Below are 72,089 nucleotides of genomic sequence, written 5' to 3'. Positions count from 1 at the left end.
GTTATGATGTCCACGACTTGGAACTACTTTCAGTAGTATATGCCTTGAAGTTGTGGAGACACTACCTACTGGGACAAAGATTCAATTTGATGAAAGATCATCAGAGCTTAAAGTGGATCTTCACTCAGAAGGATCTCAACATGCGCCAAAGAAGGTGGATGCAGACCTTGCAGGAATTTGATTTCGAAATCAAGTACTGCCCAGGCAAAGAAAATGTGGTTCTTAAGTTTTTTTAGTATTTTAAGAAAAACAAACGGCACACTCATTATTATGTGGAACCTACATCATTTGGAATATTGAGAAGAAGGGGGAGCTACCATAAAAAAAATCCCACGAGAAAGAATAGAAAGACCAAACTGAAGTGGCCACGACAGGAGCACAGGAATTGCCCTAATTATGTAGGAATTTCCTTATATTCTAAATTTTTTTATAAAAATTAGAAATTTGAAAAAAACAAGAGCCATTGAATCTAATTGCATTATGCACCACTAAAATCAATATGCTTTGATCATCTGAGTAGGATACACTTAAATCTGCACCCTTGAACCACTAGCTGAAATCCAAGCTTGCATGGTCACGCCCGTGATCCTTGATCTCAGGACCAAGATGTTGAAATATGTAAGCTTGGGTTATTTGGTCGAGTGTGTGAACACACCTTAGAGGTGCAAGATGTTATCCTAACTTTTGTGGAATGATAAGAATGCCACATGAGATATTGTGTGAATGGTGAGAGCCACATGAAAGAAAATGAATTACCAAATGACATGCCACATGTAAACAGGATTGGTGGGCTAGAGGCCATCTATATTTGAAGTCTTTCATTGCATGGTTTATAACACATTAGAATAGAAATTGAGTTGAGTGTGCCTATTCTCTTGCATTAGTGTACTGGTTATCATTATAGATTTTCTAGATTATTTTGAGCCTTGTTAAATATATGCTAATTATCTGATTAGACTAGGCTTAGCATGATTTCTCAATTTCTTAACTTGGTATTAGAGAAAGTTTTATGTAAGCCTAGGTTTTTTCTTAAGTTTTTTTAGTATTTTAAGAGAAAATAACGGCACACTCATTATTATGTGGAACCTACATCATTTGGAATATTGAGAAGAAGGGGGAGCTACCATTAAAAAAATCCAACGAGAAAGAATAGAAAGACCAAACTAAAGTGGCCCACGACAAGAGCATAGGAATTGCCCTAATTATGCAGGAATTACCTTATATTCTATTTTTTTAAAAAAATTAGAAATTTGAAAAAAACAAGAGCCATTGGATCCAATTGCATTATGCACCACTAAAATCAATATGCTTTGATCATCTTAGTAGGATACACTTAAATCTACACCCTTGAACCACTAGCTGAAATCAAAGTTTGCATAGTCACGCCCGTGATCCTTGATCAGGACCAAGATGTTGAAATATGTAAGCTTGGGTTATTTGGTGGAGTGTGTGAACACACCTTAGAGGTGCAAGATGATATCTTAAGTTTTGTGGAATGATGAGAATGCCACATGAGATATTGTGTGAATGGTGAGAGCCACATGAAAGAAAAGAAATTACCAAATGACATGCCACATGTAAACGGGATTGCGATAGAGGCCATCTATATTAGAAGTCTTTCATTGCATGGTTTATAACACATTACAATAGAAATTGAGTTGAGTGTGCCCATTCTCTTGCATTAGTGTACTAATTATCATTATAGATTTTCTAGATTATTTTGAACCTTGTTAAATATATGCTAATTATCTGATTAGACTAGGCTTAGCATTATTTCTCAATTTCTTAACTTGGTATTAGAGCAAGGTTTATGTAAGCCTAGGTTATTTGTGGTATTTTTCTTAAGTTTTTTTTAGTATTTTAAGAAAAAAAAACAGCACACTCATTATTATGTGGAACCTACATCATTTGGAATACTACTGAGAAGAAGGGGGAGCTACCATTAAAAAAACTCCAATGAGAAAGAATAGAAATACCAAACTGAAGTGGCCACGACAAGAGCACAGGAATTGCCCTAATTATGCAAGAATTGCCTTATATTCTAATTTTTTTAAAAAAAATAGAAATTTGAAAAAAACAAGAGCCATAGAATCCAATTGCATTATGCACCACTAAAATCAATATGCTTTGATCATCTGAGTAGGATACACTTAAATTTGCACCCTTGAACCACTAGCTAAAATCCAAGCTTGGATAGTGATGCCCATGATCCTTGATCAGGACCAAGATGTTGAAATATGTAAGCTTGGGTTATTTGGTGGAGTGTGTGAGCACACCTTAGAGGTGCAAGATGTTATCTTAAGTTTTGTGGAATGATAAGAATGGCACATGAGATATTGTGTGAATGGTGAGAGCCACATAAAAGAAAAGGAATTACCAAATGACATGCCACATTTAAACGGCCATCTATATTAGAAGTCTTTCATTGTATGGTTTATAACACATTACAATAGAAATTGAGTTGAGTGTGCCTATTCTCTTGCATTAGTGTACTAATTATCATTTTGGATTTTCTAGATTATTTTGAGCCTTGTAATATATGCTAATTATCTGATTAGACTAGGCTCATACCCGCTTATTTTTTTTGTGCATTAGACCATCCACGAAGAACATATGCACGAGGGAGATTAAGACAAGAACGACATGAATGCATACATTGTCAATACACGATTCAAGACAGACATGAATGTAATACTATCAATTCACGATTCAATATTACTATCAAAATTTCACACATATATACAAGGGAGTCCATATCTCGAAGTAGCCCATGGCTTCAGTTTACAAAAAAAATATATACAACCACATCCTCAATATGGAATGTGATACTATAAGTCTGAGTACTACTCAGACCCAGATGATGACTCGGTGCTCCCTCCATGCTCAGATGAGCTCACATCGGTCGGAATGTCCGATGAGTAGTGCTCACGTCCACCCTCTGCAGTGGCGGCGGGTGGATCATCAGCAGCTTGTGCCTGTTCAAGTAATATATAGTATATAAGTATATATATATGTAATTCAATAAACCAAAATCATTCGTTTAGAGTTTTCAAGTACCTGTCGATCGTATGGTCTCATGGTGGCCATCTCAAACTGCGCGTTCGTAATACGTCCCTCGGCTAGATGGCCCACGTGTCACGTCTGCTATGTCGGTGAGCATACGCAGTATCGTGGGTTGTGGGCTTCCTCCCCGTAAACCGTCGCTATATCATAATCAACACAATTTGTAAGATTAAAACAATCATAGAATCAATGAATTAAGTAAACAATCAAATAAAGTGGCAAGATACGAACTCTGCCTCCCATGACTCGACGCCGCCAGATCCGAAATGCGAAGATCCAATGGTCTCCATCTGGATTCGTCGTGCCTCCACATGCTGCCTGCTCTTCACGCCACCCTCTGCTTGTTTCTTTGCCTCCTTCCACTCGCGTTTGTGTGCAGTGGTGGCAGGTTTCTCGGCAGGATAGCCACCGCAGCTACATTTAGCCCATCATCGTACGCGAGTTTTTTAAGGTGAGATCTTTTACTACTTAAGATCTCCCTTATTCGCGTCCTTCCCCATACATCCGAGAATGTAACATGTGGGGGATTGGGGTACCGACTATGTACAGCCTCTATCACCTCCCCAACTAATCGGGTATTTTGATCTTTAAATTTAATAAAAAAATTTCTATACAAGTTTGATACTACCCCACGCATGTACTCCATTACCTCCCTCCCCCTCGCATCCATCACTATCCCGCCCCTATCCGTCACATCATAGCAGATCACTCCCTCCACCTCTCTCATCTCCTCCTCTTCCGAACTGTCTCCTCTAACTCTTCTCCCTCTATCTCCTCTCTCACCGCGTGCCCTACCACCTCCCCCACCAAAGCACCCGCCGCATCCTCCACTCCCACTCTTCCTACTGCTGCTCTGCGGGTGGAGTCATGACTGGGGGATTGTCTACGTGACAGGGGCTATGAGCCCTAATGTGACGGTGGCTCTGAGGGAGCACGTGATGGTGGCTGTGAGCCTTGACGTGATGGTGCTTGGGAGGGTGTGCATGAGTGTGTCTGGGATGAGGTATGTCTCCTCAGTGGACGTGGAAGAGGAGAAGCTGCATGCCGTCTCGTTGGACTCGTAGGCATAGACGGCAGTGGAGTGCCCTGGATACTCGCGGTAGGGGTATAGACACCAGGCATGGAAGGAGGGGGATGGGCATACATGCACTCTGTAAGCTCAACTGGACCAGGATGGCGCCCAAAATGATTTAGCATCTCCATCAGCCAATTGCTATACGCAAATGGATCGGATGAAGAACCTGGAATATCCATAAAGAATCTGCAAAAATAATCCTCATGTACATCATGGGCTGTCTCTTGACTCACACAAATATCATCATTCAAGTCACCTATCAGCCTGCAAACCATAGAAACAGGAAACGCAGTCTCGTGTATACACCCGTCCAGAAACGCGTGTATACACCCGTCAAAAAACGCGTGTACACACCCGTCCAAAAACGCGTGTATATCCACGTGAACAGTCTGTGCAGACAGGATACACGCGTTTATACACGCGTTTCTACATGCGACCTGTGCAAAAAAAAAAATTGAAAGCAACCGACCTCCGACAATGTGTCCTTATAAAAGGCCCACTGTCGCCCCTGTCAGAATCGTTCACCCAAAATCGCAACCACAGAAGAAAAAGGACGAAGACAAACCCAAAAAGCAAAGAGAAAATAGCATAAACAAATCTGAGGAAGAAGACAAGGCAAAGGACAAACTGACTCACCTCTGAAAAAGTGAGTCTTCTTTCTTGCTCGGTTTCCTCCCGTGTGTGCTCCTTCTCTGCTCCCTTCTTGCACTTACGTTTCGTTTCTGTTGGAAGAGGCGAAAACGAAAGAGAACAGATATGTTAGTTCAAAATCTTTATTTGGGGAAGGCGGGCTATTTTTAGTTTAAACAGATCGTCGCATTTATAAACGCGTGTATGTTCGCGTGTATGATAATTTAGCTACGTTTATACACGCGTTTTGCAGGAATTACCCGCATTAATACACGCGATTTTTAAGAAATAGCCGCGTTAATACACGTAATTTTTAGGAAATAGCCGCGTTAATATGCGCGATTTTTATACTTCATTAAAAACAAATTATGATTTTGTGTTTTCTAGTTTGTACATAGGATGTCATCAACCTCCTCAAGCAGTTCTGGGGAAGATGAGACAATGCATCATCGTAATCGCGATGTGTGGTTGGGACAACGGATCAAATGTATGTGTAATCGATGTCAAGGATGGATTGTACGAGCACGTCGAATTACCTTGAATCACATCTCCATGTATGGAGAATGGAATCAAACAGGTTTAGAGGTGAGTAGATGTAAATTGATGGTATTCAAATGACTCATGGTATCCAAATTAAATTAATAGAGTTGTAATATATAAACTCTAATTGAAGCAAGATGCAGTACCACACCCTAACATGGTGCCCTACACGCGACGAGAGCACGCAAAGCATCGACGAGATGATGTTGGAGCTTCGGGATCTATTGTCAGAGATGAGTGGGAAAGGGATGACAATAGCCTTGCACCCCACGAAGTTGTGGAAGAGGAAGTGTTTGATGATATGGTGCGGAATCTTTTTAAGGATGATTCCAAAGGTATGGACGATGATGATATGGAACAAGAGCATCTTTACAAGGCTTCATCAACACCGATTTTTGAAGGGTGCACATTCTCTATTTTACGTGCTTCACTTGAACTACTCAATATACAAACAGTTTATGGATGGAGCAATGTAAGTCTTAACGCATTATTGAAGTAAGCATTCTAACTTACAAATTTGAATTAGTGGTTTAAGGTTTAGGATTTAAGACTAATTATAATTGATGATATTGGATGCAGGCTATTATCAAACATGCTTCCAAAGGGAAATAGACTACCCACCTCAAGAGACATAGCGAGGCGCTATGTGACATCTCTTGGAGGATTGGATTATGATCGCATACATGCATGCATCAATGATTGCATTCTCTTTTGTGGGACGCATAAGGAGGCTCGACATTGTCCCACTTGTGGGGTGAAGCAAGGTATAGAACAGATATGAAGAGTTTTGATGTACCTCGTCAAGTCTTGCGACACTTTCCTATAAGTCCTCGCATCAAACACATGTTCAAGTGCAAATCCATAGCAGAGCTCATGTCATGGCATTCCTCATATCGATCGACGAATGATGGCATGTGGAGAATTCCCGCAGACACTCCTGCTTGGAAGCATATTGAAGATGAGTGGCCCAGCTTTAAAACAGAGCCCAGAAACTTGAGACTTGGCCTAGGTATGGATGGAGTGAATCCATATGGTTTTAAAAGCATCGCATACAGCGTGTGGCCAGTGGTGTTGGTGAATTAAAACCTTCCACCATCAATGGCGATCAAGAAGGGACATCTTATTTTATCCCTTCTAATTCCAGGGAAACATAAAGTCAAGCATATGGATGTTTATCTTGAACCGTTGATTAATGAGTTAGAGGAACTATGGAGAGGTGTTGCGGTGGTGGACATTAGTAGGCCTCCCTCCTCTCGACACTTTGACTTAAAAGCAGTGTTGATGTGGACAATGCATGACTTTCCAGGATACAACGATTGTTCTGGTAAGAATTCTAATTACCTCCCTACTCTAATACTATTGGCTATATATATTAATTATAAATATTTACTTTATTATTCTAACTTTTATTTATATTTTAACAGGTTTGAAAACATCGAGTAAACATGCATGTCCTGTTTGTGGCCTTTCGTTAGTACATGAGTATGCTGACGGTTTGTGTAAGACCATATTCGATAATCATCATCGATTTCTCCCCTCAGATCATCCTAAATATGTTGCTAGTAAGAGTAACATTCCTCCACAAACACTTCGTGCAAAAGATTGGAAGCGTATTTGGGAGTCTACAAATATTCTTCCTCCAGATGGCATGAACAGGTATAGTAATGTTTTTTCAATCTTGTTTTGTGTAGTCTCTAATTGGATTAAAGGTCACATAGAGCAATCCCTTGTGTAGGTACTCCATTTTTTTTCGGCTACCATATTGGACTTATCTTAAGATCAACCATCTTCTTGATCCCATGCACATCTTCAAGAATGTGGGATCTGGTATTTGGGAACATATTATTGGTAAACGAGACAATGTTAGCGTACGTGAGGACTTGCGGGTCGCAGGACGTATGCGTCAAGCTTGGCCACGAGAGGTGGGTGGGCACGTCGATTTCAAAATCATAGTTTTGTAGTGTTGCTACCCACCTTCTTTGCTTAGGAGACAAATTGGGTTGTGTGAGGAAATACTTCAGCACCCTATGATCACTTCTCATATAAAAATGACTCCCATATAAGTAATGGTGCCATTTCTTGATAGCATGGAGTATAGCAATCATCTCTTGCTCATACACATGGAGTTCTCTTTCTTTGTCATTCAGCTTTCTACTTTCATAAGCAATGACTCCATGGTCTTGGTAAAGTACCGCACCAATCCCTCTTCCACTTGCATCCGCCCTTATTGTGAAAGGTTTGGTGAAGTCTGGACATACCAAAATAGGTGCTGATGTGAGCATCTTCTTCATATCTTCAAAGCTTTTGTTGGCAATGGCATCCCAAAAGAAGGTTTCCTTCTTCAATTTGTCCGTCATTGGGGCTGCAATTTCTGCATAGTGGGCAATAAAGCGCCTATAGAATGAAGATAACCCCAAAAATCCCCTCAATTGAGTAGTGTTTGAAGGAACCGGCCAATTCCTAATACATTCCACTTTCTTTGGATCCACACAAATGCCATCCTTGCTCACAATGTGACCCAAATATTCCACCTCATGTGCCATGAAGGTACATTTTGTCTCCTTAACATACAACTTGTTTTGCCTCAAGACCTCCAAAACCTCTTTCACGTGCTTCAAATGCACTTCCTCATCTTTGCTATAGATAAGTATGTCGTCAAAAAAGACCAATACAAACTTGTAGAGGAAAGGTTGAAGCACTTTGTTCATCAATGCTTGAAAAGTTGCCGGTGCATTGCATAATCCAAACGGCATAACCATGAATTGGTAAAGACCCCTTTCTGTACGAAATGCTGTTTTGAACTCATGACCACTTTTCATCCTTATTTGATGGTATCCGGAACGCAAATCAATCTTTGAAAAGCATGTGGCACCCTTCAACTCATCAAAAAGATCATCCACCCTTGGTATTGGAAAACGATTTTTGATGGTGATCTTATTCAAATCACGGTAATCAATGCACATGCGGAAAGTACCATCCTTTTTCTTCACAAGTAGCACCAGAGAAGCAAAAGGAGATTGACTTGGTTCAACCCATCCCATGTCAATGATTTCTTTGACTTGCTTTGCCACCTCTTCCTTTTCAACCTTTGACAAACGATAGGGAGGCTTGTTGATTGGTTTGGCATTTGGTTCCAAATCAATAGCGTGATCAACACTCCTCTTTGGCGGCATTGATTTTGGCATGGTAAACACATCTTCATAATCCTTGAGTAGCTTAACCATGTCCACATTTTCGATGCAATCCTTTTTGCTATTATCTTCCTCTTTGCAAAGCTGTAGTACATAAACATAGCCCTCTTTCTTGAACTCTTTCTTCATTTGAGTAGCATTGATCATGAAGAGCTTGGACCCTTGCATTCCATTCAATGTAATAACCCCTCCATGATGCACAAAACTCATGAAACTTTTCTGTAAGTTCATGGTAAAAGAGTTCAAAGTGGATAGCCAATCACATCCAAGTACCATGTCAATTGGTCCCAACTCAATCACCAAAAGATCAACTTTGCAAGAGTAGCTCTTGGACAACTCCAATTCTGTACTTTGACACTTCATATTGCAACCCATTGAATCACCATTGGCCACTTGCACCATGTGCTTGTTTGGTAAAGAAGTTGGTTGCATTTTGAGAGTGTTCAAAGACCTTTTATTGACAAAACTATGCATGCTTCCAGTATCAATGAGTGCATATGCTGTTCTCCCATTCACCTTGATCTTCAATCTCAATGTGTTGGCACCCTTACTTCCCGCATAAGCATCATGAGAGATTGTACACAAGGTAGTATGTGCACTATTGTTTTCATTCCACACGCATAGAGGCATCCCATCATCCATTTTGTCATGAGCAAACTTTAGTTTCCCACCCGGATCAAAAGGAAACTCGGGATTTTCTTCATCAAAACCATCATCATGAGAACCTCCACCCTCATGAGGATCTCCCCATCCTAAGGCATCATTGCATTCAAGGAATTCCTCCTCCTCATGATTAGCATTGTCCTCAGTGATAATGTAGCTTATGGAAATATCCTTGGATTTGCATACTTTGAAGTGATCCTTGTTCCATTTTTCTCCACATTTAAAACATAGACCTTTGAGCCTCATTTCATACAAATGGTCCTCCTTGATAACCTTGCTTTTTGAACCCCCATTTGCTGGCTTGGACTCATTGTATGTAGCTTTGTTGGACATAAATGGTGGTTTAAATGGAAGTCTATTAGACCCTCTACCATACACGGTAGGAAATCTTGGAAGATTAGGTCTTGTGTTTGCATGAGAACCCATGTCAGTCCTTGTGATCACTTCCCCTTTGATATTCCCTTTGCTAGCCCACTTTGTCAAGTACTTCTCTTCATGAATTTCTGCAAGCATCATTGCCTTCTTCAAAGTGGCGGGTTCATGAGACTTGACATCACCACCAATAGGAGCTTTCAAGCCCCTTATATACTTGACAACAAGATAATGCTCATCAAAGTCATCCAAGTATAATAGAAGCTTTAGAAACTTATGAGAATATTCCTTCACGGTAGTGGTTTGCTCTAGCTTGTCCCATTCCACAATGTGATTGTCCCTTTGCATGCGAGAAGTAAACTCTTCTGCCATGTCATTCTTGAATTCTTCCCAAGTAGTGATGACATAACCATGAGATTGCTTCCTCCTCCACCAAGTGTGAGCAAAACCTTTAAGATGAAGTGAGGCGAAGTAGACTTTGGCAATCTCGCTCCTTGGGCTGATTTCGAAGTAGAGATCCATCTTGTTTGCCCACTCTTCAAAGTCTTTGATAGAATTTGATTCTCCTTTGAACTTATTAAATATGATTTTGTCCTTCACAGCATTGTCAAAATCACCATGCATTCTTGAACCCCTCTACCGTGCTCTTGGATCATCAAATCCTCTTCCTTCACCCAAGTGTCTATGCATTTGCTCATCTTCCAATTGCCAATCACCTGCATCTTTAAATCCCTTCTGTTCATACCCTCTTCTTGCATCTTGCATAAAGGATGAAGTTCTTGGAATACTGGCATTGGATCTCTCATAAGAAGCATCACCCATAGGTCTCTTGCCCTTGTCCATGTAAGAAGAATGTGGCATCATTTGAGGTGGCATCATTTGTCTTACTTTGTTCTCTTCTGGCATAGAAGGCTTTCAATCATGTTTGGCATCATAATGTACACCATCCATTGCATTCATATCGGCTTCTTGGTTGAGCTTAAGAGGAGCCAATGCACTAATGGCTTTCTCCAAGTCTTTTAACCCTCTTTGCATCACGTCATCCAGGTAGTGGTGTTGCTTGTCGAACCGTTCCATGAGGTGTTCACCAAATTGTTGTTGCCGATTTGTTTGGTTATTTTCAATCCTTTGAAACATACTCTCCATAGCCATTAACATCATGTCCACTGTTAGCGGAGTAGTTCCCAAAGATTGAGGCATTTCCACTGGCTGAGATTCATCTGGAGATGGTGCTTTTATGGCTGAACTTTCTTCATTCCTCGTTGATGAACTTGTTGCCATCATTGCTTCCAGTTGTCTTTGATCATTTTCATTCCGGGCTCCCTTGTTTTGACCTCCTCTAGTCATTTCCATGCGCGTAATTGATCCCACCACTTACTTGATTTTTTTTTCTCTATTCAAACGGTATCCGATTTGGGTGATCTTTATATCGATGCAAAGCTCTTGACGAGACGAATAAGAATCCCCAAAAACAGATCTGAAAAAGTCAACAGCCTTTGACCAGTCAACTGTACCGACTAAAAGTCAACTCTTGATGTTAACCGCTCAATTCTTATCCGATTTGGGTGATCTTTATATCGATGCGAAGCTCTTGACGAGACGAGTAAGGATCCCCAAAAATAGATTTGAAAAAGTCAACAACCTTTGACCAGTCAACTATTCTAGCTGAAAGTCAACTCTTAACTTTGACCGCTCAATACTACTCTGATTTGAGTGATCTTTAGCTTGTTTGAAAGAGGTTTTTGGGTAGATTGAAGAGCTTTCAGGACAAATTTGAAAAGCTTTTGAAAAACCCTAGAAATTCAAGGATTTGTCCTGGCTGCAAGTAGGCAAATTTTTGCAAAAATTTTGCCATGGTCTCCCCTCTTTTTGCACCAAATCTCAATCAAATCAAAGCATCTCAATCAAGTATTAAAATCCTTATGCATTTGACCACTGTAAGCAAATCAATCCTCAATCATTTTTCCATCTGAGCATGTGACCTTATGGCATCAATTTTGTCCTTTTGCATAAGAAGTCGATGTAGAGGATTTGCTTGTTTGCTCAAGTCGAATGAAGTGGTCGATGAAGCGCGTCGATGCCTGCCGATCTCCCGGCCAAGCACTTCTCACCCCTTCACCAAGTTTACATCCAAGGTGAAGGTTGAGGCCATTTCTTTACCACCAAGTACCTAATCCTCTTCCTTACCGCGTTACCCGGCACTAACGGCAAGGAAGATTCAAGACATTCTCCCCTTGGCCTCTCCTCCAAATGCCAAGGTACCCTTACTTCATTCTAGATTCTAGGAATAAAATCGTGAGTTACAAGCTCAAATGAATGAGTAGAGTTGACTTACAATTGATTTATAGCATGACTCATGCTCATTCATATCATAATACATGGTTCATAGTGCTTCCTTCATCACATCCACTCATGGCAATGTCAATACATTTCCACATACATCAACAACATCCAAGTATCACGGAGCGGTGATCTCGGGTCGTGTTCTGGGCGCAAGTTCCTGCTCGGGACTAGAAAATCCAGTACAAAAGTGAAAACAGAGAGCACTTGCTGAATCCTTCACCTCAAGACCTATAGCTCATCTCGAAGAGGACGACGAGCCGGTCGTTTTGAGTACTAGAACTCCAAAAACGGAGTTCATATGAGAGAGTTATGACCAAAAACGTGCAACCGGCAATGGAAAACGGTGTCACCAAAAAGTGGGCTTCCAACCCAAAACATTTTATTCAATCCCCCAAATGTGCCAAAAGCTATGCTCACTTATGCCAATATGCAAGGCATAGCATTGAATGGCTATGTGTAGCATTCAAGCATTCATAATGCATAAAGAGCAGCATGAATGGCCATGATTAAAGTCCAATTTCTGAAAATTAGGGTTTTATGTGTAATAAAACCCTAATTCACTCCATAGCTTGAAAGAATACTTCAAAATTGTAAGGAAGTGATGGAGCAACTCACCAATGTCACCCGGGAAGCCTTAATGCTTGAATTTGTTGAAGGAGATGAAGATTAGGGTCACTTTGGTGAAAAACGTGCGCAGCTTTGGTAGTGATTTTCAGCCACATTGGGAGCCCCATTGCTCATGGAAAATAGGTGAAATACTTCATAAAACATTGCTAGATACATGAGAGACTCAATGCTCTTTGCTCATGTTGAGATTCCATGGCTAGGGTTTGCAAGAAAGCTCCCAAACAAAAAAACGTTTTTGATTAACAACTGCTAATCAAGATTAGAAATTTTCCCCAATTTGGTCCACTCATTCAAAAAAAAAATAGGTCCATGTGCTCAGATTTGAACCACAAACTCTACTTTAGCCATATCCCCTTCCCCCATGAATCAAATGAAGCAGAAATTTCACGAAATGAGAAGAAGAAAAGAAAAATTAAAAATCATGGATCAAAAGCCATGCTCTGATACCAATGAAAGAAAGTAACAGGGGTGGGTTAGTCCCTCACCAAGGGAGTGGCTCATGAAGGAGTCACCAGCTCACCATTGATTCTTGGAACAGATAACATTATCATGAATGAGCCATAATCCCATTTACATTGGTATTTATACTCCACCCAAGAGTTCACACCTACTTACTAGTTGTCCATGGCCTTGGGCCCATAATGTTTTCTTACAGAATTCTAAAGAAAGTAACACTTTATTAATAAACCATTTTTAGTATGCATTTTTCTATACCTAGGATGAAAAATAACACTTTAAGAATACATATACGATGGGGATTACTCTTTTTGAATTAAAAAAAGTAAAACTTATTTTACACAATTTTAAAAAAATTTGCCATAACCTCCTTTGTATGGCTGACCATTTTTCAATTTTTAACTCTCTAAAATTAATTAGAAGTTTACCAAGAGTATTTAAATCATTCTAATGTAAACATTTTCTACTTATTTAAGAGAAACATTATGAAAAACTTGATTTTATCCATTAATCATTCATCCAGGATAAAGAATGATTGGATTTACTAAAGAAGAGAGGGGAATGCCTTTTTTCAATGAGGCATAACATCATATTCATATTAGAGAAGACAAAAATCATAAAAACCATAAAATGAAATAGAAAAGAGAAGAATCTCCAACTTACAAGGATAATTTGAGAGCTTTCCTTTGGCTTGATAGTAGTATTAGAGCAAGGTTTATGTAAGCCTAGGTTATTTGTGGTATTTTTCTTAAGTTTTTTTTAGTATTTTCAGAGAAAAAAATGGCACACTCATTATTATGTGGAACCTACATCATTTGGAATATTTAAAAGAAGGGGGAGCTACCATTAAAAAATTCCAACAAGAAAGAATAGAAAGACCAAACTGAAGTGGCCACGACAAGAGCACAGGAATTGCCCTTATTATGCAAGAATCGCCTTAACCAAGATGTTGAAATATGTAAGCTTGGGTTATTTGGTGGAGTGTGTGAACACACCTTAGAGCTGCAAGATGTTATCTTAAGTTTTGTGGAATGATAAGAATGCCACATGAGATATTGTGTGAATGGTGAGAGCCACATAAAAGAAAAGGAATTACCAAATGACATGCCACATGTAAACGGGATTGGGCTAGAGGCCATATATATTAGAAGTCTTTCATTGCATGGTTTATAACACATTACAATCGAAATTTAGTTGAGTGTGCCTATTGTCTTGCATTAGTGTACTAATTATCATTATAGATTTTCTAGATTATTTTGAGCCTTGTTAAATATATGCTAATTATGTGATTAGACTAGGCTTAGCATGATTTCTCAATTTCTTAACTTGGTATCAGAGCAAGGTTTATGTACACCTAGGTTATTTGTGGTATTTTTCTTAAGTTTTTTTAGTATTTTAAGAGAAAAAAATGGCACACTCATTATTATGTGGAACCTACATCATTTGGAATATTGAGAAGAAGGGGGAGCTACCATTAAAAAAATCCAACAAGAAAGAATAGAAAGACCAATTTGAAGTGGCCACGACAAGAGCACATGAATTGCCCTAATTATGCAGGAATTGCCTTATATTCTAATTTTTTTTAAAAAAATTAGAAATTTGAAAAAAACAAGAGCCATTGGATCCAATTGCATTATTCACCACTAAAATCAATATGCTTGGTACAGTAGTGCTGGTGGTGGTGTCACCTGGTACGCAGGAGGAGCTACAGAAGAGGAGGCGGGTGTTGAGCACAGCTCTCTTACTCCATGATTCAATATTTTCCACGACACACGAGTGGGTATATTCGATGACCCAGAGCCGGAGCATCGTATGGTCAGCACCCTCTAGGATCCTTCGCAGGTCACCTAGCGCTTCACTCATAGGCCGCTTCCTTGGTCCCTCATCCACTGTACCGGAAGCTCACCATTTAAATCAAACCGAGGCTGGTCAAGACCTCGGCCGACCATGCTACGCAAGACGTCCTCCGTTGACTCTCCGTCAGCTGTTTGCAACTTTATCAGTTAGGTCTCCACGACCATAATCACAAGACGGTTAAAATGCTTCCCCAGCATTCTTGACATAAAACAGTCATTTACAAACAGGTCACAAATACAATTTCTATAATGAAGTCTCATCTTTCCACATTATCCCTCATTAGTCCACATTACTTATTCCACATTCCATTCATATGTGTAGTCATTGTCATCCAATCACAACATTTTCCGTCTCATCACCTCAGATTCATTCACATCACATATCATTTATTCACATTCCAATTCACATGTCATCACATCTCATCCATTCACTCATATCGACGTCACATCATTTCACATACACATTCGCATTCATTATTCTACATATACATCCACATTCGTACATCCACATCCATACATCCACTTTCATATCTGCATTCATACATACACATCCATATCCACATCAATACATCCACATCCACATCCACATCCATACATCCATTTTTACATCCACATCCACATCCACATCCATACATCCATTTTCTCATCCACATCCACATCCACATCCATACATCCATTTTCTCATCCACATTTATACATCCATATTTACATCCACATCCATACATCCATTTCCACATCCACATCCACATCCACATTCACATCCACATCCACATCCATACATCCACATCCCCATTCAGATTCATACATCCACATCCACATTCACATCCACATCCACATCTACATTCATACATGCACACATCCCCATTCACATTCATACATCCACATCCACATCCACATCCATACATCCATTTTCACATCCACATCCATATCCCCATTTACATTCATACATCCACATCCACATTTACATCCACATCCCCATTCACATTCATACATCCACATCCACATTCACATCCACATCCACATCTACATTCATACATGCACACATCTCCATTCACATTCATACATCCACATCCACATCCACATCCATACATCCACATCCACATTCACATCCATACATCAATCTACATTAACCTACATCATTCACACATCAAACCACATCATCCATACATCAATCTACATTAACCTTTATCATTCTCACATCAAACCACATCATCTATTCACATCCGATTCACATGCCGTCATTCATTCACATCCCTTATCATTCATTCATATCACGATTCACACTCCTTCACATCCTTTACCATTCATTCACTTCCTAATTCACAGGACATCACATCCATTAAACCATTTTCATTTATCTGATTCATATCACTTCCATGCATCCATTTATGCATAAAATCCATTTATGATGAAAATCACACCTACATCATTCTCACATCAAACCACATCATCTATTCACATCCGATTCACAGGACGACATTCATTCACATCCCTTATCATTCATTCATATCACGATTCACATTCCTTCACATCCTTTACCATTCATTCACTTCCTAATTCACAGGACATCACATCCATTCAACCATTTTCATTTATCTGATTCATATCACTTCCATCCATCCATTTACATCTATTTGATTCCTATCATATCTTATCACATCTATTTATAGAATGTAAGAGAATTCTAAAGATTCTTTGTGCATCTAATTAGGCACATAAAGACAACTTTAGTAGAAATAACACGTTTATAAAAATCCTTTTATGCGTCTATTTAGGCATAAATTCAATTTTAAGGAAAATAACACTTTCGAATTAAAAATAAACCTTTTATGCATTTTACTATGCATAAATTCGATTTTAATGAGAATAACACTTTCAAAATAAAAATAAATCTTTTATGCATTTTACTATGCACAAAATCCATTTTAATGAGAATAACACTTTCAAAATAAAAATAAATCTTTTATGCATCTATCTATGCATAAATTCAATTTCAATGAAAATAATACTTTCAAAATAAAAATAAATCTTTTATGCATCTTTCTATGCATAAAATCAAAATTGATGAAAATAACTCTTGAAATAAAAATAGATTTCTTTATGCATCTTTCTATGCATAAAATCAATGATTTCTTTATGCATCTTTCCATGCATAAATCCAATTTAGTAGGAATTGCACTTTTAGAATAAAAGAATTTCTCTTATGCATCTAATTTATGCATAAAATCCATTTATGATGAAAATCACACTTTTGATATAAAAAAATCTTTTATGCATATGTTTATGCATACAAATCATTTATGATGAAAATCACTCTTTTAATATAAAAGATGTTCTTTTATGCATCCGTTTATGCATAAAAATTGTTTATGATGAAAATCACACTTTTAATATTAAAAAAATCTTTTATGCATATGTTTATGCATACAAATCATTCATGATGAAAATCACTCTTTTAATATAAAAGAATTTCTTTTATGCATGCATTTATGCATAAAAATCGTTTATGATGAAAATCACACTTTTAATATAAAAGATATCTTTTATGCATATGTTTATGCATACAAATCATTTATGATGAAAATCACTCTTTTAATATAAAAGAATTTCTTTTATGCATCCATTTATGCATAAAAATCATTTATGATGAAAATAACACTTTTATAATCAAAATAACAATTTCAATATGCTTCCTTCTATGCATAGAATTTAATTCTAAAGAAAGTAACACTTTTTAATAAAATATTTTTAGTATGCATTTTTCTATACCTAGGATGAAAATTAACACTTTAAGAATACATATACGATGGGAATTACTCTTTTTGAATTAAAGAAAAAGTAAAACTTATTTTACACAATTTTAGAAAATTTTGCCATAACCTCCTTTGTATGGCTGACCATTTTTCAATTTTTCACTCTCTAAAATTAATTAGAATTTGACCAAGATTATTTAAATCATTCTAATGTAAACATTTTCTACTTATTTAAGAGAAACATTATGAAAAACTTGATTTTATCCACCATTAATCATTCATCTAGGATAAAGAATGGTTGGATTTACTAAAGAAGAGAGGGGAATGCCTTTTTTCAATGAGGCATAACATCATATTCATTTTAAAGAAGACAAAAACCATAAAAACCATAAAATGAAATAGAAAAGAAAATAATCTCCAACTTACAAGGAGAATTTGAGAGCTTTTCTTTGGCTTGATGGTTTGAGGAATCTACTCTTGTTTGAAACAAGAGTGGCCACCAATCTTTAGAAGAGGAAAAGGTCAAAAACTAATGAATTATGAGTAAATTCACAGTTTTTTGCTCTTGGGAGAAGCAGGGTAACAGTGCAAAAAACACTATTAAGCTTCAACAAAGGAGGAGGCTTATATTTATAGGAAAAAAGTGAGCCTCTAACCAAGTAAACTGATTCTAGAATTTTCAAGATTAGTTTGGTCAATTTTTGACCATTTTTGGGTCAGTTTAGTCCACTTTTTGGATCTAGTTGTGAAACAGGAGAGAGGAGAGATAAAAATATCTTATTATTTGGGAGTTCAAAACTCTCCCACACATGTGAAATAGGTGCCTCCTTCATGAGGGAAATTCCCCCATACTGAGGTGTCAAAAATGCATCATTTCTTCTAAATATCTCTCTTTTTTAACTATTAACCTTGTCCTTACTCAACTCTTCATCTTATGTGAGTATTTACTCATTTGTGGGAGATTTTCCTTTTATTCTTCCATTTATCTCCTCCCTACATTTGGATGAATCTTATTGGTCCATAGGCACCTTCATTTTAAATTTCGAAAAAATCTTGACCCCTAGGATAAGGCCTCTTGAACAGACTATACTTGATTTCTAATGCACCTTCTGAAAATCTTTTTGAACTTCTATTTCGGGGGTACTTATTTAAATACAAAGAGATATTTTTCCATCCATAAATATCCAAAATCTAAATAATCTCTCTCTAGAATATTTTCTCTCTCTAGGCCAAAACAGGTATAAACAAGATCTTTTATATTTTTGAAGAGGGATTTGACTACAGGGGAAGATACTTGACATCCCGAGAGGTTGGGGAGGAATCTTACATGATAATTAGTACACTAATGCAAGAGATTAGGCACATTCAACTCAATTTCTATTGTAATGTGTTATAAACCATGCAATGAAAGGCTTCTAATATAGATGGCCGTTTACATGTGGCATGTCATTTGGTAATTCCTTTTCTTTCATGTGGCTCTCACCATTCACACAATATCTCATGTGGCATTCTTATCATTCCACAAAACTTAAGTTAACATCTTGCACCTCTAAGGTGTGCTCACACACTCAACCAAATAACCCAAACTTACATATTTCAACATCTTGGTCCTGATCAAGGATCACGGGTGTGACTATGCAAGCTTAGATTTCTGCTAGTGGTTCAAGGGTGCAGATTTAAGTGTATCCTACTCAAATGATCGAAACATATTGAATTTAGTGGTGCATAATGGATTCAATGGCTCTTGTTTTTTTCAAATTTTTGTTTTTTTTTTAAAATTAGAATATAAGGAAATTCCTGCATAATTAGGGCAATTCCTGTGCTCTTGTCGTGCCTACTTCAGTTTGGTCTTTCTATTCTTTCTCGTGGGATTTTTTTAATCGTAGCCCCCCCCCTTCTTCTCAATATTCCAAATGATGTAGGTTCCACATAATAATGAGTGTGCCATTTTTTTCTCTTAAAATACTAAAAAAAACTTAAGAAAAATACCACAAATAACCTAGGCTTACATAAACCTTGCTCTAATACCAAGTTAAGAAATTGAGAAATCATGTTAAGCCTAGTCTAATCAGATAATTAGCATATATTTAACAAGGCTCAAAAATAATCTAGAAAATCTATAATGATAATTAGTACACTAATGCAAGAGAATAGGCACACTTAACTCAATTCAAGGATCACGGGCGTGACTATGCAAACTTTGATTTCAGCTAGTGGTTCAAGGGTGCAAATTTAAGTGTATCCTACTCAGATGATCGAAGCATATTGATTTTAGTGGTGCACGATGATCTGATGGCTCTTGTTTTTTTGAAATTTCTATTTTTTAAAAAAAATTAGAATATAAGGCAATTCCTGCATGATTAGGGCAATTCATGTGCTCTTGTCGTGGCCACTTTAGTTTGGTCTTTCTATTCTTTCTCGTTGGATTTTTTTTATGGTAGCTCCCCCTTCTTCTCAATACTCCAAATGATGTAGGTTCCATATAATAATGAGTGTGCCGTTATTTTCTATTAAAATACTAAAAAAACTTAAGAAAAATACCATAAATAACCTAGGCTTACATAAACCTTGCTCTAATACCAATTTAAGAAATTGAGAAATCATGCTAAGCCTAGTCTAATCAGATAATTGGCATATATTTAACAAGGCTCAAAATAATCTAGAAAATCTATAATGATAGTTAGTATAGTAATGCAAGAGAATAGGCACACTCAACTCAATTTCTATTGTAATGTGTTATAAACCATGCAATGAAAGACTTCTAATATAGATGTCCTCTAGCCCAATCTTGTTTACATGTGGCATGTCATTTGGTAATTCCTTTTCTTTCATGTGGCTCTCACCATGCACACAATATCTCATGTGGCATTCTTATCATTCCACAAAACTTAAGATAACATCTTGCACCTCTAAGGTGTGTTCACACACTTGACCAAATAACCCAAGGTTACATATTTCAACATGTTGGTCCTGATCAAGGATCATGGGCGTGATTATGTAAACTTTGATTTCAGCTACTGGTTCAAGGGTGCAGATTTAAGTGTATCCTACTTAGATGATTTTAGTGGTGCATAATACAATTGGATCCAATGGCTCTTGTTTATTTCAAATTTTTGATTTTTTTTAAAAAATAGAATATAAGGAAATTCCTACATAATTAGGGCGATTCATGTGCTGTTGTCGTGGCCACTTGAGTTTGGTCTTTCTATTCTTTCTCGTTGGATTTTAGTAATGGTAGCTCCCCCTTCTTCTCAATATTCCAAGTGATGTCGGTTCCACATACTAATGAGTGTGCCGTTTTTTTCTCTTAAAATAATAAAAAGACCTAAGAAAAATACCAAAAATAACCTAGGCTTACATAAACCTTGCTCTAATACCAAGTTAAGAAATTGAGAAATCATGCTAAGCCTAGTCTAATCAGATAATTAGCATATATTTAATTAGGTTTGGTAATTCCTTTTCTTTCATGTGGCTTTCACCATTCACACAATATCTCGTGTGGCATTCTTATCATTCCACAAAACTTAAGATAACATCTTGCACCTCTAAGGTATGTTCACACACTTGACCAAATAACCCAAGCTTACATATTTCAACATCTTGGTCCTGATCATCAAGGATCACAGGCGTGACTATGCAAACTTTGATTTTAGCTAGTGGTTCAAGGGTGCAGATTTAAGTGTATCCTACTCAGATGATGGAAGCATATTGATTTTAGTGGTGCATAATGCAATAGGATCCAATGGCTCTTGTTTTTTTTAAATTTCTATTTTTTTAAAATTTTTTTTGAATATAAGGCAATTTCTGTGCTCTTGTTGTGGCCACTTCAGTTTGGTCTTTCTATTCTTTCTTGTTGGAATTTCTTAATGGTAGCTCCCCCTTCTTCTCAATATTCCAAATGATCTAGGTTCCACATAATAATGAGTCTGCTATTTTTTTTCTCTTTAAATACTAAAAAAACTTTAAAAAAATACCACAAATAACCTAGGCTTACATAAACCTTGCTATAATACCAAGTTAAGAAATTGAGAAATCATGCTAAGCCTAGTCTAATGAGATAATTAGCATATAATTAACAAGGCTCAAAATAATCTAGAAAATCTATAATGATAATTAGTACACTAATGCAAGACAATAGGCACACTCAACTCAATTTCTATTGTAATGTGCTATAAACTATGCAATGAAAGACTTCTAATATAGATGGCCTTGGTTTTGATCAAGGATCACGGGCATGACTATGCAAGCTTGGATTTCAGCTAGTGGTTCAAGGGTGCAGATTTAAGTGTATCCTACTCAGATGATCGAAGCATATTGATTTTAGTGGTGCATAATGCAATTGGATCCAATGGCTTTTGTTTTTTTCAAATAACCTAGGCTTACATTAACATTGCTCTAATACCAAGTTTTGAAATTGAGAAATCATGCTAAGCCTAGTCTAATCAGATAATTACCATATATTAACAAGACTCAAAATAATCTAGAAAATCTAAAATGATATGTGAGATCCGTGTCCCCACCATGCAACAAATTCAGGGGTGCTAGCAGCGGAAGTAGCACTTCTTGCGCGGGGCAGGGTCCCACACTCTGGGCCTCGCCCATGGATATCCGGACAAGAGACTAATCCATTGATTTTTCCAAAACCTAACCTTCCTTTTCCCAGAAAGCACAGGCGATTCCACCAGGGTAACTTTTCCCTAACGTAGTCAAAAGCCTTAACTAACTGAACTCATCTGATCGAACCCGTAAGTCCCATATTCAGATCAAGGAAAAAGACTGTACTTGGATCATAGAGACCAACGCTTTTTTCCTCATTGAGAGGCACAGCCGTTGATTCTTTTCCATAGAACAATTTTTGTCTGGAATTTACTTCATCTATGGAACTAAACAGAAATTGAGTCTCAATTTACAGATCCATCAGTCCAGCCTAACCCCATCTAGTCCCATGGGTTAGCCAACCGCTTTTGTGATGGGATCCAATTAGGAATTTGGTTAGGTTTTGTCCCGGGTACCAGGGAAAAGAGTTCCCAGGCCCCCTAGCCAGATGTTCATGCAAACATAAAACTAGTCACACCACTTACACACCCAATATGAAATTACCTTTTTCTCAGCATCAGCTATCTTTAAAACAATCCTTTAATGAAACCATTGTGTCACTGATCACAATCCTCAAAATCTCTGGTTGAATCCTTATTTCCAATCATTCCTTCATCGGTGTACTTATGGCATCATTGGCAACCAGAACGCTCACCACATGTTCACACAGGGGCCTTTTCGATAGTTCCTAGCTCATAGTAACCGGTAATATATTCACATAACAAAATGGAATCTCCGTGGAAGATCAGCAAGATCAACCAATAGATCCATATAAAAGAGTCATGGACTCATCCATTGAGGGACCAGCAAGGTCAATCAACCAGATCCATGCCCGGTTTTAGAAAACAACTCTTACTCCTTGATTCAATATCTTCCAGGATGCACGAGTGGGTATCTTCGGCGACCCAGAGCCGGAGCACCGTATGGTCACCTAGCACCGTATGGTCACCTAGCGCTTCACTCATAGGCCGCTTCCTTGGTCCCTCATCCACCGTATCGGAAGCTCACCATTTAAATCGAACCGCCGAGACTGGTTAAGACCTCGGCCGACCATGCTACGCGAGACGTCCTCCGTTGACTCTCTGTCAGAGCTGTTACAACTTTATCAGTTAGGTCTCCATGACCTTAATCACAAGACGGTCAAAATGCTTCCCCAACTTTATCAGTTAGGTCTCCATGACCTTAATCACAAGACGGTCAAAATGCTTCCCCAACATTCTTGACATAAAACAGTCATTTACAAACAGGTCAGAAATACAGTTTCTATAATGAACTCTCATCTTTCCACATTATCCCTCATCAATCCAAATTACTTATTCCCCAACATTCTTGACATAAAACAGTCATTTACAAACAGGTCACAAATACAGTTTCTATAATGAACTCTCATCTTTCCACATTATCCCTCATCAATCCAAATTACTTATTCCACATTCCATTCATATGTGTAGTCATTGTCATCCAATCACATCATTTTCTGTCTCATCACCTCATATTCATTCACATCACATATCATTTATTCACATCCTAATTCACATGTCATCACATCTCATCCATTCACTCATATCGATGTCACATCATTTCACATACACATTCGCATTCATTATTCTACATACACATCCACATTCATACATCCACATCCATACATCCACTTCCACATCCCCATTCATACATACACATCCATATCCACATCTATACATCCACTTCCACATCCGCATTCATACATACACATCCATATCCACATCCATACATCCACATCCACATCCACATCCATACATCCATTTCCACATCCACATCCATACATTCACATCCACATCCACATCCACATCCATACATCCATTTCCACATCCACATCCACATCCATACATCCACCATTTTCACATCCACATTCATACATCCATATCCACATCCATACATCCATTTCCACATCCACATCCATACATCCATTTTCACATCCACATCCACATCCATATCATCCACATCCCCATTCACATTCATACATCCACATCCACATTCACATCCACATCCACATCTACATTAATACATGCACACATCCCCATTCACATTCATACATCCACATCCACATCCATACATCCATTTTCACATCCACATCCACATCCATTTATCCACATCCCCATTTTCACATTCATACATTCACATCCACATTCACATCCACATCCACATCTACATTCATACATGCACACATCCCCATTCACATTCATACATCCACATCCACATCCACATCCATACATCCATTTTCACATCCACATCCACATCCATACATCCACATCCACATTCACATCCATACATCAATCTACATTAACCTACATCATTCACACATCAAACCACATCATCCATACATCAATCTACATTAACCTACATCATTCTCACATCAAACCACATCATCCATTCACATCCGATTCACATGCCATCATTCATTTACATCCCTTATCATTCATTCATATCATGATTCACATTTCTTCACATCCTATACCATTCGTTCACATCCTAATTCACAATACATCACATCCATTCATCCATTTTCATTTATCTGATTCATATCACATTTACATCTATCCGATTCCTATCATATCTCATCACATCTATTTATAGAATGTAAGAGAATTCTAAAGATTCTTTGCGCATCTAATTAGGCATAAAGACAACTTTAGTAGGAATAACACTTTTATAAAAATCCTTTTATGCGTCTATTTTTAGGCATAAATTCAATTTTAAGGAAAATAACACTTTCGAATTAAAAATAAACCTTTTATGCATTTTACTATGCATAAATTCTATTTTAATGAGAATAACACTTTCAAAAAAAAATAAAATCTTTTATGCATTTTACTATGCATAAATTCCATTTTAATGAGAATAACACTTTCAAAGTAAAAATAAATCTTTATGCATCTATCTATGCATAAATTTAATTTCAATGAAAATAATACTTTCGAAATAAAAATAAATCTTTTATACATCTTTCTATGCATAAAATCAAAATTGATGAAAATAACTCTTGAAATAAAAATAGACTTCTTTATGCAACTTTCTATGCATAAAATCAATAATTTCCTTATGCATCTTTCCATGCATAAATCCAATTTAGTAGGAATTGCACTTTTAGAATAAAAGAATTTCTCTTATACATCTAATTTATGCATAAAATCCATTTATTATGAAAACCACACTTTTAATATAAAAAAAATCTTTTATGCATATGTTTATGCATACAAATTATTTATGATGAAAATCACTCTTTTAATATAAAAGAATTTCTTTTATGCATAAAAATTATTTATGATGAAAATCACACTTTTAATATTAAAAAAATCTTTTATGCATACAAATCATTTATGATGAAAATCACTCTTTTAATATAAAAGAATTTCGTTTATGCATCCGTTTATGCATAAAAATCGTTTATGATGAAAATCACACTTTTAATATAAAAGATATCTTATATGCATATGTTTATGCATACAAATCATTTATGATGAAAATCACTCTTTTAATATAAAAGAATTTCTTTTATGCATCCATTTATGCATAAAAATCATTTATGATGAAAATAACACTTTTATAATCAAAATAACAATTTCAATATGCTTCTTTCTATGCATAGAATTTAATTCTAAAGAAAGTAACACTTTTTTAATAAAATATTTTTAGTATGCATTTTTTTACCTAGGATGAAAATTAACACTTTAAGAATACATATACAATGGGAATTACTCTTTTTGAATTAAAAAAAAAGTAAAACTTATTTTACACAATTTTAGAAAATTTTTCCATAACCTCCTTTGTATGGCTGACCATTTTTCAATTTTTAACTCTCTAAAATTAACTAGAATTTCACCAAGAGTATTTAAATCATTCTAATGTAAACATTTTCTACTTATTTAAGAGAAACATTATGAAAAACTTGATTTTATCCACCATTAATCATTCATCTAGGATAAAGAATGGTTGGATTTACTAAAGAAGAGAGGGGAATGCCTTTTTTCAATGAGGCATAACATCATATTCATTTTAAAGAAGACAAAAATCATAAAAAACATAAAATGAAATAGAAAAGAGAAGAATCTCCAACTACAAGGAGAATTTGAGAGCTTTCCTTTGGCTTGATGGTTTGAGGGATCTACTCTTGTTTAAAACATGAGTGGCCACAAATCTTTTGAGGAGGGAAAGGTCAAAAACTAATGAATTATGAGTAAATTCACAGTTTTTGGCTCTTGGGAGAAGCAGGGTAGCAGTGCAAAAAACACTATTAAGATTCAACAAAGGGGAGGCTTCTATTCATAGGAAAAAGTGAGCCTCTAACCAAGTAAACTGATTCTAGAATTTTTCAGATGAGTTTGGTCAGTTTTTGACCATTTTTGGGTCAGTTTAGTCCACTTTTTGGATCTAGTTGAAACAGGAGAGAGGAGAGATAAAAATATCTCAGTTGGGAGTTTAAAACTCTCCCACACATGTGAAATAGGTGCCTCCTTCATGAGGGGAATTCTCCCATACTGAGGTGTCAAAAATGCATCATTTCTTCTAAATATCTCTCTTTTTTAACTATTAACCTTGTCCTTACTCAACTCTTCATCTTATGTGAGTATTTACTCATTTTTGGGGGATTTTCCTTTTATTCTTCCATTTATCTCCTCCCTACATTTGGATGAATCTTATTGGTCCATAGACCTTAATTTTAAATTTCGAAAAAATCTTGACCCCTAGGATAAGGCCTCTTGAACAGATTATACTTGATTTCTAATGCACCTTTTGAAAATCTTTTTGAACTTCTGTTTCGGGGGAGCTTATTTAAATACAAAGAGATATTTTTCCATCCAAAAATATCCAAAATCTGAATAACCTCTCTTTAGAATATTTTCTCTCTCTCTAGGCCAAAACAGGTGTAAACAAGATCTTTTATATTTTTGAAAAGGGATTTGACTACAGGGGAAGATACTGGACATCCTGAGAGGCTGGGGAGGAATCTTACATTCTACCCCACTTAAAAAATGCGAGATGTCCTCATCTCGCAGGTGGAGTATGATCTCTTTTATCTTCTTCTTCTTCTTCAATCACTTCCAATGTTACTGCCTTGGAAGTGGACGGCCGATTTGGGAACAACTCTCTTTGACTTTCCCTATTCTGAGGTGGAGGTCTTGCATTACTTTGGATTGAAACTCCAAGTTGGATAGAGGGTCTACCTCTGGGATTTCCCTGATTTTGGTAGATAGAACCCTGATTACTCTGGACAGAAGGGGTTGGAGTCTGGAATCTCGATCCCTGATTTTCCTACCCTGAAAACATTGATCCAAAAGGAGTTGGGCAATCCATGCTACGATGTCCAAATCCTTGACAGATATAGCATTTCGCTCTCTTGTTCAAGGGTGGAACTTCTGAAGTTGAAATCCAGGGGATTGAGTTTCGGGAAAAGGACATTTTTTCCATTCTGGAGCTTCGAATATCCTGGGTTTGACCCTGATATCTCTTAGGCGGAGGAAGGTCAGAATCATCTTCTGGGAATAAAAACCTTTTGAAAGGTGATGGTGCTAGCTTTGGCGGGACTTTGACATCAAAGGCTTTGGCAAAATCCTTCGCCATTTGAACTGCTTCGGCCATGGAAACTGGCTTGGAATTCTTCACCATGTCATCCAATCACAACATTTTCCGTCTCATCACCTCAGATTCATTCACATCACATATCATTTATTCACATTCCAATTCACATGTCATCACATCTCATCCATTCACTCATATCGACATCACATCATTTCACATACACATTCGCATTCATTATTCTACATACACATCCACATTCGTACATCCACATCCATACATCCACTTCCACATCCGCATTCATACATACACATCCATATCCACATCCATACATCCACATCCACATCCACATCTACATCCACATCCATACATCCATTTCCACATCCACATCCACATCCATACATCCATTTTCTCATCCACATTTATACATCCATATTTACATCCACATCCATACATCCATTTCCACATCCACATCCATACATCCATTTTCACATCCACATCCACATCCACATCCCCATTCACATTCATACATCCACATCCACATTCACATTCACATTCACATTCATACATCCACATCCACATTCACATCCGCATCCACATCTACATTCATACATGCACACATCCCCATTCACATTCATACATCCACATCCACATCCACATCCATACATCCATTTTCACATCCACATCCACATCCCCATTTACATTCATACACCACATCCACATCCCCATTTACATTCATACATCCACATCCACATTCACATCCACATCCCCATTCACATTCATACATCCACATCCACATCCACATCCACATCCACATCCACATCCACATCCACATCCACATCTACATTCATACATGCACACATCCCCATTCACATTCATACATCCACATCCACATCCACATCCATACATCCACATCCACATTCACATTCATACATCAATCTACATTATCCTACATCATTCACACATCAAACCACATCATCCATACATCAATCTACATTAACCTACATCATTCTCACATCAAACCACATCATCTATTCACATCCGATTCACATGCCAACATTCATTCACATCCCTTATCATTCATTCATATCACGATTCACATTCCTTCACATCCTTTACCATTCATTCACTTCCTAATTCACAGGACATCACATCCATTCAACCATTTTCATTTATCTGATTCATATCACTTCCATCCATCCATTTACATCTATTTGATTCCTATCATATCTTATCACATCCATTTATAGAATGTAAGAGAATTCTAAAGATTCTTTGTGCATCTAATTAGGCACATAAAGACAACTTTAGTAGAAATAACACGTTTATAAAAAACCCTTTTATGCGTCTATTTAGGCATAAATTCAAATTTAAGGAAAATAACACTTTCGAATTAAAAATAAACCTTTTATGCATTTTACTATGCATAAATTCTATTTTAATGAGAATAACACTTTCAAAATAAAAATAAATCTTTTATGCATTTTACTATGCATAAATTCCATTTTAATGAGAATAACACTTTCAAAATAAAAATAAATCTTTTATGCATCTATCTATTCATAAATTCAATTTCAATGAAAATAATACTTTCAAAATAAAAATAAATCTTTTATGCATCTTTCTCTGCATAAAACCAAAATTGATGAAAATAACTCTTGAAATAAAAATAGATTTCTTTATGCATCTTTCTATGCATAAAATCAATAATTTCTTTATGCATCTTTCCATGCATAATTCCAATTTAGTAGGAATTGCACTTTTAGAATAAAAGAATTTCTCTTATGCATCTAATTTATGCAAAAAATCCATTTATGATGAAAATCACACTTTTGATATAAAACAAATCTTTTATGCATATGTTTATGCATACAAATCATTTATGATGAAAATCACTCTTTTAATATAAAAGAATTTCTTTTATGCATCCGTTTATGCATAAAAATTATTTATGATGAAAATCACACTTTTAATATTAAAAAAATCTTTTATGCATATGTTTATGCATACAAATCATTTATGATGAAAATCACTCTTTTAATATAAAAGAATTTCTTTTATGCATCCATTTATGCATAAAAATCGTTTATGTGAAAATCACACTTTCAATATAAAAGATATCTTTTATGCATACAAATCATTTATGATGAAAATCACTCTTTTAATATAAAAGAATTTCTTTTATGCATCCATTTATGCATAAAAATCATTTATGATGAAAATAACACTTTTATAATCAAAATAACAATTTCAATATGCTTTCTTCTATGCATAGAATTTAATTCTAAAGAAAGTAACACTTTTTAATAAAATATTTTTAGTATGCATTTTTCTATACCTAGGATGAAAATTAACACTTTAAGAATACATATATGATGGGAATTACTCTTTTTGAATTAAAGAAAAAGTAAAACTTATTTTACACAATTTTAGAAAATTTTACCATAATCTCCTTTGTATGGCTGACCATTTTTCAATTTTTAACTCTCTAAAATTAATTAGAATTTGACCAAGATTATTTAAAACTACTAATGTAAACATTTTCTACTTATTTAAGAGAAACATTATGAAAAACTTGATTTTATCCACCATTAATCATTCATCTAGGATAAAGTATGGTTGGATTTACTAAAGAAGAGAGGGGAATGCCTTTTTTCAATGAGGCATAACATCATATTCATTTTAAAGAAGACAAAAATCATAAAAACCATAAAATGAAATAGAAAAGAGAAGAATCTCCAACTTACAAGGAGAATTTGAGAGCTTTCCTTTGGCTTGATGGTTTGAGGGATCTACTCTTATTTGAAACAAGAGTGGCCACCAATCTTTAGAAGAGGAAAAGGTCAAAAACTAATGAATTATGAGTAAGTTCACAGTTTTTGGCTCTTGGGAGAAGCAGGGTAACAGTGCAAAAAACACTATTAAGCTTCAACAAAGGAGGAGACTTCTATTTATAGGAAAAAGTGAACCTCTAACCAAGTAAACTCATTCTAGAATTTTCCAGATCAGTTTGGTCAATTTTTGACCATTTTCCGGTCAGTTTAGTCCACTTTTTGGATCTAGTTGTGAAACAAGAGAGAGGAGAGATAAAAATATCTCATTATTTGGGAGTTTAAAACTCTCCCACACATGTGAAATAGGTGCCTCCTTCATGAGGGAAATTCCCCCATACTGAGGTGTCAAAATTGCATCATTTCTTCTAAATATCTCTCTTTTTTAACTATTAACCTTGTCCTTACTCAACTCTTCATCTTATGTGAGTATTTACTCATTTGTGGGAGATTTTCCTTTTATTCTTCCATTTATCTCCTCCCTACATTTAAATGAATCTTATTGGTCCATAGGAACCTTTATTTTAAATTTCGAAAAAATCTTGACCCCTAAGATAAGGCCTCTTGAACAGACTATACTTGATTTCTAATGCACCTTCTGAAAATCTTTTTGAATTTCTATTTCTGGGGTACTTATTTAAATACAAAGAGATATTTTTCCATCCATAAATATCCAAAATCTAAGTACCTATCTATAATGATAATTAGTACACTAATGCAAGACAATAGGCACACTCAACTCAATTTCTATTGTAATGTGTTATAAACCATGCAATGAAAAACTTCTAATATAGATGGCCTCTAGCCCAATCCCGTTTACATGTGGCATGTCATTTGGTAATTCCTTTTCTTTCATGTGGCTCTCACCATTCACACAATATCTCATGTGGCATTCTTATAATTCCACAAAACATAAAATAACATCTTGCACCTCTAAGGTGTGTTCACACACCTTGGACCCAAGCTTACATATTTCAACATCTTGGTCTTGATCAAGGATCACGGGCGTGACTATGTAAACTTTGATTTCTGCTAGTGGTTCAAGGGTGCACAGCTAGTGGTTAAGGGTGCAGATTTAAGTGTATCCTACACTCAGATGATCGAAGCATATTGATTTTAGTGGTGCATAATGCAATTGGATCCAATGGCTCTTGTTTTTTTCAAATTTCTAAATTTTAAAAAAATTAGAATATAAGGGAATTCTTGCATAATTAGGGCAATTCCTTTGCGCTTGTCGTGGCCACTTGAGTTTGGTCTTTCTATTCTTTCTCGTTGGATTTTTTTTATGGTAGCTCCCTCTTCTTCTCAATATTCCAAATGATGTAGGTTCCACATAATAATGAGTGTGCCGATATTTTTTATTAAAATACTCAAAAAACTTAAGAAAAATACCACAAATAACCTAGGCTTACATAAACCTTGCTCTAATACCAAGTTAACAAATTGAGAAATCATGCTAAGCCTAGTCTAATTAGATAAATTTTGGCATATATTTAACAAGACTCAAAATAATCTAGAAAATCTATAATGATAATTAGTACGCTAATGCAAGAGAATAGGCACACTCAACTCAATTTCTATTTTAATGTGTTATAAACCATGCAATGAAAGACTTCTAATATAGATGGCCTCTAGCCCACCCAATCCCGTTTACATGTGGCATGTCATTTGGTGATCTCGTGTGGCATTCTTATCATTCCACAAAACTTACGATGATAACATCTTGCACCTCTAAGGTGTGTTCACACACTCCACCAAATAACCCCAGCTTACATATTTCAACATCTTGGTCCTATGATCATCAAGGATCACGGGCGTGACTATGCAAACTTTGATTTCAGCTAGTGGTTCAAGGGTGCAGATTTAAGTGTATCCTACTCAGATGATCGAAGCATATTGATTTTAGTGGTGCATAATGCAATTGAATCCAATGGCTCTTGGTTTTTTTCAAATTTTTGATTTTTAAAAAAAAAATAGAATATAAGGCAATTTTTGCATAATTAGGGCAATTCCTGTGCTCTTGTCATGGCCACTTCAGTTTGGTCTTCCTATATTCCAAATCATGTAAGTTCCACATAATAATGAGTTTGTTGTTTTTTTCTCCTAAAATACTAAAAAAATTTAAGAAAAATACCACAAATAACCTAGGCTTACATAAACCTTGCTCTAATACCAAGTTAAGAAATTGAGAAATCATGCTAAGCCTACTCTAATCAGATAATTAGCATATATTAAACAAGGCTCAAAATAATCTACAAAATCTATAATGATACACAAAACATAAGATATCATCTTGCAGCTCTAAGGAGTGTTCACACACTCCACCAAATAACCCAAGCTTACTTATTTCAACATCTTGGTCCTGATTGATCAAGGATCACGGGCGTGACTATGCAAACTTTGATTTCAGCTAGTGGTTCAAGGGTGCAGTTTTAAGTGTATCCTACTCAGATAATCAAAGCATATTGGTTTTAGTGGTGCATAATGCAATTGGATCCAATGGCTCTTGTTTTTTTCAAATTTCTTATTTTTTTAAAAAAAATAGAATATAGGGCAATTCCTGCATAATTAGGGCAATTCTTGTGCTCTTGTCATGGTGGCCACTTGAGTTTGATCTTTCTATTCTTTTTCGTTAGATTTTTTTAATGGTAGCTCCCCTTCTTCTGAATATTTCAAATGATTTAGGTTCCACATAATTATGAGTGTGCCATTTTTTTCTCTTAAAATACTAAAAAAACTTAAGAAAAATACCACAAATAACCTAGGCTTACATAAACCTTGCTCTAATACCAAGTTAAGAAATTGAGAAATCATGCTAAGCCTAGTCTAATCAGATAATTGACATATATTTAACAAGGCTCAAAATAATCCAAAAAATCTATAATGATAATTAGTACACTAATTGAGGACAATAGGCACACTCAACTCAATTTCTATTCTAATGTGTTATAAACCATGCAGCAATGAAAGACTTCTAATATAGATGGCCTCTAGCCCACCAATCCCGTTCACATGTGGCATGTCATTTGGTAATTCCTTTTCTTTCATGTGGCTCTCATCACCATTCACACAATATCTCATGTGGCATTCTTATCATTCCACAAAACTTAAGATTACATCTTGCACCTCTAAGGTGTGTTCACACACCACCAAAAACACCCAAACTTACATATTTCAACATCTTGGTCATGATCAAGGATCATGGGCGTGACTATGCAAACTTTGATTTCAGCTAGTGGTTCAAGGGTGCAGATTTAAGTGTATCCTACTCAGATGATCGAAGCATATTGATTTTAGTGGTGCATGGTGCTCTTGTTTTTTTCAAATTTTTAATTTAAAAAAAAAAGAATATAAGGCAATTCCTTTGCTCTTATCATGGCCACTTCAATTTGGTCCTTCTATTTTTTCTCGATCGATTTTTTTTATGGTAGCTCCCCCTTCTTCTCAATATTCCCAATGATGTAGATGCCACATAATAATGATTGTGCCGTTATTTTCTATTAAAATACTAAAAAAAACTTAAGAAAAATACCACAAATAACCTAGGCTTACATAAACCTTGCTCTAATACCAAGTTAAGAAATTGAGAAATCATGCTAAGCCTAGTGTAATCAAATAATTGGCATATATTTAACAAGGCTCAAAATAATGTAGAAAATCTACAATGATAATTAGTACACTAATTCAAGAGAATAGGCACACTCAACTCAATTTCTATTGTAATGTGTTATAAACCATGCAATGAAAGACTTCTAATATAGATGGCCTCTAGCCCACCAATCCCGTTCACATGTGGCATGTCATTTAGTAATTCAGTTTCTTTCATGTGGCTCTCACCATTCACATAATATCTCATGTGGCATTCTTATCATTCCACAAAACTTAGGATAACATCTTGCACCTCTAAGGTGTGTTCACACACTCGACCAAATAACCCAAGCTCACATATTTCAACATCTTGGTTCTGATCAAGGATTACGGGTGTGACTATACAAGCCTGGATTTCAGTTAGTGGTTCAAGGGTGCAGATTTAAGTGTATCCTACTCAGATGGTCGAAGCATATTGATTCTAGTGGTGCATAATGCAATTGGATCCAATGGCTCTTGTTTTTTTCAAATAACCTAGGCTTACATTAACCTTGCTCTAATACCAAGTTAAGAAATTGAGAAATCATGCTAAGCCTAGTCTAATAAGATAATTAGCATATATTAACAAGGCTCAAAATAATGTAGAAAATCTAAAATTATAATTAGTACACTAATGCAAGACACGCAAGTGACCAATAGAAGGCTTCCTACCATGCCAAGCTTCATATGGAGTAATAGACTGCACCTGTTGAGTACATATGCAGCACACATGATAGCCTCAAGCCAAAACGCATGTGGCAAAGCTTGGCTCTTGACCATACATCATGCCATCTCCATAAGTGACCTGTTCTTCCTCTCAGCAACACCATTTTGCTGAGGGGTATACGACAATGTACATTGGTGTTTTATCCCATGACTAGCCAGAAATGCATCAAACTCTTTAGACATGTACTCCCCCCCTCGATCAGAATGGAGGGTGTCCACAGTACAATTGGATACATTTTCAACCATAAGCATAAATTGTTTGAAGCACAGAAACACTTCAGGCTTTGCCTTCAGTGGATATACCCATGCATGCCTTGAGTAATCATCAATGAAAGTCACGAAGTACAAGTGTTTACCAAATGACGGAGTTTGCATAGGCCCACATACATCACTATGTACAAGCTGCAATTTGCGAGTGGCCCGCACATAACCATCCTTTGGAAATGCAGAACGCTGCATTTTGCCCAAAATACAGCCTTCACAAACATGTTTCAATGGTGCCTCAAGAGGGGGCAATGAAGCAACCATATAGGCAAACTCAACTCAATTTCTATTGTAATGTGTTATAAACCATGCAATGAAAGACTTCTAATATAGATGGCCGTTTACATGTGGCATGTCATTTGGTAATTCCTTTTCTTTCATGTGGCTCTCACCATTCACACAATATCTCATGTGGCATTCTTATCATTCCACAAAACTTAGGATAACATCTTGCACCTCTAAGGTGTGTTCACACACTCGACCAAATAACCCAAGCTCACATATTTCAACATCTTGGTTCTGATCAAGGATCACGGGCGTGACTATGCAAGCTTGCATTTTACCTAGTGGTTCAAGGGTGCAGATTTAAGTGTATCTTACTCAGATGATCAAAGCATATTGATTTTAGTGGTGCATAATGCAATTGGATTCAATGGCTCTTGTTTTTTTTTTCAAATTTCTATTTTTTTAAAAAAAATTAAAAATATAAGGAAATTCCCGCATAATTAGGGCAATTCCTGTGCTCTTGTCGTGGGCCACTTCAATTTGGTCTTTCTATTCTTTCTCATTGGATTTTTTTAATGGTAGCTCCGCTTTCTTCTCAATATTCCAAATGATGTAGGTTCCACATAATAATGAGTGTGCCGTTTTTTCTCTTAAAATACTAGAAAAACTTAAGAAGAATACCACAAATAACCTAGGCTTACATAAACCTTGCTCTAATACCAAGTTAAGAAATTGAGAAATCATGCTAAGCCTAGTCTAATCAGATAATTAGCATATATTTAACAAGGCTCAAAAAAATCTAAAAAATCTATAATGATAACTAGTACACTAATGCAAGAGAATAGGCACACTCAACTCAATTTCTAATGTGTTATAAACCATGCAATGAAAGACTTCTAATATAGATGGCCTCTAGCCCACCAATCTCGTTTACATGTGGCATGTCATTTGGTAATTCCTTTTCTTTCATGTGGCTCTCACCATTCACACAATATCTCATGTGGAATTCTTATCATTCCACAAAACTTAGGATAACATCTTGCACCTCTAAGGTGTGTTCACACACTCGACCAAATAACCCAAGCTCACATATTTCAACATCTTGGTTCTGATCAAGGATTACGAGCGTGACTATGCAAGCTTGGATTTCAGCTAGTGGTTCAAGGGTGTAGATTTAAGTGTATCCTACTCAGATGATCGAAGCATATTGATTTTAGTGGTGCATAATACAATTGGATCCAATGGCTCTTGTTTTTTTCACATAACCTAGGCTTACATTAACCTTGCTCTAATACCAAGTTAAGAAATTGAGAAATCATGCTAAGCCTAGTCTAATCAAATAATTAGCATATATTAACAAGGCTCAAAATAATGTAGAAAATCTAAAATGATAATTAGTACACTAATGCAATAGAATAGGCACACTCAACTCAATTTCTATTGTAATGTGTTATAAACCATGCAATGAAAGACTTCTAATATAGATGGCCGTTTACATGTGGCATGTCATTTGGTAATTCCTTTTCTTTCATGTGGCTCTCACCATTCACACAATATCTCATCTAGCATTCCTATCATTCCACAAAACTTAGGATAACATCTTGCACCTCGAAGGTGTACTCACACACTCGACCTAATAACCCAAGCTTACATATTTCAACATCTTGGTCCTGATCAAGGATCATGGGCGTGACTATGCAAGCTTGGATTTTAGCTAGTGGTTCAAGGGTGCAAATTTAAGTGTATCCTACTTAAATGATCAAAGCATATTGATTTTAGTGGTGCATAATGCAATTGGATTCAATGGCTCTTGTTTTTTTCAAATTTCAATTTTTTTTAAAAAAAATAGAATATAAGGAAATTCCTGCATAATTAGGGCAATTCCTATGCTCTTGTCGTGGGCCACTTCAGTTATGGTAGCTCCCCCTTCTTCTCAATATTCCACATAATAATGAGTGTGCCGTTTTTTTCTCTTGAAATACTAAAAAAACTTAAGAAAAATACCACAAATAACCTAGGCTTACATAAACCTTGCTCTAATACCAAGTTAAGAAATTTAGAAATCATGGTAAGCCTAGTCTTATTAGATAATTAGCATATATTTAACAAGGCTCAAAATAATCTAGAAAATCTATAATGATAATTAGTACACTAATGCAAGAGAATAGGCACACTCAACTCAATTTCTATTGTAATGTGTTATAAACCATGCAATGAAAGACTTCTAATATAGATGGCCTCTAGCCCAATCCCGTTTACATGTGGCATGTCATTTTTGGTAATTCCTTTTCTCTCATGTGGCTCTCTCCATTCACACAATATCTCATGTGGCATTCTTATCATTCCACAAAACTTAAGATAACATCTTGCACCTCTAAGGTGTGTTCACACACTCCACCAAATAACCCAAGCTTACATATTTCAACATCTTGGTCGTCCTGATCAATTATCACAGGCGTGACTATGCAAACTTTGATTTCAGCTAGTGGTTCAACGGTGCAGATTTAAGTGTATCCTACTCAGATGATCGAAGCATATTGATTTTTGTGGTGCATAATGCAGTTGGATCCAATGGCTCTTGGTTTTTTCAAATTTCTCATTTTAAAAAAAATAAAATATAAAGAAATTCCTGCATAATTAGGGCAATTCCTGTGCTCTTGTCGTGGCAACTTCAGTTTGGTCTGTCTATTCTTTCTCGTTGGATTTTTTTTATGGTAGCTCCCCCTTCTTCTCCATATTCCAAATGATGTAGGTTCCACATAATAATGAGTGTGCTGTTATTTTCTCTTAAAATACTAAAAAAACTTAAGAAAAATACCACAAATAACCTAGGCTTACATAAACCTTGCTCTAATACCAAGTTAAGAAATTGAGAAATGATGCTAAGCCTAGTGTAATAAGATAATTGGCATATATTTAACAAGGCTCAAAATAATGTAGAAAATCTATAATGATAATTAGTACACTAATGCAAGAGAATAGGCAGACTCAACTCAATTTCTATTGTAATGTGTTATAAACCATGCAATGAAAGACTTCTAATATAGATGGCCTCTAGCCCATCAATCCCGTTCACATGTGGCATGTCATTTAGTAATTCATTTTCTTTCATGTGGCTCTCACCATTCACATAATATCTCATGTGGCATTCTTATCATTCCACAAAACTTAGGATAACATCTTGCACCTCTAAGGTGTGTTCACACACTCGACCAAATAACCTAAGCTCACATATTTCAACATCTTGGTTCTGATAAAGGATTACGGGAGTGACTATGCAAGCTTGGATTTTAGGTAGTGGTTCGAGGGTGCAGATTTAAGTGTATCCTACTCAGATGATCGAAGCATATTGATTCTAGTGGTGCATAATCCAATTGGATCCAATGGTGGCTCTTGTTTTTTTCAAATTTTTGATTTTTTTAAAAAAAATAGAATATAAGGCAATTCCTACATAATTAGGGCAATTCGTGTGCTCTTGTCGTGGGTGGCCACGTCAGTTTTGTCTTCCTATTCTTTCTCGTTGGAATTTTTTAATGGTAGCTCCCCCTTCTTCTCAATATTCGAAACGATGTAGGTTCCACATAATAATGAGTGTGCCGTTTTTTTCTCTTAACATACTAAAAAAACTTACATAAACCTTGCTCTAATACCAAGTTAAGAAATTGAGAAATCATGGTAAGACTAGTCTAATCAGATAATTGGCATATATTTAACAAGGCTCAAAATAATCTAGAAAATGTATAATGATAATTATTACACACTAATGCAAGACAATAGGCACACTCAACTCAATTTCTATTGTAATCTGTTATAAACCATGCAACAATGAAATACTTCTAATATATATGGCCTCTAGCCCAATCTCGTTTACATGTGGCATGTCATTTGGTAATTCCTTTTCTTTCATGTGGCTCTCACCATTCACACAATATCTCATGTGGCATTCTTATCATTCCACAAAACTTAGGATACCATCTTGCACCTCTAAGGTGTGTTCACACACTCCACCAAATAACCCAAGCTTACATATTTCAACATCTTGGTCTTGAACAAAAATCACGGGCGTGACTATGCAAACTTTGATTTCAGCTAGTGGTTCAAGGGTGCAGATTTTAAGTGTATCCTACTCAGATGATCGAAGCATATTGATTTTAGTGGTGCATAATGCAATTGGATCCAATGGCTCTTGTTTTGTTCAAATTTCTAATTTTTTTAAAAAATAGAATATAAGGCAGTTCCTGCATAACTAGGGCAATTCCTTTGCTCTTGTCGTGGCCACTTCAGTTTTGTCTTTCTATTCCTTCTTGTTGGATTCTTTTAATGGTAGCTCCCCCTTCTCCTCAATATTCCAAACGATGTAGGTTCCACATATTAATGAGTGTGCCATTTTTTTCTTTTAAAATATTTAAAAAAAACTTAAGAAAAATACCACAAATAACCTAGGCTTACATAATCCTTGCTCTAATACCAAGTTAAGAAATTGAGAAACCATGCTAAGCCTAGTCTAATTAGATAATTAGCATATATTTAATAAGGCTCAAAATAATCTAGAAAATGTATAATGATAATTAGTACACTAATGCAAGAGAATAGGCAGACTTAACTCAATTTCTATTGTAATGTGTTATAAACCATGCAATGAAAGACTTCTAATATAGATGGCCTCTAGCCCACCCAACATCCCATTTACATGTGGCATGTCATTTGGTAATTCCTTTTTATTCATGTGGGTCTCATCATTCACACAATATCTCATGTGGCATTCTTATCATTCCACAAAACAAAAGATAACATCTTGCACCTCTAACGTGTGTTCACACACTCCACGAAATAACCCAAGCTTACATATTTCAACATCTTGGTCCTGATCAAGGATCACGGGCGTGACTATGCAACTTTCATTTCAGCTAGTGGTTTAAGGGTGCAGATTTAAGTATATCCTACTCAGATGATTGAAGCATATTGATTTTAGTGGTGTATAATGCAATTGGATCCAATGGCTCTTGTTTTTTTCAAAATTCTATTTTTTTTAAAAAAAATAGAATATAGGAAAATTCCTGCATAATTCCTGTGCTCTTGTCGTACTTCAGTTTAATCTTTCTATTCTTTCTCGTTGGATTTTTTTTATGGTAGCTCCCCCTTCTCCTCAATATTCCAAATGATGTAGGTTCCACATATTAATGAGTGTGTCATTTTTTCTTTTAAAATACTAAAAAAAAAGTTAAGAAAAATACCACAAATAACCTAGGCTTACATAAACCTTGCTCTAATACCAAGTTAAGAAATTGAGAAATCATGCTAAGCCTAGTCTAATCAGATAATTAGCATATGGGCTCAAAATAATCTAGAAAATCTATAATGATAATCAGTACACTAATGCAAGAGAATATGCACACTCAACTCAATTTCTATTCTAATGTGTTATAAACCATGCGGCAATGAAAGACTTCTAATATAGATGGCCTCTAGCCCACCAATCCCGTTCACATGTGGCATGTCATTTGGTAATTCATTTTCTTTCATGTGGCTCTCACCATTCACACAATATCTCATGTGGCATTCTTATCATTCCACAAAACTTAGGATACCATCTTGCACCTCTAAGGTGTGTTCACACACTCCACCAAATAACCCAAGCTTACATATTTCAACATCTTGGTCTTGATCAAGAATCACGCGCGTGACTATGCAAACTTTGATTTTAGCTAGTGGTTCAAGGGTGCAGATTTAAGTGTATCCTACTTAGATGATCGAAGCATATTGATTTTAGTGGTGCATAATGCAATTGGATCCAATGGCTCTTGTTTTTTTCAAATTTCTAATTTTTTTAAAAAATAGAATATAAGGCAGGTCCTGCATAACTAGGGCAATTCCTTTGCTCTTGTCATGGCCACTTCAGTTTTGTCTTTCTATTCCTTCTCGTTGGATTTTTTTAATGGTAGCTCCCCCTTCTTCTCAATATTCCAAATGATGTAGGTTCCATATAATAATGAGTGTGCCATTGTTTTCTACTAAAATACTAAAAAAACTAAAGAAAAATACCACAAATAACCTAGGCTTACATAAACCTTGCTCTAATACCAAGTTAAGAAATTGAGAAATCATGCTAAGCCTAGTCTAATCAGATAATTAGCATATATTTAACAAGGCTCAAAATAATCTAGAAAATGTATAATGATAATTAGTACACTAATGCAAGAGAATAGGCAGACTCAACTCAATTTCTATTGTAATGTGTTATAAACCATGCAATGAAAGACTTCTAATATAGATGGCCTCTAGCCCACCCAACATCCCATTTACATGTGGCATGTCATTTGGTAATTCCTTTTCTTTCATGTGGGTCTCATCATTCACACAATATCTCATGTGGCATTCTTATCATTCCACAAAACATAAGATAACATCTTGCACCTCTAACGTGTGTTCACACACTCCACGAAATAACCCAAGCTTACATATTTCAACATCTTGGTCCTGATCAAGGATCACGGGCGTGACTATGCAAACTTTAATTTTAGCTAGTGGTTTAAGGGTGCAGATTTAAGTATATTTAGATGATCCAAGCATATTGATTTTAGTGGTGTATAATGCAATTGGATCCAATGGCTCTTGTTTTTTTCAAAATTCTATTTTTTTTAAAAAAATAGAATATAGGGAAATTCCTGCATAATTCCTGTGCTCTTGTCGTACTTCAGTTTAATCTTTCTATTCTTTCTCGTTGGATTTTTTTTATGGTAGCTTCCCCTTCTTCTCAATATTCGAAATGATGTAGGTTCCACATATTAATGAGTGTGCCATTTTTTTCTTTTAAAATACTAAAAAAAAACTTAAGAAAAATACCACAAATTACCTAGGCTTACATAAACCTTGCTCTAATACCAAGTTAAGAAATTGAGAAATCATGCTAAGCCTAGCCTAATCAAATAATTAGCATATATTTAACAAGGCTTAAAATAATCTAGAAAATCTATAATGATAATCAGTACACTAATGCAAGAGAATATGCACACTCACCTCAATCTCTATTCTAATGTGTTATAAACCATGCGGCAATGAAAGACTTCTAATATAGATGGCCTCTAGCCCACCAATCCCGTTCACATGTGGCATGTCATTTGGTAATTCATTTTCGTTCATGTGGCTCTCACCATTCACACAATATCTCATGTGGCATTCTTATCATTCCACAAAACTTAGGATACCATCTTGCACCTCTAAGGTGTGTTCACACACTCCACCAAATAACCCAAGCTTACATTTTTCAACATCTTGGTCTTGATCAAGAATCACGGGCGTGACTATGCAAACTTTGATTTCAGCTAGTGGTTCAAGGGTGCAGATTTAAGTGTATCCTACTCTGATGATCGAAGCATATTGATTTTAGTGGTGCATAATGCAATTGGATCCAATGGCTCTTGTTTTTTTCAAATTTCTAATTTTTTTTAAAAATAGAATATAAGGCAGTTCTTGCATAACTAGGGCAATTCCTTTGCTCTTGTCGTGGCCACTTCAATTTTGTCTTTCTATTCCTTCTCGTTGGATTTTTTTAATGGTAGCTCCCCCTTCTTCTCAATATTCCAAATGATGTAGGTTCCATATAATAATGAGTGTGCCGTTATTTTCTACTAAAATACTAAAAAAACTTAAGAAAAATACCACAAATAACCTAGGCTTACATAAACCTTGCTCTAATACCAAGTTAAGAAATTGAGAAATCATGCTAAGCCTAGTCTAATCAGATAATTAGCATATATTTAACAAGGCTCAAAATAATCTAGAAAATGTATAATGATAGTTGGTACACTAATGCAAGAGAATAGGCAGACTCAACTCAATTTCTATTGTAATGTGTTATAAACCATGCAATGAAAGACTTCTAATATAGATGGCCTCTAGCCCACCTAAAATCCAATTTACATGTGGCATGTCATTTGGTAATTCCTTTTCTTTCATGTGGGTCTCATCATTCACACAATATCTCATGTGGCATTCTTATCATTCCACAAAACATAAGATAACATCTTGCACCTCTAACGTGTGTTCACACACTCCACGAAATAACCCAAGCTTACATATTTCAACATCTTGGTCCTGATCAAGGATCACGGGCGTGACTATGCAAACTTTATTTTAAGCTAGTGGTTCAAGGGTGCAGATTTAAGTATATCCTCCTCAGATGATCGAAGCATATTGATTTTAGTGGTGTATAATGCAATTGAATCCAATGGCTCTTGTTTTTTTCAAAACTCTAATTTTTTTTAAAAAAAATAGAATATAGGGAAATTCTTGCATAATTCCTGTGCTCTTGTCATACTTCAGTTTAATCTTTCTATTCTTTCTCATTGGAAATGATGTAGGGCTCCACATATTAATGAGTGTGCCATTTTTTTCTTTTAAAATACATAAAAAAAACTTAAGAAAAATACCACAAATAACCTAGGCTTACATAAACCTTGCTCTAATACCAAGTTAAGAAATTGAGAAATCATGCTAAGCCTAGTCTAATCAGATAATTAGCATATATTTAAGAAGGCTCAAAATAATCTAGAAAATCTATAATGATAATTAGTACACTAATGCAAGAGAATATGCACACTCAACTCAATTTCTATTCTAATGTGTTATAAACCATGCGGCAATGAAAGACCTTTAATATAGATGGCCTCTAGCCCACCACCTTACGTCTTAATCATTTGCTAATCACTTTGTTAATGATGTTGATTCTAGTGTTTGATCCACCATAGCTCATCATTATGCTCAAATTTCAACATGAAAGACTTCTAATATAAATGACCTCTAGCTCACCCAACATCCTATTTACATGTGGCATGTCATTTGGTAATTCCTTTTCTTTCATGTGGGTCTCATCATTCACACAATATCTCATGTGGCATTCTTATCATTCCACAAAACATAAGATAACATCTTGCACCTCTAATGTGTGTTCACACACTCCACGAAATCACCCAAGCTTACATATTTCAACATCTTGGTCGTGATAAAGGATCACGGGCGTGACTATGCAAACTTTAATTTCAGCTAGTGGTTTAAGGGTGCAGATTTAAGTGTGTCCTACTCACAGATGATCGAAGCATATTGATTTTAGTGGTGTATAATGCAATTGGATCCAATGGCTCTTGTTTTTTTCAAAATTTTAATTTTTTTTTAAAAAAATAGAATATAGGAAAATTCCTGCATAAATCCTCTGCTCTTGTCGTACTTCAGTTTAATCTTTCTATTCTTTCTTGTTGGATTTTTTTAATGGTAGCTCCCCCTTCTCCTCAATATTCCAAATGATGTAGGTTCCACATATTAATGAGTGTGCCATTTTTTTCTCTTAAAATACTAAAAAAAACTTAAGAAAAATACCACAAATAACCTAGGCTTACATAAACCTTGCTCTAATACCAAGTTAAGAAATTGAGAAATCATGCTAAGCCTAGTCTAATCAGATAATTAGCATACATTTAACAAGGCTCAAAATAATCTAGAAAATCTATAATGATAATTAGTACACTAATGCAAGAGAATATGCACACTCAACTCAATTTCTATTGTAATGTGTTATAAACCATGCAGCAATGAAAGACTTCTAATATAGATGGCCTCTAGCCCACCAATCCCGTTCACATGTGGCATGTCATTTGGTAATTCATTTTCTTTCATGTGGCTCTCACCATTCACACAATATCTCATGTGGCATTCTTATCATTCCACAAAACTTAGGATAACATCTTGCACCTCTAAGGTGTGTTAACACACTCGACCAAATAACCCAAGCTCACATATTTCAACATCTTGGTTCTAATCAAGGATCACGGGCGTGACTATGCAAGCTTGGATTTCATTGAAGGGTGCAGATTTAAGTGTATCCTACTCAGATGATCGAAGCATATTGATTTTAGTGGTGCATAATGCAATTGGATCCAATGGCTCTTGTTTTTTTCAAATAACCTAGGCTTACATTAACCTTGCTCTAATACCAAGTTAAGAAATTGAGAAATCATGCTAAGCCTAGTCTAATCAGATAATTAGCATATATTAACAAGGCTCAAAACAATGTAGAAAATCTAAAATGATAATTAGTACACTAATGCAATAGAATAGGCACACTCAACTCAATTTCTATTGTAATGTGTTATAAACCATGCAATGAAAGACTTCTAATATAGATGGCCGTTTACATGTGGCATGTCATTTGGTAATTCCTTTTCTTTCATGTGGCTCTCACCATTCGCACAATATCTTAGGTGGCACTCTTATCATTCCACAAAACTTAAGATAAATCTTGCACCTCTAAGGTGTGCTCACACACTCGACCAAAGAACCCAGGCTTACATATTTCAACATCTTGGTCCTGATCAAGGATCACAGGCGTGACTATGCAAGCTTGGATTTCAACTAGTGGTTCAATGGTGCAGATTTAAGTGTGTCCTACTCAGATGATCAAAGCATATTGATTTTAGTGGTTCATAATGCAATTGAATTCAATGGCTCTTGTTTTTTTCAAATTTCTATTTTTTTTTAAAAATTAGAATATAAGGAAATTCTTGCATAATTAGGGTAGTTCTCACATAATTAGGGCAATTACTGTGCTCTTGTCGTGGCCACTTGGGTCTAATTGGTCCCACGTGTTGATTTCCTTTTTGTGTAATTGGTCCCACGTGTTGATTTGTTTAATTGGTCCCATGTGTTGATTCCCTTTTTGTAAGAAATTGAGAAATCATGCTAAGCTAGTCTAATGAGATAGTTAGCATATATTTAACAAGGCTCAAAATAATCTAGAAAAACTATAATGATAATTAGTGCACTAATGCAAGAGAATACGCACACTCAACTCAATTTCTATTCTAATGTGTTATAAACCATGCAATGAAAGACTTCTAATATAGATGGCCTCTAGCCCACCAATCTCGTTCACATGTGGCATGTCATTTGGTAATTCATTTTCTTTCATGTGGCTCTCAACATTCACACAATATCTCATGTGGCATTCGTATCATTCCACAAAACTTAGGATAACATCTTGCACCTCTAAGGTGTGTTCACACACTCGACCAAATAACCCAAGCTCACATATTTCAACATCTTGGTTCTAATCAAGGATCACGGGCGTGACTATGCAAGCTTGGATTTCTTCGAGTGGTTCAAGGGTGCAGATTTAAGTGTATCCGACTCAGATGATCGAAGCATATTGATTTTAGTGGTGCATAATGCAATTGGATCCAATGGCTCTTTTTTTTTCAAATAACCTAGGCTTACATTAACCTTGTAGAAAATCTAAAATGATAATTAGTACACTGATGCAACAGAATAGGCACACTCAACTCAATTTCTATTGTAATGTGTTATAAACCATGCAATGAAAGACTTCTAATATAGATGGCCGTTTACATGTGGCATGTCATTTGGTAATTCCTTTTCTTTCATGTGGCTCTCACCATTCACACAATATCTTAGGTGGCATTCTTATCATTCCACAAAACTTAAGATAACATCTTGCACCTCTAAGGTGTGCTCACACACTGGAACTAATAACCCAAGCTTATATATTTCACATCCTGGTCCTGATCAAAGATCACGGGCGTGACTATGCAAACTTGGATTTCAGCTAGTGGTTCAAGGGTGCAGATTTAATTGTATCCTACTCAGATGATCAAAGCATATTGATTTTAGTGGTGCATAATGCAATTGGATTCAATGGCTCTTGTTTTTTTCAAATTTCTAATTTTTTGGTCTTTCTATTCTTTCTCATGGGTTTTTTTTTTATGGTAGCTTCCCCTTCTTCTCGATATTCCAAATGATGTGTAGGTTCCACATAATAATGAGTGTGCCATATTTTTCTCTTAAAATACAAAAAAACTTTAAAAAAATACCACAAATAACCTAGGCTTACATAAACCTTGCTGTAATACCAACTGAAGAAATTGAGAAATCATGCTAAGGCTAGTCTAGTCAGATAATTAGCATATATTTAACAAGGCTCAAAATAATCTAGAGAATCTATAATAAGAATTAGTACACTAATGCAAGAGAATAGGCACACTCAACTCAATTTCTATTGTAATGTGTTATAAACCATGCAATGAAAGACTTCTAATATAGATGGCCTCTACCACCCAACATCCCGTTTACATGTGGCATGTCATTTGGTAATTCCTTTTCTTTCATGTGGCTCTCACCATTCACACAATATCTCATATGGCATTCTTATCATTCCACAAAACATAAGATAACATCTTGCAGATCTAAGGTGTGTTCACACACTCCACTAAATAACCCAAGCTTACATATTTCAACATCTTGGTCCTGATCAATGATCACAGGTGTGACTATGCAAACTTTGATTTCAGCTAGTGGTTCAACGGTGCAGATTTAATTGTATCCTACTCAGATGATCAAAGCATATTGATTTTAGTGGTGCATAATGCAATTGGATCCAATGGCTCTTGTTTTTTTCAAATTTATTCTTTTAAAAAAAAAATAGAATATAGGACAATTCCTGCATAATTAGTGCAGTTCCTTTGCTCTTGTCGTGGGGCCACTGTAGCTCTCCCTTCTTCTCAATATTCCAAATGATGTAGGTTCTCACATAATAATGAGTGTGCCATTTTTTTCTCTTAAAATACTAAAAAAAAACTTAAGAAAAATACCACAAATAACCTAGGCTTACATAAACCTTGCTCTAATACCAAGTTAAGAAATTGAGAAATCATGCTAAGCCTAGTCTAATCAGATAATTAGCATATATTTAACAAGGCTCAAAATAATCTAGAAAATGTATAATGATAGTTAGTACACTAATGCAAGAGAATAGGCAGACTCAACTCAATTTCTATTGTAATGTGTTATAAACCATGCAATGAAAGACTTCTAATATAGATGGCCTCTAGCCCACCCAAAATCCAATTTACATGTGGCATGTCATTTGGTAATTCCTTTTCTTTCATGTGGGTCTCATCATTCACACAATATCTCATGTGGCATTCTTATCATTCCACAAAACATAAGATAACATCTTGCACCTCTAACGTGTGTTCACACACTCCACGAAATAACCCAAGCTTACATATTTCAACATCTTGGTCCTGATCAAGGATCACGGGCGTGACTATGCAAACTTTATTTTAAGCTAGTGGTTCAAGGGTGCAGATTTAAGTATATCCTCCTCAGATGATCGAAGCATATTGATTTTAGTGGTGTATAATGCAATTGGATCCAATGGCTCTTGTTTTTTTCAAAACTCTAATTTTTTTTAAAAAAATACAATATAGGGAAATTCTTGCATAATTCCTATGCTCTTGTCGTACTTCAGTTTAATCTTTCTATTCTTTCTCATTGGAAATGATGTAGGCTCCACATATTAATGAGTGTGCCATTTTTTTCTTTTAAAATACTAAAAAAAACTTAAGAAAAATACCACAAATAACCTAGGCTTACATAAACCTTGCTCTAATACCAAGTTAAGAAATTGAGAAATCATGCTAAGCCTAGTCTAATCAGATAATTAGCATATATTTAACAAGGCTCAAAATAATCTAGAAAATCTATAATGATAATTAGTACACTAGAGAATATGCACACTCAACTCAATTTCTATTCTAATGTGTTATAAACCATGCGGCAATGAAAGACTTCTAATATAGATGGCCTCTAGCCCACCAATCCGGTTCACATGTGGCATGTCATTTGGTAATTCATTTTCTTTCATGTGGCTCTCACCATTCACACAATATCTCATGTGGCATTCTTATCATTCAACAAAACTTAGGATACCATCTTGCACCTTTAAGGTGTGTTCACACACTCCACCAAATAACCCAAGCTTACATATTTCAACATCTTGGTCTTGGGGCCACTGCAGTTTGGTCTTTCTATTCTTTCTCGTTGGATTTTTTAATGGTAGCTCTCCCTTCTTCTCAATATTCCAAATGATGTAGGTTCTCACATAATAATGAGTGTGCCATTTTTTTCTCTTAAAATACTAAAAAAAAAACTTAAGAAAAATACCACAAATAACCTAGGCTTACATAAACCTTGCTCTAATACCAAGTTAAGAAATTGAGAAATCATGCTAAGCCTAGTCTAATCAGATAATTAGCATATATTTAACAAGGCTCAAAATAATCTAGAAAATCTATAATGATAATTAGTACACTAATGCAAGAGAATAGGCACACTCAACTCAATTTCTTTTCTAATGTGCTATAAAGCATGCAAAATGAAAGACTTCTAATATAGATGGCCTCTAGCCCAATCCCGTTTACATGTGGCATGTCATTTGGTAATTCCTTTTCTTTCATGTGGCTCTCACCATTCACACAATATCTCATGTGGCATTCTTATCACTCCACAAAACTTAAGATAACATCTTGCACCTCTAAGGTGTGTTCACACACTCGACCAAATAACCCAAGATTATATATTTCAACATCTTGGTCCCTCTTGATCAAGGATCACGGGCGTGACTATGCAAGCTTGTATAGGGTTAAGATTTAAGTGTATCCTACTCAGATGATCGAAGCATATTGATTTTAGTGGTGCATAATGCAATTGGATCCAATGGCTCTTGTTTTTTTCAAATTTTTAATTTTTTTTAAAAAATAAGAATATAAGGCAGTTCCTGCATAATTAGGGCAATTCATGTGCTCTTGTCATGGCCACTTCAGTTTGGTCTTTTTATTCTTTCTCGTTGGAGTTCTTTAATGCTAGCTCCCCCTTCTTCTCAATATTCCTAATGATGTAGGTTCCACATATTAATGAGTGTGCCATTTTTTCCTTTTAAAATACTAAAAAAAACTTAAGAAAAATACCACAAATAACCTAGGCTTACATAAACCTTGCTCTAATACCAAGTTAAGAAATAGAGAAATCATGCTAAGCCTAGTCTAATCAGATAATTGGCATATAGTTAACAAGGCTCAAAATAATCTAGAAAATCTATAATGATAATTAGTACACTAATGTAAGAAAATAGGCACACTCAACCAATTTTTGTTCTAATGTGTTATAAACCATGCAATGAAAGACTTCTAATACAGATGGGCTCTAGCCCACCAATCCCATTCACATGTGGCATGTCATTTGGTAATTCATTTTCTTTCATGTGGCTCTCACCATTCACACAATATCTCATGTGGCATTCTTCTCATTCCACAAAACTTAGGATAACATCTTGCACCTCTAAGGTGTGTTCACACACTTGACCAAATAACCCAAGATTATATATTTCAACATCTTGGTCGTGATCAAGGTTCACGGGCGTGACTATGCAAACTTTGATTTCAGCTCTAGTGGTTCAATGGTGCAAATTTAGGTGTGTCCTACTCTGATTATCGAAGCATATTGATTTTAGTGGTGCATAATGCAATTGGATCCAATGCTCTTGTTTTTTTCAAATTTGTAATTTTTTTTTAAAAAATAGAATATAAGGCAATTCTTGCATAATTAGGGCAATTCCTGTGCTCTTGTCGTGGGTGGCCACTTCAGTTTGGTCTTTCTATTCTTTCTCGTTGGATTTTTTTAATGGTAGCTCCCCCTTCTTCTCAATATTCCAAATGATGTAGGTTCCACATAATATTGAGTGTGCCATTTTTTTCTCTTAAAGTACTAAAAAAACTTAAGAAAAATACCACAAATAACCTAGGCTTACATAAACCTTGCTCTAATACTAAGTTAAGAAATTGAGAAGTCATGCTACGCCTAGTCTAATCAAAAAATTACATATATTTAACAAGGCTCAAAATAATCTAGAAAATCTAAAATGATAATTAGTACACTAATGCAAGAGAATAGGGACACACAACTCAATTTTTATTGTAATGTGTTATATATCATGCAATGAAAGACTTCTAATATAGATGGCCTCTAGCCAACCCAATCCCGTTTACATGTGGCATGTCATTTGGTAATTCCTTTTCTTTCATGTGGCTCTCACCATTAACACAATATCTCATGTGGCATTCTTATCATTCCACAAAACTTAAGATCACATCTTGCACCTCTAAGGTGTGTTCACACACTCAACCAAATAACCCAAGCTTGACTAAGGATCACGAGCGTGATTAAGGATCACCGGCATGACTATGCAAACTTTGATTTCTACTAGTGGTTCAAGGCTGCAGATTTAAGTGTATCCTACTCAGATGATCGAAGCATATTGATTTTAGTGGTGCATAATGCAATTGGATCCAATGCCTCTTGTATTTTTCAAATTTCTAATTTTTTTTTAAAAATAGAATATAAGGCAATTCTTGCATAATTAGGGCAATTCCTGTGCTCTTGTCGTGGGGCCACTACAGTTTGGTCTTTCTATTCTTTCTCGTTGGGATTTTTTTATGATGGCTCCCTCTTCTTCTCAATATTCCAAATGATGTAGGTTCCACATAATAATGAGTTTGCTATCTTTTTCTCTTAAAATACTAAAAAAACTTAAGAAAAATACTAGAAATAACCTAGGCTTACATAAACCTTACTCAAATACCAAGTTAAGAAATTGAAAAATCATGCTAAGCCTACTCTAATCAGACAATTAGCATATAGTTAACAAGGCTCAAAATAATCTAGAAAATCTAGAATGATAATTGGTACACTAATGAAAGAGAATAGGCACACTCAACTAAATTTCTATTGTAATGTGTTATAAACCATGCAATGAAAGACTTCTAATATAGATGGTGGCCTCTAGCTCAATCCCGTTTACATGTGGCATGTCATTTTTTGTAATTCCTTTTCTTTCATGTGGCTCTCACCATTCACACAATATCTCGTGTGCCATTCTTATCACTCCACAAAACTTAAGATAACATCTTGCACCTCTAAGGTGTGTTCACACACTCGACCAAATAACCCAAGATTATATATTTCAACATCTTGGTCCTGATCAAGGATCACGGGCGTGACTATGTAAGCTTGGATTTCAGCTACTGGTTCAAGGGTGCAGATTTAAGTGTATCCTACTCAGATGATCGAAGCATATTGATTTTAGTGGTGCATAATGCAATTGGATCCAATGGCTCTTGTTTTTTTCAAATTTTTAATTTTTTTAAAAAAATAAGAATATAAGGCAATTCCTGCAAAATTAGGGCAATTCATGTGCTCTTGTCATGGCCACTTCAGTTTGGTCTTTCTATTCTTTCTCGTTGGATTTTTTTAATGGTATCTCCCCCTTCTTCTCAATATTCCTAATGATGTAGGTTCCACATAATAATGAGTGTGCCATTTTTTTCTCTTAAAATACTAAAAAAACTTAAGAAAAGTACCACAAATGACCTAGGCTTACATAAACCTTGCTCTAATACCAAGTTAAGAAATTGAGAAATCATGCTAAGCCTAGTCTAATCAGATAATTGGCATATATTTAACAAGGCTCAAAATAATCTAGAAAATCTATAATGATATTTAGTACACTAATGCAAGAGAACAGGCACACTCAACTCAATTTCTATTCTAATGTGTTATAAACCATGCAATGAAAGACTTCTAATATAGATGGCCTCTAGCCCACCACCAATCCCGTTCACATGTGGCATGTCATTTGGTAATTCATTTTCTTTCATGTGGCTCTCACCATTCACATAATATCTCATGTGGCATTCTTATCATTCCACAAAACTTACGATAACATCTTGCACCTCTAAGGTGTGTTCACACACTCGACCAAATAACCTAAGCTCACATATTTCAACATCTTGGTTCTGATCAAGGATTACGACCATGACTATGCAAGCTTGGATTTTAGCTAGTGGTTCAAGGGTGCAGATTTAAGTGTATCCTACTCAGAGGATCGAAGCATATTGATTCTAGTGGTGCATAATGCAATTGGATCCAATGGCTCTTGTTTTTTTCAAATAACCTAGGCTTACATTAACCTTGCTCTAATACCAAGTTAAGAAATTGAGAAATCATGCTAAGCCTAGTCTAATCAGATAATTAGCACATATTAACAAAGCTCAAAATAATGTAGAAAATCTAAAATTATAATTAGTACACTAATGCAAGAGAATATGCACACTCAACTCAATTTCTATTGTAATGTGTTATAAACCATGCAATGAAAGACTTCTAATATAGATGGCTGTTTACATGTGGCATGTCATTTGGTAATTCCTTTTCTTTCATGTGGCTCTCACCATTCACACAATATCTCATGTGGCATTCTAATCATTCCACAAAACTTAGGATAACATCTTGGACCTCTAAGGTGTGTTCACACACTTGACCAAATAACCCAAGCTCACATCAACATCTTGGTTCTGATCAAGGATCACGGGCGTGACTATGCAAGCTTGGATTTCAGCTAGTGGTTCAAGGGTGTAGATTTAAGTGTATTCTACTCAGATGATCAAAGCATATTGATTTTTGTGGTGCATAATGCAATTGGATTCAATGGCTCTTGTTTTTTTCAAATTTTTGATTTTTTTAAAAAAAATGAGAATATAAGGAAATTCCTGCATAATTAGGGCAATTCATGTGCTCTTGTTGTGGGCCACTTCAGTTTGGTCTTTCTATTCTTTCTCGTTGGATTTTTTTAATGGTAGCTTCGCCTTCTTCCACATCATAATAATGAGTGTACCGTTTTTTTCTCTTAAAATACTAAAAAAACTTAAAAAGAATACCATAAAGAACCTAGGCTTACATAAACCTTGCTCCAATACCAAGTTAAGAAATTGAAAAATCATGTAAGCCTAGTCTAATCAAATAATTAGCATATATTTAACAAGGCTCGAAATAATCTAGAAAATCTATAATGATAATTAGTACACTAATGCAAAAGAATAGGCAAACTCAACTCAATTTCTATTGTAATGTGATATAAACCATGCAATGAAAGATTTCTAATATAGATGGCCTCTAGCCCAATCCCGTTTACATGTGGCATGTCATTTTTGGTATTTCCTTTGCTCTCATGTGGCTCTCACCATTCACACAATATCTTATGTGGCATTCTTATCATTCCACAAAACTTAAGATAACATCTTGCACCTCTAAGGTGTGTTCACACACTCCACCAAATAACCCAAGCTTACATATTTCAACATCTTGGTCGTCATGATCAATTATCACAGGCGTGACTATGCAAACTTTGATTTCAGCTAGTGGTTCAAGGGTGCAGATTTAAGTGTATGCTACTCAGATGATCGAAGCATATTGATTTTAGTGGTGCATAATGCAATTCGAACCAATGGCTCTTGCTTTTTTCAAATTTCTAATTTTTTTTAAAAAAGAATATAAGGCAATTCCTACATAATTAGGGCAATTCTTGTGCTCTTGTCGTGGCCACTTCAGTTTGGTCTTTCTATTTTTCTCGTTGGATTTCTTTTATGGTACCTCCCCCTTCTTCTCAATATTCCAAATGATGTAGGTTCCACATAATAATGAGTGTGCCGTTATTTTCTCTTAAAATACTAAAAAAACTTAAGAAAAATACCACAAATAACCTAGGCTTACATAAACCTTGCTGTAATACCAAGTTAAGAAATTGAGAAATCATGCTAAGCCTACTCTAATCAATTAATTATCATATATTTAACAAGGCTCAAAATAATCTAGAAAATCTATAATGATAACTAGTACACTAATGCAAGAGAATAGGCACACTCAACTCAATTTCTATTCTAATGTGTTATAAACCATGCAATGAAAGACTTCTAATATAACCGAGGCTTACATAAACCTTGCTCTAATACCAAGTTAAGAAATTGAGAAATCATGCTAAGCCTACTCTAATCAAATAATTATCATATATTTAACAAGGCTCAAAATAATCTAGAAAATCTATAATGATAACTAGTACACTAATGCAAGAGAATAGGCACACTCAACTCAATTTCTATTCTAATGTGTTATAAACCATGCAATGAAAGACTTCTAATATAGATGGCCTCTAGCCCACCAATCCCGTTTACATGTGGCATGTCATTTGGTAATTCATTTGCTTTCATGTGGCTCTCACCATTCACACACAATCTCATGTGGAATTCTTATCATTCCACAAACCTTAGGATAACATCTTGCACCTCTAAGGTGTGTTCACACACTCGACCAAATAACCCAAGCTCACATATATATGTAAACGAGATTGGGCTAGAGGCCATCTATATTAGAAGTCTTTCATTGCATGGTTTATAACACATTACAATAGAAATTGAGTTGAGTGTGTCTATTCTCTTGCATTAGTGTACTAATTATCATTATAGATTTTCTAGATTATTTTGAGCCTTGTTGAATATATGCTAATTATCTGATTAGACTAGGCTTAGCATGATTTCTAAATTTCTTAACTTGGTATTAGAGTAAGGTTTATGTAAGACTAGGTTATTTGTGGTATCTTTCTTAAGTTTTATTTAGTATCTTAAGAGAAAAAAATGGCACACTCATTATTATGTGCAACCTACATCATTTGGAATATTGAGAAGAAGGGGGAGCTACCATAAAAGAAATCCCACGAGAAAGAATAGAAAGACCAAACTGAAGTGGACACAAGAAGAGCATAGGAATTGCCCTAATTATGCAAGAATTTCCTTGTATTCTAATTTTTTTAAAAAAATAGAAATTTGAAAAAAACAAGAGCTATTGAATCCAATTGCATTATGCACCACTAAAATCAATATGCTTTGATCATCTGAGTAGGATACACTTAAATTTGCACCCTTGAACCACTAGGCTGAAATCAAAGCTTGCATAGTCACGCCCGTGATCCTTGATCAGGACCAAGATGTTGAAATATATATAAGCTTGGGTTATTTGGGCGAGTGTGTGAGCACACCTTAGAGGTGCAAGATGTTATCTTAAGTTTTGTGGAATGATAAGAATGCCACATGAGATATTGTGTGAATGGTGAGATCCACATGAAAGAAAAGGAATTACCAAATGACATGCCACATGTAAACGGCCATCTATATTAGAAGTCTTTCATTGCATGGTTTATAACACATTACAATAGAAATTGAGTTAAGTGTGCCTATTCTCCTGCATAAGTGTACTAATTATCATTTTAGATTTTCTACATTATTTTGAGCCTTGTTAATATTTGTTAATTATCTGATAAACTAGGCTTAGGATGATTTCTCAATTTCTTAACTTGGTATTAGAGCAAGGTTAATGTAAGCCTAGGTTATTTGAAAAAAACAAGAGCCATTGGATCCAATTGCATTATGGACCACTAAAATCAATATGCTTCCATCATCTGAGTAGGATACACTTAAATCTGCACCCTTGAACCACTAGCTGAAATCCAAGCTTGAATAGTCATGCCCGTGATCCTTGATCAAACCAAGATGTTGAAATATGTGAGCTTGGGTTATTTGGTCGAGTGTGTGAACACACCTTAGAGGTGCAAGATGTTATTCTAAGTTTTGTGGAATGATAAGAATGCCACATGAGATATTGTGTGAATGGTGAGAGCCACATGAAAGAAAATGAATTACAAAATGACATGCCATATGTGAACCGGATTGGTGGGCTAGAGGCCATCTGTATTAGAAGTCTTTCATTGCATCGTTTATAATACATTGGAACTGAAATTGAATTGAGTGTGCCTATTCTCTTGCATTAGTGTACTAGTTATCATTATAGATTTTCTAGATTATTTTGAGCCTTGTTAAATATATGCCAATTATCTGATTAGACTACGCTTAGCATGATTTCTCAATTTCTTAACTTGGTATTAGAGCAAGGTTTATGTAAGCCTAGGTTATTTGTGGTATTTTTCTTAAGTTTTTTTTAGTATTTTAAAAGAGAAAAATGGCACACTCATTAATATGTGGAACCTACATCATTTGGAATATTGAGGAGAAGGGGGAGCTACCATAAAGAAAATCCAACGAGAAAGAATAGAAAGACCAAACGGAAGTATGACAAGAGCACAGGAATTATGCAAGAATCGCCCTACATATTATTTTTTTTAAAAAAAAAATTAGAAATTTGAAAAAAACAAGATCCATTGGATGCAATTGCATTATGCACCACTAGAATCAATATGCTTTAATCATATGAGTAGGATACACTTAAATCTGCACCCTTGAACCACTAGTAGCTGAAATCAAAGTTTGCATAGTCACGCGCGTGATCCTTGATCAGGACCAAGATGTTGAAATATGTAAGCTTGGGTTATTTGATGGACTGTGTGAACACACCTTAGAGGTGTAAGATGTTATTATGCACCAATAAAATCAATATGCTTTGATCATCCGAGTAGGATACACTTAAGTCTGCACCCTTGAACCACTAGGTGAAATCAAAGTTTGCATAGTCATGCCCGTGATCCTTGATCAGGAACAAGATGTTGAAATATGTAAGCTTGGGTTATTTGGTGGAGTGTGTGAACACACCTTAGAGGTGCAAGATGTTATCTTAAGTTTTGTGGAATGATAAGAATGCCACATGAGATATTGTGTGAATGGTGAGAGCCACATGAAAGAAAAGGAATTACCAAATGACATGCCACATGTAAACGGGATTGGGCTAGATGCCATCTATATTAGAAGCCTTTCATTGCATGGTTTATAACACATTAGAATAGAAATTGAGTTGAGTGTGCCTATTGTCTTGCATTAGTGTACTAATTATCATTATAGATTTTCTAGATTATTTTGAACCTTGTTAAATATATGCTAATTATCTGATTAGACTAGGCTTAGCATGATTTCTCAATTTCTTAACTTGGTATTAGAGCAAGGTTTATGTAAGCCTAGGTTATTTGTGGTATTTCTGTTAAGTTTTTTTTAGTATTTTAAGAGAAAAAGATGGCACACTCATTATTATGTGGAACCTACATCATTTGGAATATTGAGAAGAAGGGAGAGCTACCATTAAAAAATCCAACGAGAAAAAATAGAAACACCAAACTAAAGTGGCCAACCATGACAAGAGGATAGGAATTGCCCTAATTATGCAGGAATTGCCTTATATTCTATTTTTTAAAAAAATTAAAAATTTTAAAAAAACAAAAGCCATTGGATCCAATTGCATTATGCACCACTAAAATCAATATGCTTCGATCATCTGAGTAGGATACACTTAAATCTGCACCCTTGAACCACTAGTTGAAATCCAAGCTTGCATAGTCACGCCCGTGATCCTTGATTTAGGACCAAATTGTTGAAATATGTAAGCTTGGGTTATTTGGTGGAGTGTGTGAATGCACCTTTGAGGTGCAAGATGTAATCTTAAGTTTCCTGGAATGATAAGAATGCCACATAAGATATTGTGTGAATGGTGAGAGCCACATGAAAGAAAAGGAATTACCAAATAACATGCCACATGTAAACGGGATTGGTGGGCTAGAGGCCATCTATATTAGAAGTCTCTCAGTTTGCATGGTTTATAACACATTACAATAGAAATTGAGTTGAGTGTGCCTATTCTCTTGCATTAGTGTACTAATTATCATTTTGGATTTTCTAGATTATTTTGAGCCTTGTTAAATATATGCTAATTATCTGATTAGACTAGGCTTAGCATAATTTCTCAATTTCTTAACTTGGTATTAGAGCAAGGTTTATGTAAGCCTAGGTTATTTGTGGTATTTTTCTTAAGTTTTTTTTTTAGTATTTTAAAAGAGAAAAATGGCACACTCATTAATATGTGGAACCTACATCATTTGGAATACTGAGGAGAAGGGGGAGCTACCATAAAGAAAATCCAACGAGAAAGAATAGAAAGACCAAACGGAAGTACGACAAGAGCACAAGAATTATGCAAGAATCGCCCTACATATTAATTTTTTTTTAAAAAAATTAGAAATTTGAAAAAAACAAGATCCATTGGATGCAATTGCATTATGCACCACTAGAATCAATATGCTTTAATCATATGAGTAGGATACACTTAAATCTGCACCCTTAAACCACTAGTAGCTGAAATCAAAGTTTGCATAGTCACGCGTGTGATCCTTGATCAGGACCAAGATGTTGAAATATGTAAGCTTGGGTTATTTGATGGACTGTGTGAACACACCTTAGAGGTGTAAGATGTTATTATGCACCAATAAAATCAATATGCTTTGATCATCCGAGTAGGATACACTTAAGTCTGCACCCTTGAACCACTAGGTGAAATCAAAGTTTGCATAGTCATGCCCGTGATCCTTGATCAGGAACAAGATGTTGAAATATGTAAGCTTGGGTTATTTGGTGGAGTGTGTGAACACACCTTAGAGGTGCAAGATGTTATCTTAAGGTTTGTGGAATGATAAGAATGCCACATGAGATATTGTGTGAATGGTGAGAGCCACATGAAAGAAAAGGAATTACCAAATGACATGCCACATGTAAACGGGATTGGGCTAGATGCCATCTATATTAGAAGTCTTTCATTGCATGGTTTATAACACATTAGAATAGAAATTGAGCTGAGTGTGCCTATTGTCTTGCATTAGTGTACTAATTATCATTATAGATTTTCTAGATTATTTTGAGCCTTGTTAAATATATGCTAATTATCTGATTAGACTAGGCTTAGCATGATTTCTCAATTTCTTAACTTGGTATTAGAGCAAGGTTTATGTAAGCCTAGGTTATTTGTGGTATTTCTGTTAAGTTTTTTTAGTATTTTAAGAGAAAAAAATGGCACACTCATTATTATGTGGAACCTACATCATTTGGAATATTGAGAAGAAGGGAGAGCTACCATTAAAAAATCCAACGAGAAAAAATAGAAACACCAAACTAAAGTGGCCAACCATGACAAGAGGATAGGAATTGCCCTAATTATGCAGGAATTGCCTTATATTCTATTTTTAAAAAAAATTAAAAATTTTAAAAAAACAAAAGCCATTGGATCCAATTGCATTATGCACCACAAAAATCAATATGCTTCGATCATCTGAGTAGGATACACTTAAATCTGCACCCTTGAACAACTAGTTGAAATCCAAGCTTGCATAGTCACGCCCGTGATCCTTGATTTAGGACCAAATTGTTGAAATATGTAAGCTTGGGTTATTTGGTGGAGTGTGTGAATGCACCTTTGAGGTGCAAGATGTAATCTTAAGTTTCCTGGAATGATAAGAATGCCACATAAGATATTGTGTGAATGGTGAGAGCCACATGAAAGAAAAGGAATTACCAAATGACATGCCACATGTAAACGGGATTGGTGGGCTAGAGGCCATCTATATTAGAAGTCTCTCAGTTTGCATGGTTTATAACACATTACAATAGAAATTGAGTTGAGTGTGCCTATTCTCTTGCATTAGTGTACTAATTATCATTTTGGATTTTCTAGATTATTTTGAGCCAGATGAGTTTTATTAGTAAAAAACTATGAGCAATATTAATTATATGAGATATTTTTCTATCCAAAAATATTCAAAATCTGAATATTCTCTCTCTAGAATATTTTCTCTCTCTAGGTTAAAACAGCAGAGACGATCTCTTACATCATATGGTCACAAAAGCAGCACTCACAAGCTGCGCACGTATAAGGTAACTCATCTATGGGAATAATTCTGTTGGTTATTGCCACACCTATCTCAGTGGTATGAGGTGATCTAACAAAAGGACCTCTGAGAGGCAAGCCAAAAACGGGGTAAAGGCATATCTTCTGATGAGGAAGAAAACACGCCAGTAAGAAGACCCGCTCAGAAAACCCAAGATGTCTTGATCTCATGACGCAGTAGTATCGGGGACCCAAACCCAAAGCTTCAATAACCATGTCCAAGCGGACATTGTTACGAAAATGCTGCTGACCCCAGGGTGTTACCCTAGTTATGTCTTGATAGGTCCGCCATTTGGTCTGAGCTACAGAAGTTCCCAAGTGAGGGAAAAGTGAGCGCTCATACTCTTCTATAAAATCCTTCTTCACAGACTCACTTGCGTCTTGAAGGTGAGAAATCATCATGGATAAAACTAACTCTTATTGCCAAGCCATGAAGGAGATTAAGAAAGAAAGGAGATCGATGGAAGTAAGATTACTGTGAGTGACAAGTAAAAGTTACGACTTATATAAAGGAAGGAGCTAGCGTAACTTAGAAGCCAACGGTAACTTACCACTGAAGTTTTACCATCTTTCCATGATTTGGGTTTGGCACATTTTTCTATAGAAGGCATTAAGAACTTTGAGATGAGGAGATAAAAGAAGTTCGTAGGCTAAGTTACCTACTTTCTTTGGTCTACAATAACTAGGGGATAACTTCTTATACTTCCCAAGAGATAAAGAACTTCTTTTGGGCCGTACTCGAATGAAGACCAAAACCTTGATAACCAAAACATCGATTCTCACTTCTGAACTAATTGTTCTGAATCCTTAAAACAGGTGGGACTCCTGAGAAGTATTCTGTGGAAGGTTCTTCCTTTTTTTTAAAAACAGAATCTTTCTTTTATTTTAGAGAGAGAATAATTATAAGATCATAAAGGGGATTCTTACTCCTGTATACCTCGAGAAGGCTGGGGGACGAATCTTACATTACATCCATACATCCACATCTAGGTCCATTTCTACATTCCCATTCATATAACCCCATACGCCTTCACATCTATTCTTTTTCATCACATCCATTCTCACCCTATCACAACCCATATTCATCTTATCTCATCACATACACTTCTTATCTCATCCCATACACATCTTATCACATCTTAACTCTTCTTATCACATCCTAACTTATCTCATATGCATCTTATCACATCTCATACACTCCTTATCACATCCTAACTCATCTTATCACATCCTAACTCATCTCATATACATCTTATCCCATCACATACACTTCTTATCTCATCCCATACACATCTTATCACATCTTAACTCATCCCATAAGTATTTTATCCCGTCACATACACTTCTTACCTCATCCCATATACACATCTTAACTCATCTTTTATGCATACCTCTATGCAAGAATTTCAATTGTGCTAAAAGTAACACTTTTACAATAAAATAATCATTTTTTTTCTATAATATTTTTATAATAAAATAATAATTTATTTATTTATTTTATTTCTATGCACGAAATTCAATATGATGAAAATAACTTTTTTATAATAAAATAATCATTTTTTTTCTTTACAGTTTTATAATAAAATAATCATTTTTTAATACCTCTTATGCATAAAATTCAATTATGCTAAAAGTAACACTTTTATAATAAAATATTTATCTTTTATGTATACCTCTTATGCATAAAATTCAATTATGCTAAAAATAACACTTTTATAATAAAATATTTATCTTTTATGCATGCCTCTATGCATAAAATTCAATTATGCTAAAAGTAACACTTTTATAATAAAATATTCATCTTTTATGTATACCTCTTATGCATAAAATTCAATTATGCTAAAAGTAACACTTTTATAATAAAATATTTATCTTTTATGCATACCTCTATGCATGAAATTCAATTATGCTAAAAGTAACACTTTTATAATAAAATATTTATCTTTTTTTGCATAATATAAAAATTTAATTTTCCCATGATTACAATGAAATTCTTTAATGAAATTCTTTCAATTAATCTAGGATGATAATTCCTAGAATATGGTAGGAAATCCTCTTTTCATGCTTTGAATGAAATTATTTTATGTGTAAATTTTTATAAAATTTTTCCATAGCTGATAAATCTCAATTATTTTAAAAGATAAGGCTTATCTTTAAGGGAATGATTAGAATGATCCCTAATTGGATCATTAACCCTTAATGGATTGAATCAAAAATAATTATAAACTAAAAGCATAGATAAAAAAATCATTAATCTGTTCTCAAGCATAAATTAATCTTGGATTAAGGAAAAGCTTTATGAAAAGCTTCATTTGGATTGAGAATGGGTCATGAGTATGATCATTTCTTAAGTGAGAGAGAGAAAAAAATCATTAGAATTAAACATAAATAAAAATTTATGTAATTCTTTACTATCATTAATCAATTAACTTCAATAGCATTCAAAAACCATACCAATTAAGCTTCTCAAGCTTGAGAGGGGTTGAGAAGAGAGAAACATTGAGAATTTATAGAAAAGATCAAAATTCACCATACTTACCTTACAAATTGCTTGATTCTTTGTTCACGGTAGAGGCCCCCAACCAATCAATTGGTTTAGTATGTTGATGGAGCCACCAATGGGGATTGAAGAAAGAGAGAAGTGTCAAAAACTAGTGAATTATTAAAGAATTCACAGTTCTTGGCTTAGGTGGAGTAGAGTAACAATGCATAAGACACTATATTTTTTTCAACAAGGGGAGGCTTCTATTTATAGGAAAAATTGAGCTCCTAACCAAACAAACTGATTCTAGAATTTTCCAAGTTAGTTTGGTCACTTTTTGACCATTTTTAGGTCAGTTAAGCTGACTTTTTGGAACTAGACTTGAATGAGGAGAGAGGAGAGATGAAATATCTCAATTTTTATGAGTTTAAAACTCATTCAAGCTATGCACCTCCTTTAAAGAACTCCCCTTCCTTACATATGTGTCAAAATGGAATCATTATACCCAAAATATCTCATATTTTTAATATTGCTCATAGTTTTTTACTAATAAACCTTGTACATTTTCAACTTTTCATCTTATGTGAGCATTTACTCCTTTTTGGATACCCAAAATATCTCATATTTTTAATATTGCTCATAGTTTTTTACTAATAAACCTTGTACATTTTCAACTCTTCATCTTATGTGAGCATTTACTCATTTTTGGGTATCTTCTTTTACAATTTGGATTTACCTCCTCCCTACACATGGATTGATGCTATTGGCCCATAGGAACCTTAATTGGACCATAATCCAAAGATTTTTGAAAATCTAAACTCTTAGACTAAGGTTCTTTATATCTATTTCCAATTAATTCCAATTGCACATTGAAAAATTCTTTTTGAATTTCTGTTTTAGGAAAATTCACCTTAATTATATGAGATATTTTTCTATCCAAAAATATTCAAAATCTGAATATTCTCTCTCTAGAATATTTTCTCTCTCTAGGTTAAAACAACAGAGACAAGATCTCTTATATTTCTGAAAAGGGAATTGATTACAGGGGAATATGCTGGACATTTTGAGAGGCTGGGGAGGAATCTTACAGGGCCATAGCCATGCCCTAATACAAACGTTCAACTTACTGACAAGGGAGCTATTATTATTTTCCTTAGGAATAAAACAACTAAGGAGTCTGTAGACTTGGCATGAAAGTCTGAAATTCCAAGGTGTCGAATGATATACAATTACGCCACACACCATTTTCAGCTTTAATAGAATTATTGCCAATGAGAGGTTCTGCCACAGCATTGCACGTCGCAACAAAGAGGCGTGGACATACTGCCTTGCAAACCACTTATGCTGTTGTCTCTCCGCTGGGTTAGGAAAATATAAATCCTCCAAATGGCATGCGAGTCTTGCTCGGCTTGTTCGAGTTGAAGCAGAAGAAATGAGATGCTCGAAGGCGAACGCAGTCATATCTTGAGACTGGGTGAGGTCGAGAATACCACATAAATAGGGTACTTCCATTTATAAAAACAATTTCTTTGATTAAAAATTCTTCATTGAAGAAGCTTACGGAATGAAAATACATTATGAAAAATGCTTTTTCTAAGTTTTTATTATCAATTTCTGATAAGAATTTGTTTATCCTTATTAGCTTTCAACAAAGCTCTGATACCAACTGTGAGATCCCACTGCCCCATCTCTGCGCACACCGGATTCCCGAATGGTAGTAGCAAAAGTGGCTTCCTCATGCACGGGCAGGGTTTCTCACATTCAAGGCCTCGCCCTCGAATGTCCGGGCACACTAGTGGTCATTCCGAAAATCGAAACCGAGAAAATTTCCCATGCCCGAAAAAACGGGGACGATTCCACCTTTTTGAATTTTCTTAATGAATTTTTTTTTTCTAACGAGATCATGAATAAACCACATAGAAGGAAACTATCACTGATATAATTTGATCATTTGAGTAATTTCAACGCTTTTTTCCTAATCAAGATCACGCACAACCGTTGATCCATTCAATTGAGAAATTTATCAGGGAATTAACTAGCTATCGAATCCTAACGTAATCCTAAGATTTCTTAGTTTGATTATTAAAACTCCACTGATTCTAGCCTAACCCCATCCAACCCATGGGTTAGCCACCACCCTGCCACCCACTGGAATCGGTAGATCCAAACAAGTACTCACCCACCCATAATTGAATGCCTTTCTTAACTTTTGCTTTAGAAAACAAATACTCACACACTCCTCTTTAAACTTTAATTTATAAAACAATCCATTGACAAACAATTTACTGGTTACACATGTCATACTTCAAAATTTCCATTGAGTCTTTGTTTCTCACAAAGCAATATCACTCTGGACTCTCCGACTAGCGAGTCAACAACGTGATCCAGTGATAGATTACAATAACATTGGTCCGTCATACAATATCTTCGTCGACATACGCATGGGTGTCCTCGGCATTGCGAGCCCGTGCATCGCCTAGTCAGAACCCTCCAGGATCCTCCTTAGGTGTCGTGGCACTTCATCAGGGACCGCTTCGTCGGCCCTCGCCCATCGTACTGGAAGCGCACCATTTTAACCATACCGAGGCTGGTCAAGACCTCGGCAGGCTTTACCGCATGAGCTGTCCTTTGAACACTCCCCGCCAGCTGTTGCAACCGAACTTCCCTTAGAACACACATATACCAAATGCTCCCTCCAGCATTCTGGCATAAGACAGTCTTTTAAGAAAACAGGGTTTCTATGCAAGTTTTCAGTTTTGATTTTGATTGAATACCATGGATAAATCTTAAATCCGTATCCCAATACTTGTAGATCCAGGTCTGAATTCCAAACAAAATTCCTCGAATTTTGTTAACTTGATCCTTAGATCAAAATCAAAAGTCTTAACTTAGTTTCAGATTCAGTGGGGATTTGAGTACATTTTTCCTGAACTGGGCACATCGTCATTGATTGAAATTGACGAAGGAATTAGGTCTTGGTCAATAGTCTGAATCAGATTTTGGGTCTGGAAAGGTTCTTCCTAAACTATCTTTCTCGAAAAGTACTATTTCAATTTCTCTTTTTCTAAATTTCGTTCGATGAATATTTACTTACAAATTTCTAAAACATGAATTTCTTATGAGGAATAAAATAATCATTTGTCTCGATCTCCGACTTCGATAGTTTAATTGAATTTTCTCATTACCATCTTAGTGAATATGAAACGGTAGCATTTCTTCTCACAGATTAAATTCTTATTCATTTTTCTAATTTTTGCAAAAATTAAACAGAGGATTAAGAGAATCCTTATTTAAATATAATCATTCTATATGCATCTATTTATGCATAAAATCTAATTTTGATGAAAGTCACACTTTTATCATCATAAAAATCATTTATGATGAAAATCACTCTTTTAACATGAAAGAATTTCTTTTATGCATATGTTTATGCATACAAATCATTTATGATGAAAATCACTATTTTAATATAAAAGAATTTCTTTTATGCATATGTTTATGCATACAAATCATTTATGATGAAAATCACTCTTTTAATATAAAAGGATTTCTTTTATGCATAAACATCATTTATGATGAAAATCACACTTTTAATATAAAAAATTATCTTTTATGCATATGTTTATGCATAAAAATCATTTATGATGAAAATCACACTTTTAATATAAAAAAATATCTTTTATGCATATGTTTATGCATAAAAATCATTTATGATGAAAATCAAACTTTTAATATAAAAAAATATCTTTTATGCATAAAAATCATTTATGATGAAAATCACACTTTTAATATAAAAAAATATCTTTTATGCATATGTTTATGCATACAAATCATTTATGATGAAAATCACTCTTTTAATATAAAAGAATTTCTTTTATGCATATGTTTATGCATACAAATCATTTATGATGAAAATCACTCTTTTAATATAAAAGAATTTGTTTTATTCATATGTTTATGCATAAAAATCAATAATGACAAAAGTAACACTTTTATAATAAAAAATATTCTTTTATGCATAGAATTCAATAATGATAAAAGTAACACTTTTATAATAAAAAAATATTCTTTTATGTATAGAATTCAATAATGATAAAAGTAACACTTTTACAAAAACATATTCTTTTATGCATAGAAATCAATAATGATAAAAGTAACACTTTTATAATAAAAAATATTCTTTTATGCATAAAAATCAATATGATGAAAGTAACTCGTTTATAATAAAAAAATATACTTTTATGCATTATTTTATGCATAAAAATCCATAATAAAAAAATTATCAATATGTATCTTTCTATACATAGAATTTAATTCTATTGAAAATCATTCTTTTATAAAAATTAATCAATATGCATCTTTCTATGCATGAATGAAAATGACACTTATAGAATACTCTAACGATGGGGATTACTCTTTTTGATTAATAAAAGATAAAATTTATTTTACAAATTTTTTTTAAAAATTACCATAACCTCCTTTGTATGGCTGACCATTTTTCAATTTTAAACTCTCTAAAATTAATTAGAAGTTCACCAAGAGTATTTAAATCTTTCTAATGTAAACATTTTCTACTTATTTAAGAGAAACATTTTGAAAAACTTGATTTTATCCAATAATCAATCATCTAGGATAAAGAATGGTTGGATTTACTAAAGAAGAGAGGGGAATGTCTTTTTTTAATGAGGCATAACATCATTTCATTTTAGAGAAGACAAAAATCATAGAAAACCATAAAAGAAATAGAAAAGAGAAGAATATCCAACTTACATGGATAATTTGAGAGCTTTCCTTTGGCTTGATGGTTTGAGGGTTCTACTCTTGTTTGAAACAAGAGTGGCCACTAATATTTTAGAAGAGGGAAGGTCAAAAACTAATGAATTATGAGTAAAATTCACAGTTTTTGGCACTTGGGAGAAGCAAGGTAACAGTGCAAAACACTATTGAGTTTCAACAAAGGGTAAGGCTTCTATTTAAAGGAAAAAGTGAGCTTCTAACCAAGCCAACTGATTCTAGAATTTTCCAGATCCGTTTGGTCAATTTTTGACCATTCAGTTTAGTCCACTTTTTGGATCTAGTTGAAACAGGAGAGAGGAGAGATAAAAATATCTCTTTTTTTGGGAGTTTAAAACTCTCCCACACATGTGAAATAGGTGCCTCCTTCATAAGGGGAATTCCCCCATACTGAGGTGTCAAAAATGCATCATTACTTCTAAATATCTCTCTTTTTTAACTATTAACCTTGTCCTTAGTCAACTCTTCATCTTATGTGAGTATTTACTCATTTTTGGGGGATTTTACTTTTATTCTTCCATTTATCTCTTCCTTACATTTGAATAAATCTTATTGGTCCATAGGAACCTTAAATTTTTTTTAAAAAAATCTGGACCCCTAAGATAAGGCCTCTTGAACAGATTATACTTAATTTCTAATGCACCTTCTGGAAATCTTTATGAACTTCTATTTCAAGGGAGCTTATTTTAATAAGACAAGGTATTTTTCTATCCAAAAATATTTAAAAACTGAATTACCACTCTCTAGAAGATTTTCTCTCTCTAGGCCAAAACTGGTAGAAACAAGATCTTTTATATTTCTGAAGAGGGATTTGATTACAGGGGAAGATGCTAGACATCTTGAGAGTATGGGGAGGAATCTTACAATATAGATGGCCTCTAGCCCACCCTATCTCATTTACATGTGGCATGTCATTTGGTAATTTCTTTTCTTTCATGTGGCTCTCACCATTCACACAATATCTCGTGTGGCATTCTTATCATTCCACAAAACTTAAGATAACATCTTGCACCTCTAAGGTGTGTTCACACACTCCACCAAATGACCCAAGCTTACATATTTCAACATCTTGGTCCTGATCATCATGCATGGTTTATAACACATTACAATAGAAATTGAGTTGAGTGTGCCTATTCTCTTGCATTAGTGTACTAATTATCATTATAGATTTTCTAGATTATTTTGAGCCTTGTTGAATATATGCTAATTATCTGATTAGACTAGGCTTAGCACGATTTCTAAATTTCTTAACTTAGTATTAGAGTAAGGTTTATGTAAGCCTAGGTTATTTGTGGTATTTTTCTTAAGTCTTTTTTAGTATTTTAAGAGAAAAAAATGGCACACTCATTATTATGTGGAACCTACATCATTTGGAATAATGAGAAGAAGGGGGAGCTACCATAAAAAAAATCGCACGAGAAAGAATAGAAAGACCAAATTGAAGTGGCCACGAGAAGAGCATAGGAATTGCCCTAATTATGCAGGAATTTCCTTTTATTCTATTTTTAAAAAAAATAGAAGTTTGGAAAAAACAAGAGCCATTGAATCCAATTGCACTATGCACCACTTAAATCAATATGCTTTGATCATCTGAGTAGGATACACCTAAATCTGCACCCTTGAACCACTAGCTGAACTCAAAGCTTGCATAGTCATGCCCGTGATCCTTGATGATGACCAAGATGTTGAAATATATAAGCTCGGGTTATTTGGTCGAGTGTGTGAGCACACCTTAGAGGTGCAAGATGTGATCTTTAGTTTTGTGGAATGATAAGAATGCCACATGAGATATTGTGTGAATGGTGAGAGCCACATGAAAGAAAAGGAATTACCAAATGACATGACACATGTAAACGGCCATCTATATTAGAAGTCTTTCATTGCATGGTTTATAACACATTACAATAGAAATTGAGTTAAGAGTGCCTATTCTCTTGCATAAGTGTACTAATTATCATTTTAGATTTTCTACAATATTTTGAGTCTTTTGTTAATATATCCTAATTATCTGATTAGACTAGGCTTAGCATGATTTCTCAATTTCTTAACTTGGTATTAGAGCAAGGTTAATGTAAGCCTAGGTTATTTGAAAAAAACAAGAGCCATTGGATCCAATTGCATTATGCACCACTAAAATCAATATGCTTCAATAATCTGAATAGGATACACTTAAATCTGCATCCTTGAACCACTAGCTAAAATCCAAGCTTGCATAGTCACGCCCATGATCCTTGATCAAACAAAGATGTTGAAATATGTGAGCTTGAGTTATTTGGTCGAGTGTGTGAACACACCTTAGAGGTGCAAGATGTTATCCTAAGTTTTGTGGAATGATAAGAATGCCACATGAGATATTGTGTGAATGGTGAGAGCCACATGAAAGAAAATAAATTACCAAATGACATGTGACATGTGAACGGGATTGGTGGGCTAGAGCCAATCTGTATTAGAAGTCTTTCATTGCATGGTTTATAACACATTAGAACAAAAATTGAGTTAAGTGTGCCTATTCTCTTACATTAGTGTACTAATTATCATTATAGATTTTCTAGATTATTTTGAGCCTTGTTAAATATATGCCAATTATCTGATTAGACTAGGCTTAGCATGATTTCTCAATTTCTTAACTTGGTATTAGAGCAAGGTTTATGTAAGCCTAGGTTATTTGTGGTATTTTTCTTAAGTTTTTTTTTAGTATTTTAAAAGAAACAAATGGCACACTCATTATTATGTGGAACCTACATCATTTGGAATATTGAGGAGAAAGGGGAGCTACCATAAAAAAAATCCAACGAGAAAGAATAGAAAGACCAAACGGAAGTACGTCAAGAGCATAGGAATTATGCAGGATAATTTTTTTAAAAAAATTAGAAATTTAAAAAAAACAAGAGCCATTAGATCCAATTGCATTATGCACCACTAGAATCAATATGCTTCGATCATTTGAGTAGGATACACTTAAATCTGCACCCTTGAACCACTAGCTGAAATCAAAGTTTACATAGTCATGCCCGTGATCCTTGATCAGGACCAAGATGTTGAAATATGTAAGCTTGGGTTATTTCGTGGAGTGTGTGATCACACCTTAGAGGTACAAGAGGTTACGTTAAGTTTTGTGGAATGATAAGAATGCCCCATGAGATATTGTGTGAATGGTGAGAGCCACATGAAAGAAAATGAATTACCAAATGACACATGTAAACGGGATGTTGAGTGGGCTAGAGGCCATCTATATTAGAAGTCTTTCATTGCATGGTTTATAACACATTACAATAGAAATTGAGTTGAGTGTGCCTATTCTCTTGCATTAGTGTACTAATTATCATTTTAGATTTTCTAGATTATTTTGAGCCTTGTTAAATATATGGCAACTATCTGATTAGAGGCCATCTATATTAGAAGTCTTTCATTGCATGGTTTATAACACATTACAATAGAAATTGAGTTGAGTGTGCCTATTCTCTTGCATTAGTGTACTAATTATCATTTTAGATTTTCTAGATTATTTTGAGCCTTGTTAAATATATGCCAACTACCTGATTAGACTAGGCTTAGCATGATTTTTCAATTCCTTAACTTGGTATTAGAGCAAGGTTTATGTAAGCCTAGGTTATTTGTGGTATTTGCTACCATGAAAAAATTCCAACGCGAAAGAATAGAAAGACCAAACTGAAGTGGCGACGACAAGAGCACAGGAATTGCCTTAATTATGCAGGAATTGCCTTATATTCTTTTTTTTTTAAAAGATCAAAAATTTGAAAAAAACAAGAGCCATTGGATCCAATTGCATTATGCACCACTAAAATCAATATGCTTCGATCATCTAAGTAGGATACACTTAAATCTGCACCCTTGAACCACTAGCTGAAATCAAAGTTTGCATAGTCACGCGCGTGATCCTTGATCAGGACCAAGATGTTGAAATATGAGAGCTTGGGTTATTTGGTGGTGTGTGAACACACCTTAGAGGTGCAAGATG

Source organism: Cibotium barometz, chromosome 23 (genome assembly GCF_041138505.1).
Source record: "Cibotium barometz isolate CiBa-2024 chromosome 23, ASM4113850v1, whole genome shotgun sequence".
In the NCBI taxonomy this organism is placed as follows: Eukaryota; Viridiplantae; Streptophyta; class Polypodiopsida; order Cyatheales; family Cibotiaceae; genus Cibotium; species Cibotium barometz.
This window is presented reverse-complemented; position numbering follows the sequence as displayed.